The sequence below is a fragment of the Rhododendron vialii genome, chromosome 13a (genome assembly GCF_030253575.1).
Source record: "Rhododendron vialii isolate Sample 1 chromosome 13a, ASM3025357v1".
Lineage (NCBI taxonomy): Eukaryota > Viridiplantae > Streptophyta > Magnoliopsida > Ericales > Ericaceae > Rhododendron > Rhododendron vialii.
In genome coordinates, this window is record NC_080569.1 from 24226603 (window position 1) to 24298691 (window position 72089).

At 40.2% G+C, this 72089-nt stretch overlaps 4 protein-coding genes, 2 non-coding genes and 1 pseudogene across 7 annotated transcripts; 2 read left to right on the forward strand and 5 right to left on the reverse strand.

Moving 5' to 3' along the window:
• Positions 1-806: 806 nt before the first annotated feature.
• On the reverse strand, positions 807-14485 carry LOC131314028 (receptor-like serine/threonine-protein kinase SD1-6; annotated as a pseudogene).
• A 58-nt stretch (positions 14486-14543) lies between these two features.
• Positions 14544-16103, reverse strand: LOC131314029 (uncharacterized). Its single transcript, XM_058342525.1, has 2 exons — positions 15965-16103; positions 14544-15811 (listed from the first exon to the last, which is right to left on the reverse strand). Exons 1-2 carry the CDS (start codon positions 16101-16103, stop codon positions 14544-14546), a joined length of 1407 nt encoding a protein of 468 aa, XP_058198508.1.
• LOC131315432 (small nucleolar RNA R71) lies at positions 15598-15704 on the forward strand. The gene has a single exon (XR_009196758.1). It is a non-coding gene; the product is annotated as a small nucleolar RNA R71 (small nucleolar RNA).
• Positions 16104-21243: 5140 nt separating the features above from the next.
• Positions 21244-21894, forward strand: LOC131314030 (secreted RxLR effector protein 161-like). Its single transcript, XM_058342526.1, has one exon. It carries the CDS (start codon positions 21244-21246, stop codon positions 21892-21894), a length of 651 nt encoding a protein of 216 aa, XP_058198509.1.
• Positions 21895-26792: 4898 nt separating this feature from the next.
• On the reverse strand, positions 26793-28437 carry LOC131314031 (uncharacterized). The gene is made up of 3 exons (XM_058342527.1): positions 27765-28437; positions 27394-27723; positions 26793-27310 (listed from the first exon to the last, which is right to left on the reverse strand). Exons 1-3 carry the CDS (start codon positions 28435-28437, stop codon positions 26793-26795), a joined length of 1521 nt encoding a protein of 506 aa, XP_058198510.1.
• Positions 28438-60581: 32144 nt separating this feature from the next.
• LOC131313102 (G-type lectin S-receptor-like serine/threonine-protein kinase RKS1) lies at positions 60582-68013 on the reverse strand. 2 transcript variants are annotated; one of them, XM_058341215.1, is made up of 7 exons: positions 66633-68013; positions 63427-63558; positions 62514-62713; positions 62029-62239; positions 61673-61910; positions 61433-61580; positions 60582-61157 (listed from the first exon to the last, which is right to left on the reverse strand). In XM_058341215.1, exons 1-7 carry the CDS (start codon positions 67921-67923, stop codon positions 60849-60851), a joined length of 2529 nt encoding a protein of 842 aa, XP_058197198.1. In that variant the 5' UTR covers positions 67924-68013; the 3' UTR covers positions 60582-60848. The 2 variants fall into 2 exon arrangements, with proteins under 2 accessions (XP_058197198.1, XP_058197199.1); XM_058341216.1 differs by lacking the exon at positions 63427-63558.
• On the reverse strand, positions 64392-64499 carry LOC131315402 (small nucleolar RNA snoR100). The gene has a single exon (XR_009196734.1). It is a non-coding gene; the product is annotated as a small nucleolar RNA snoR100 (small nucleolar RNA).
• Positions 68014-72089: the final 4076 nt, after the last annotated feature.

Here is a 72089-nt window from a genome sequence, read left to right on the forward strand (position 1 = left end):
TCACTCTCATTAATTCCATGTCATACCAGTCACACTTGATTTTCCACCCTTGATGGCATGTACCAGTAACTCTCATTCCAAGTTGGCTTCCAATTTATTATAAATACGATCGAGTCAAGGGGGATTGCTTACATTGTCACTTAAAATAAATATGAGCAATTTAGTGAATGGGTATTACTATATATATACCACCATTATATTGTACTGATGATAAGAACAAAATTTTGGTTGTGAGTAGTTATAAGTCACGTCCACATCTTTGTATATAGAAAGCCTTGCATTCTGCAGTAACACAAGGTAGTTAGGATTTGAACGTGGACTTGACACCTAAAAATAATTACTAGTACTAATATACTGGTTCTTCCATCTCAAAATGAACATCTAATTCGCCCAATTGAATTTGAAAAGACTATATTGTTTGAATAAATTGATTCTTTTAAAATTAAAAAGAACTCATCAAAATCTAGTATATTGCAAAAAAAATTTAAATTGCATTTTTTAAGTTCTCATTTTACAGACCGAACAATCTTTTTGGGACAGAATGAGTACATCTTTTAAAAATAATTAAACATAAATAATATCCCCAAAATCCTTGGGTAAGAGGCCAACTCGTTGAAATCCACAACCCCTACACCCGATTCTCGCTACATATCATTCGATACTTCCTATGCGGTTTGCTACCGTTATGGATACACGATCGATTTGCTACCGCCCAATTAAAACCTTGGGTAAGAGGTCAACTGTTGTATCGAAAACATAATGAAGCTAATAGCAAATTTTAGAGTTTCGTAGAGAAAAAGTAGAACTACTGAAAAACAATTTATGAAGAAGTTTCTTTACAAGGTTTTAGGACAAAAATCCCATCTATCTAGCATGAAGCACTGATATTGTTACTTCATTTGAAGTGAGAGGATATATACAAGTTGACGAAGAGTCCATCTCAGGAGAAAACCTTATTGTGTAAAACCCAGGTTGTTTAGGAGGTGGCAGAATTGCGTTTTCACTATCTAACATTAACAAAATAGTTGACATAGTCAGTCTATCTTCAGGACAGTCTTGAACACACAAGAGGGCCATTTGGATACATCTTACCCCTTCTGGTGTGGGAATTAAACCCTCCATCATAGCATCTGCTAGATTCTAGGGTTTTCCTTCATTCCATAGTGTCCATGCCTAAAGCAAATAACAATTCATGGAATTATTCTCAAACATAATAAAAATGTTTTTTTTTTTAAAATTGGAGAAAGAAGAATAGAACTCACATATCCCAAAAGGTTGTGGTCATGATCGGGATGGTAAAATCCTCTGTTCTTCTTGCCACTCACGATCTCCAAAACCAAAACATCGAAGCTAAAGACATCAGATTTTACGGAGAAGAGTCCATCTATTGCATACTCTGGAGATATATAGCCACTACATACAACACAATGAAATGGAAATGCATAAGATGAAAATGAACTATCGATAAGAATAATGAAGGGGAGAGATGAACATGATGTACTCACTAAGTTCCAAGAACCCTATTTGTATTTTCTTCAGATTGATCATCTCCAAACATTCTTGCCAACCCGAAGTCTGAAATTTTAGGATTCATGTCATTGTCTAGCAAAATGTTGCTAGCTTTCAGATCCCTATGAATTATTCTTAATCTTGAGTCTTGATGAAGATAGAGAAGTCCTCGAGCAATCCCCACTATAATGTCAAAGCGCTTTTGCCAATTCAGTGATGTACCTCTTGCTCATATCTAGAACCATGCCGTGATGTGCCTATCTAAAACCGTGTCATGTCGTGCCCATCTAAAACCGTGTCTTGCCGTGCTAGGCCCACTTCGTCTAAAACCGTTCCCGTGCTGTGCAACATTTAAAAGTGTTGTGTCCGTGCCAGGCCCACTTTGTCAAAAAGGGTAAAATGTTGTTGCTCCAACCCTTTCAGCAGATTGATATATCAAAGAAAGGGAGAACCAAATATATCATCAAATGAAGGGAGAATCAGCCAACATCAATTTCTTCACCAAATTTTCAACGTTAAGATTCCATAAAATCTAAATGCCGTTTGTTCAGAGACGGAACTAGGATGGGGCATATGGGGGCCACGGCCCCTGGGCAGTTTCGGGTTTTTTTTTTTTCGAATTTCAGTATTAATATGAGTTGTTGTTTGTTCATTAAAAGTAGGGGTGGCAAACGGGCGGGTTTGGGTCAAATTGGGTAAGTTGTTAGTGGGTTCACTACTACAATAATAGATATGCGTCACACTAAGAAGAATCACAAAGATCACGGTTTTCAGTGAAAGCGTGATAAAAAGTAGTGTTTAAATTTTTTATCTCAGATTAAGTCCAAAACTGAGATAAAAAGTGAGTTTTAGCGCGAAATAAAAGATCTCGCTCTTGTGGCGAGATAAAAAAAATACAACCTCACCCTTGAGGCGTGATAAAAGATTTTAGGGCAAAAAAAAATGAGATAAAAGATCTCGCTCTTGTGGCGAGATAAAAGAGAAAAGATCTCACTCTTGTGGCGTGATAAAAAAGAGAAAAGACCTCACCCATGTAGCGTGATAAAAGATTTTAGGGCGGAAAAGAATGAGATAAATGATCACACTCTTGCGGCGAGATAAAAGGGAAATGACCTCACCCTTGTAGCGTGATAAAAAAATTTTAGCTCGGAAAAAGGTGAGATAAATGATCACACTCTTACGGTGAGATAAAAAGCCTACCTATTTAGGCTCGCAATCTGAATTTTCACGTAGACGGGCTGATACGCATTTAGGTAGACTTTGAAAAGTTATGTGAGAAAAACGATGTCGTTTAAGAACTTTGAAAAGTTCGTTTTTTTTTTTTTTACAAAAGGTAAGAAGATAAGCCCTAATTGCACTCATCCCAAAAAATCTTTACGTTTCATCTTTATCTTCACGTCCAAAAAGATATAGAGAGAGAAGGCAAATTCAACAACTGGGTTCCACCAGTGCCCAGTTGTTTCTTCGATGACGGGCGAACTGTTCCACTAGTGGCCGATTTTTACGTGGGCGAGCCGTGATCTTTATGATTTATTGTAGTAGTGAAATTTAGTTATTTCGGATGTCTTCCAAGTATACGTTTGACACATTAGGTAAAAAAGCAATTATATTATTATGGCTTAGCCTTACTTGAAAAGGATTAAAATCCAATTGAGAAGCCACCATTGAAATTGAAATTCAATATAAATACAAAATCTATGTGAAATGGTTAGTTTATAATAAATAAAAAAATCTAAAGTTTGTCTATAATGTTACAATCTGCAGGTTGTGATAATTTTCATAAAAATACAAAGCTTATACTATAACAAAAAACAATATTGTCTACTAAATTTATTAGCTAAAACTAAAATTTTTGCCCCAAGAAAATCTTTTGGTGACCAATAACTAATTTTGATTAGCAAAAGATTTGTTGTCATATTTTTAAAAAAATTTAAATAATGTTTATATATGCATTTTTATATATTTTAATATCATGTTAATTGCATTTCAAAAAATTCAGCAAATTTTAAGGGGAAAAAAAAGTTTTCTCACTTTAGGAAGTAAGTATAAATATTTTTGTTTTCCTAATGCAACAGAAGTTCTTGGCTAGCTTAGTGGTAAGGGCTTAGGAAATCAACTAAGGGTGCGTGGGTTCGAAACTTGGCAATGACAAGAAAAGATGGTCTAGTAGATACAAAGAATAGATCACACGCAATGGTTTTCCATCTCAGTTCATTTTGAACTTTCAATCACGGTTATAGACCGTGATCTAAAGTGACATATAATCACACCCAGAAAGAGAAATGATCTCGCCTAAAAGAAACAATCACGGCTTATAACCGTGATAAAAGAGAAACGATCACGCCTTTTGGCCGTGATTGTTTCTCTCTTTCAATCACGGTTTATAACTGTGATAAAAGAGAGTGACTTACAATCACACCCAGATCCATCACGGTAGCAAGAGTGTGATAGAAAACTTACAATCACGGCCAATAACTGTGATCTTTATGGTTTATTGTAGTAGTGGTTGGGTCTTTAATGGGTCATTGACCCATTTAGACCCATTAACTATGAGTCTAATTACCCATACCCAACCCGACCCATTTATTTTAAAACAAACCTGACCCGCCCATTAACCCAATTAATTTTTTCAAAAAGACGAGAATAAGTAATTTTTTTTGTCTTATTGATTTTTTTTTTTGTCTTTATTCAAAAAATTATAAGTTTCTATCAAATTTTTTTACTTTTCCGATTCCTCTCATCAAAATAAATTAATAAGTCACAAAAATATGACACAAAACAAAAAAAATGCAAAAAAAATTTGAATAAGGACAAAAAAATAAGTCAATTTTTTAATCCAAACCCTTTGCGGGACTACCATGAGAGAAATTTATTCACGGCGGAGCACAATTTCACGGGTCCATTCACGCAATTAATGGATGAGATGTGTTTTCAATTTTGACTGGTCAAAATAATTGTTACCGGTCACAATTGATTTTTAATTCGGAGCATTCAAAATATTTTTGGACGCGTGTGATTTAGCACAAAACAATTGAATACCCGATCCATAAGGAAAAATTAGCAAATACCCGATCCATAATGGGTTAGCGGGGAGAGAGTGAGAGAGTGAGGGGGCGGGAAGAGAGCGAGAGGGGGGGAGAGAGAGAGAGAGAGAGAGAGAGAGAGAGAGAGAGAGAGAGAGAGAGAGAGAGAGAGAGAGAGAGAGGGGGGCGTACTCCTCCACTTCCCAATTGCAAAAAAGACCAATTAAGAGATGAAATTTGGTGGGTTACTTTCATTGCCCATTGGGTCATTTAAGTTGACCCAATTGATGCCCAATTATGACCCAACTAATAATGGGTTAGCTGGGTTTGAACCCATTCTTACCCAACTAATAAATGGGTTGGGTTGGGTCTATTTTCTACTTGATGGGTCTGGGTTTGTTAATGGGTCTGGGTTCAATTTGCCACCCAAAGTATCTAAATATTTTGTTTTGTATTGGGTGTTATTTAAATCTAAATGCCTTTTGTTCCTCATTTACTTAAATTCGGTGATAATATTTTAAATGCTTTACCGTATAATCCCTTTCCTAGGGAGACGTCCAGGATAAGAGTGGAAATTTTAGAAATGATTTGATGAAAATTTTGATGATAGTCATTAGAGTCGTCAATATCAAATTTGTTGCAAAAGTGACACGTTATTGGCTGACCACACAAAGGTGGTTGTAATAATAGTCTTCTGGTTGGGAAAATCATCAATGTGGTTTAATGAGAAGGAGAATATTAGTAACAGAAGAAAGAGAAGAGACACTGAAAGAAGTTAATGAGAATATGATTGGTCATGAAGACCGATCTTAATAGTTCTTGAGGAACTAATTTAAACTTTAATTTGGCCAATCTTATTACTCAAATCTGATGAATAAAAGGGTGAAGAAGGGTTGGAGATGGCCAAGCAAACATATGTGCTGATTAAATCCCAACCTGGGTGAGTTTGTCTAACCCATGTCCCTGCCAATTTTCATAGGTCAAAGAAGCTTCCTACTAACGTACAGCAATATTAATTAGACATTTTCAACCAACAAATGGTCCCAAAAACAAAATGATCAGTTTTGAAAATTGAATTCAAAGCATTGTTAACATCTAAGATCCAACGAATCGAGAATTGGAGATACCGTAAATAAATAATTTACCGGTTTTGACATTTTGATATTGTCTTCAAGCGGAGGCCAAAGGTCTTCCACCACCTGTTAGGGTGCTATTTTGCTGCAGTCAATAGTATAAGCTACGGTCATGTACCGCTACGTACCCTTTTACATATTTCCACATGCCCTTCTAATTAGGGCAAGAATTGACAGTGAATGTTGATGTGGATGTTAGGAAACAATTTTTCTTGTTGAATAGTAGTAACTAGGAACAAGTGCCCGCTCCAAAGTCTTCAATCTTTTGCATTTTTGTTTTTCAAGAAACATATCCTTATTAATGTACACTTCGTAACAAGGATACGTTGAGAAAAAATGCTAAACCAAAACGTATCCTTGTTAGGTTGCACACATTAATCCGAAGCAACATTCGTAAAGAAAAACTACTAAACCAAAACAGGGGTATGACCTGTGTTTCTTGTGCCAAACATGAGTCCTCTCGTCTTGAATTTGAATAAATTTTGATTTTGCTTTCTTGTTTGGTGTTGCTCATTTTTCGCTTAAAGAAGGGCACCAGCCACTACTTTGTGCAACTGTTAACAGATATTCTGCTTGACGATTTTCTAGTCCTAAATTAATAGGTTGCCCCAAGCGTAGGGCGGAGACCGACGTAGCACAATATCCGGTAAGTCCGGAGTCGAATCCACAGAGATGGTGACGTGTGTTGACTAAAAACACGGATTGTTACTGATTAAAATGGCTCTTAGGTAGCCACCCCTTGTCGGTTGTTTGAGATTAACTAAAACCTAGAAATTGATTGGTATTTTTCAAATAATTAAAAGAAAGGTACGATCGTAGGGTTCATAACACTCGCAACTGGTCCGGACTCATCTGCTCCAATCGGTGTTCTTTAAAACGTTTGATTTTAGACTGAAAAAGATACCCCGCAAGATGCGAACCCTTATGGTCGTCGTTTACCCATGCGCAGCGAAGAATGAGTTTTGGACCCCCATCCCCCCATTCACATGGGCTCCGACAATGCTCAGGTTCGTCTACGAGAAGTATTTTACCAATCTAAAATTATTTTTTAAACATTCTTTATTTCGAAATAGGAGCAGAACGCATCCAATCCGGCCACGGTGTTTTAATCACCCCGCGACCCTACCCGACGACTACTCACTCAACATTAAGCAATAAACAAAAGAATCCCTAGATTGAAACATGCTTCTATAATGCGAGATGAAAAATAAATAAAAGATCTAAGTTAAACAAGAACCAACGAATAACGTTTATAAAGAACAGAAATTAAAATGAGTTATTGACGCAGCGGAGATTGAGTTTTGGAACCCCATTCTCCCATTCACATGGGCTCCGACAATGCCCGGGTTCGTCTAACGAATGTTTTTTAATAACTTAAAATTGTTTTTTCATTATTATTCCAAAACAGGAGCAGAACATGTCCGACCTGATCACGGTGTGTTAATCACCCGCGACCCTACCTTTACGTCTACTCACTCAACATTAAGCAATAAACAAAAGAAATCCTAGATTGAAATATGCTTCTATAACGCGAGATGAAAAATAAATAAAAGATTTAAGTTAAATAAGAACCAACGAATAACGTTTATAAAGAACAGAAATTAAAATGAGTTATCGAAATGCGAGTAATTAAACAAGACTTTAAATAACTTGGTGAAAAGAAAAATTTAGAAGAAACTAAACAATAATCAAACCCAAAAAACGGCAGCCGTGTCCGTCATATGTTAGTACCGAACCAATTTCTGGATCGCCTCCTCAATTCTTTTCCACGGCAGCAACGGCCTTTTTTAAAAGTGAGTACTTCCCCGAACTTATATAGGAGTAGGGTTTTAATCCCCTAATAACACAAAAGACCCTTGGACTTCACATTATAAGACATTAGTCATTTAACTTCAAAGGACTTTGCATTTTGATCCAGAACTTCTATAAATTCTTCTTTTTACCCAAAGTCTCGGACAGCGGACTCGAGCAACCTATAAACATAAAAACACATAATAAAAATTAGTTAACAAAAATAAAGGACTAATAAATATAGATTGGAGGGCCAAAATATGTATATTTTGGCACTTATCATATTCAAATCAAAATTTCTTATGTGATGCTTCCTCGGTTCCTGATTTGACACGAAATGGGACTATTCGCGGGTCTATTTGATAATATGAACAGTTCATTTTGTGAGTTTTGGTGCATTTGAGATCGATGTGAAAAAGTAATTTTATTGGACTCTGTATCCGTTGAACGAATCATATTTGTCACAAAGAGAAATATGACCCAGATTCTTCTGCGTTTATCTCTTTTCAGTCAAATATGATGTGACCGAGCTTTTACCAAACTTTGGTGAACTTGATTTTTTACATAGATATTAAACACATCAAAACCTACAAGATGAAGGATTCAAATCGTGAAATAAGACCGTGATGAATCCCGTTTCGTGTCATATGTACGAGGAATTACCACATGAGGCGAAGTCATAGTACTACCATATTAAGGCTGTTAGATTTCTTGGAGGGTTCAAACCCCCCCCCCCGGCATCCGGATGCACGTGGAGGTGACAGACCAGGAGCTGAGCGATTAACTCGGACAAGAGAGATGACAGAGACTTTCCCACGAGAGATGAAGCCACCCAAGACCTAGCTCTCATACCATATTAGATTTCTTGAAGGGTTCCAACCTAAAACCAATTGGCAATAGGTGGAGTAGCCTCGATAATATATTAACGAAGTTTGGATGGCTTGAATGAGCGACGTGGGACAAGTCTAACAAAGGCATAGGAGGTAGCTCGTACGACTCTATTCAATGCAAGAGTTTAAAAAAAAAAAAAACCAACTTTGCCTCTTATTTTGTCTATATTCAAATATCCTATTCATTTGATAGTTTTGCATCAAATTTGTATAGATTATTAGTTCTTCTCAACAAGAGAAATCAAAAAAATTTAAAAAATTATAACTTTAACCTAAATTTTTGGGCAAATATCCAAGAAAAGCCCCAAAATTCCAGCTAGTTGGGCACTTTCTTGGATTTTTACAAAAAAAATAGGGTTAAAATTCAAAACCTTTATTTTTGTGATTCTATATTTCTTTTATATTTGTTTTAAGTTTCTAACAAAATCAAACTTTTGGCCAACTTTTTTACTCAAATCTGATGAATAAAAAGGTGAAGGGTTGGAGATGGCCAAGCTGATTAGATCCCAATCTGGGTGAGTTTGTCTAAAGTTTAGACTCTGAAAGACTAAAACCATATCCCTACCAGTTTTCATAGGTCAAAGAAGCTTCCTACTAACATACAGCGAGCATTAGACATTTTCAACCAACAAAAGCTCCCAAAAATTAAATTATCGGTTTTGAAAATTGAATTCAAAGCATTGTTAACATCAAAAGATCCAACGAATCGACAATTAATTGGAGATAATGTAAATAAAAAATTTACAGGTTTCGACATTTTGATACTCCTTCCGTCCCGTTTTAAGTGTCCTGCTTCGTAACTCTAACTTATTAAAAAGATATTATTATTATACCTTTCACATCAATTTTTTCCTCCATTTTCCCTACTTACCCATCATCATTATACTTTTACTCACTAATTTTTCAAAATGAAATATTCTTTTAGGGACAAAATAAATAATGCACCAACTTTTACCCCCCTAACTTTACAAAATGAACACTTATTAAAGGACAGCCCAAAATAAAATACTGAACTCTAAATAAGGGACGGAGGGAGTATTGTCTTCAAGCAGAGGCCAAAGGTCTTTCGACGCCTGTTAGGGTGTGCTATTTCACTGCAGTCAATAGTATGTATAAGCTGCGGTCATGTACCGCTACGTACCCTTTTACATTTCCACATGCCCTTTTGCCTTTCTAGTTAGGGCAAGAATTGATAGTGAATGTTGACGTGGATGTTAGGAAACAATTTTTTTGTTGAATAGGAACTAGGAACAAGTGCTCGTGCCAGAGTCTTCAATCTTTTACATTTTTTCGTTTTCGAGAAACATGTCCTTATTAAGGTACACTCCTTAACAAGGATACGTTAAGAAAAAATGCTAAACCGAAACGTATCTTTTTAGGTTGCACCCATTCATCTGAAGCAGCATTTGTAAAGAAAAAATGTAAAACCAAATTTTAAGTCCTCATCTTGAATTTGAATAAATTTTGATTTGCTTTCTTGTTTGGTGTTGTCCGATTTTGGTGCTATTCATTTTTCGCTTAAAGAAGGGCACCAGCCACTACTTTGTGCACTACTTTGTGCAACTGTTATAACGGATATTCAAATTAAGATTTCTTATGTGATGCTTCCTCGGTTCCTCATTTGACACAAAATGGGAGTACTAATTGCAAGTCTATTTGACGATCCGAACAATTTATTTTGTAAGTATCGGTGCATTTAAGGTCGATGCGAAAAACTGATTTCATTGGGCTTTGTTATCCGTTGAACGAATCATATTTGTCACAAAGAGAAATAGGACTGATCAGATTCTTTAGCATTTAATAATAGAGCATCTCTATAAAAAAATCAACTCGATCATACGTCAATAACTCAGTGATCCAATTCTTGTTAAGATGAATGATAAATTTAAATTTGAAAATTTCCTTCATAATAAATTCGATTCGATCATGTGGTTTTCACTTTCAATCAACTTGAATTTGGTATGGATGTAGTACTTGTCAAACTGAACAATATCAATGGTTCAGATCCAATTTTTAGTACATGGGATAGATTGGTTAGATTCAAGGAAGAAGATGAATCAAGGGAGAAGCTGAGAGCATATCAGGATTCTGATGCGTGCCCGTCAAACTTGACGTTATTATGGACTAAATTGGGTCTTGTGCACACACTTCACAAACCACTGGGGTGTTATTGCACACTTGTGAACCATAGAGGGTGTATCCTCACATGACCTAAACCACAATGGGTCAAAGTGGACTTCGCCCCCTTTTTTTTTTTTCCCCTACCATTGTTAACATTCAAGTAATGCAGAGACTGTAAATAAGTTACTAGTTTCAAACTTCTGATGTGCTGAGGTAATGTAACATAACATCCACTATGTTTGGGTTTGGTACTTGGATATGCCAACATGGGAGTCCAGTGGCATAACATGTCAAACTTTTTTTCCGAGAAATAGGCACATCAGATTATTCAGTCGAATTGTTGACGGAGGTTGATGAAGTGCTCTAATTCAATCTTTTTTTACAACTCCAAAGTGTTTAATTGGAATTTTGCTGAGTTTATGTGCTTACGAGACATTTGAATGCGAGTGCCTAGTCTTCAACAGCCTGGTAGCATGATTTGGCCGCAGTCAGTAGTCTCAGTTGCGGTCATGTACCGCTACATAGCTGTTACATTTACTACTCCACATGCCCGTTTGGCCCTCTAATTAGGGTAAGAACTGACAGTGAATGTGGATGTCTGAATACAATTTTCTTTTTGAATGGAAACTTAGAATAAGTGGCCATGGCAGAGTCTTGTATCTTTAACTTCTTAAACTTAGTTAGGTGCACTCCTTAAGTTAGGTTGCTGACCGCGTCGTTCCGTGTCAAAAATATATTTATAAAACCTTGGAATTAACTACTACTCCGTAGAATAATGGTCAAGACCGAGTATCGTTCCGACGGAGACAGTATGGCTGAGTTACGACAAATTCAATTAACTTCTAGATTAATTTGGGCAAGGAAGTTTGGTTGTTTGAATTTAGAGAATTTATTAAACTAAGAGAAATAATTAAATGGAAAGTTTGAACGATTGGAGAGAAAATCTAGGGTTCGAATCCACCTCGACCGCGTAACTCAAACATGCATAGGTAAGATTAATTATTCGAATCAGAAGGCATTATTGTGAGGGCTTGCAAACCCTAGCAATAATCGTCAAGAAAATTATTGAGTTGTTAAAAGGCATAAATTATCCCATAGCACGGACCGTCTCAGAAGTACGGTCTAGCCGCCTAACGGCACAGCCCGTCTTACGAGTATAATCTATCTCAGAATTCCAACTACAATCGATGAAAATCATTGTAGAACTCGTATTTGAAAGCATGCATACAAATACTCAATAGATTAAAACCATCAAAATCATTCCATTCAATTGAAACGGAAAGGGTTCTTAGTTATACAATCGATCCGAATAATAAACCTAAAACCCATACATAAAATAAAGTTACTTGGTGCGAAGTTTCATCTTCCCCCTAGAAAAGGGGTTTAGCCGGCCATCGAAGCTGAAGAATCGAATGATATTGGATTGATCTCTGCCGCTGCCACAAAGCCCACGGCCAATCTTTAATTCCCCGGTCAAGTTTTTCAACAAAAAAGCTGCTGGGAATAATAATAACCTCCCCCAAATAATAAACTAAGTTCCCTTTTTTATGCTGCTGCCGAAACTCTCTTTTCCATAAAGGAAAAGACTTCTTTTCCTATTGCAACTCTTTCCTTGTGTGTGCACCAAATAATTGCACCAGGAAAGAACTTTCCTCCAGCCAAATCTTGGTCAAAGTTCCTTATACAATATTGCTTGGGCCCACGTGGATAAAAGGAGCACAAATCATAAATCCAATTCCATTGGAACCTTTCAATTTATATGTTTTCGCACCATCGGTCTCCAAGGCCTACAAACACCACAAAACGCTAAAATATATCACGTAACAATGTAAACGGACCGACAAATCGTAAATTAGGTGGATTAAATGGGTGCTTTTCAGCACCTATCACACCCCTCAACTTACACTTTGCTAGTCCCAAGCAAAGAAAAGAACTAAAACAAGTAATGAAAGCAATGAAAGATAGGACATTTGAACCCCCAGGTGCTCCGGTAGGACGAGTTTAGTCTCGTAAAAGTGTGAGGGTTATCAGCAGTGAACACCCACAAACATAAGGAACCTTTCAACACAAAAATCGCAACCTGTCATGCAACTCATCGACATATCAAGCAGAGGACACAAAGCTACCACAAAGATATAGCAAGGCAAACGTAGTTCCGAGCGCTAATAATTCAAGAAATAAACTGTGGCACTTAAGCTTAGCGTGTGTGAATACGGGCCTCAATCACATATGAACAATAACCAACTGCTCTCTCCGGACCGAGCCTCGACTTCAATTCTCACCGTGTCATGCACTCACAAATGAAATCACTCGAAACAAGGTGCATTATGAACTCTCGAGTGTGCGGTTTGGAAGTTACGTAAAAGGAAAGCAAAGTACTCCGCACACTATGACACAAAAAGAAAGCTTTATATAGATAGTGGACACACAATCTCATGAACGAAATGCCAAACATTGGAACTCTCCACCAATCAAACCTCAACCCAACACCCTTAAGATCAAATAGGACTTTATTCAAGGTTATAGCATTAGGGATGAGATAATGTATCAAGGTTAGGATAAAAATTGATTCAAGTGCGAGAGAATATGCGAGTATTTCAACTAAACGGGGCAAATATGCAATGTGTACCCCGCTAACATTAATTCAACTCCACCTTATCTCTCATTCCAACCTTTCAACTTTTTTTTCAATTACAAAGCAACCATTCCTCTTTTTTTCAACTTATCGGTGCCCCTTTTTCTTTTTTTTTTCTTTTGTATTTTGTTGTGTATTTTTTTAAGGGACACCACCAATATTTCACAAAATTCAACAATCTATCCAAAAATTAACCTTTACATTCTCACATTTCTCCAAACACAATATGGAAGGTGGAGCTAACCAAGAAAAGGCTAAATCTGTAAGGCTCAATGTAGCTCGCAAGGGATAAATGTGAGCACAAAGGAACGAACTGGCCCAAATATCACGAAAGTGCCTATAATCCTCTCCCAGGGGTGTAACATCCATGTGACAAACCAAAACCAAAGGATATTGTTATGCATTCAAGTTCCAACACTCGGCGGCCAAAGATGATGAGATTGACAACAAATGTGTTTCTTTCCATGACAAACAAAGAGTTTAATTGACACCACTCCAACAAAAAGCTTAAGGCACGAAAGCTCACTCGGGCATAAGTCTCCACTAATCATAGCCTTTAAGAACAGTCAAATCACAGCTCACAAGCAATCAAGGCCCAACGTGCAATGTGCAAAAATGCTAAAACAAAAGTGCCAGCAGTCTAGCAAATTGAAACTACTCTGCCAAAGAGATATCGAAATGGTAGCAACATGCTTATACTCAAGTAATCAACAAGTGAGCACAACACACAACAATCTCATGCAAAAAGGCTCCCAATTTTTTAATTTTCAGTTTTCTCAATTTTTTTAGAAGACTCTAAACAAACTACTAAAGAAAGCACTCAAAGTATGCTCCACTCCCCACATGAATATTAGCATTCGCGGTCGCCAAGAAAGGACGACCAAGAATAATCGGAGTCTGCTTTTTGAGGGTTTGCACCGGTTCTGTGTCAAGGACTATAAAATCAGCCGGAAAATAAAAATCATTAACCTTGACAAGAACGTCCTCAACTACTCCACGTGGCACCTTAATGGATCTATCAGCTAATTGCAAAGTAACCGACGTGGGCTTCAACTCCCCAAGCCCCAATTGTTCGTACACCGAGTACGGAATCAAGTTGACACTAGCCCCTAAGTCTAAAAGTGCTCGCTCTATGGCATATTTTCCAATGACTATATCAATAGTCGGGGTACCAGGATCTTGCATCTTAAGGGGAGCGTCCGACTGAAAAACAGAGCTCACTTGCTCGGTGAGAAGGACTTTTTTGGACACATTGGTTCGGTTTTTCCTCTTTTGAGTGCAGAGGTCCTTTAGAAATTTGGCATAAGTTGGGACTTGTTTGATGGCATCTAGGAGTGGGATGTTAACTTTCACTTGCTTGAATACCTCAAGGGTATCCTCCATAGATGCTCCCCTCTTAGGAAAAGGAGATGGTGCATTCAAACACGATGGGAACGAGGCTTTAGGCATAGGGTGGTACCTTAGAGCCTGCTGACACAGAAGTGGGTGATGTAGGTGTGACTGGAGGGGTTCCCTCCTTACTCTGTGAACTCTCCTCCCCAAAGTCATCGGGGTCGGAGGGAGCCAAATGCTCCTTCGATTTCGCTTTCTCTGGTCGGGTTTCGACCTCTCTCTTATTGCGCAAAGTCATGATTACCTTAGCATCAGCAAGAGGCTGGTCATGAACTACAAACTGTCCTCCAGGGGGTTGGACAGGCTGACTGGGCAACCTACCTTCTTCCCTACGATTAAGTGCATTGGCTATTTGACCCACTTGGGTCTCGAGCCGCGAGATGGACTGGGTATTAGAACGCACTTGTTGTTGGGTATCAGTTAAACGGTCAAGCGCTTGTAGCACCTTATCCTCGAAGGATGGATCCCGCGTGGATTGGGTGGGTGCTTGGTGATTTTGTGAGCGATAGGCAGCTGGATTAAATGGAGTATTAAAAAGCCTAGGCTGCTGGGCAGAAGAACTACCCTGCTCTTGCGATCTCCACGAGAAATTAGGATGTTTGGCCCAACCCGCGTTGTAAGTACTAGAATACGGATCATTACCCGGTTGAGAGAAACCTCGTGCATTAGCATACCCTTGTGCAGCATTAACCTGCTCCTCCACAAAAATAGGGAATTGTGGGGCTGCAGGACAGTCAGTGATGAAATGGGCCGGACTAGCACATAAAGAACATGCCTCCTGAGAAAGTGGAGGCTGTGAGGTGGCCGGTCCCATACAAAGAAGTTTTTCAACCTTTTCAGTCAGTAGATCGACTTTGGAATTGAGGTCATGAGATGGTTTGATCTCATACATACCTCGTGGCTTATCAGAGCCAGTAGTGACTGACTTACCTCTCCTCTCAAAAGAAACATTTTGCAAGGACCCTTCGCTCATAGTTTCAAACAACTGCCAGGCATCCTCTTCATTCTTAACCATCACAGAGCCTCCACATGAGGCATCAACCATCACACGATGCTGCGGATGCAGCCCGGAATAAAAACTCTGTACTAATTGCCACTTAGGTATGTCATGGTGCGGGCACTTACGAATGAGATCCCCATATCTCTCCCAAGCCTCATAGAACTGTTCATTCTCAACTTGTTGGAAAGTGGTAATCTCCTGCCGAAGTCTGAGTGTTTTTCCTATGGGGAAGAATTTCTTAAGGAATGCCGCACTCATTTGCGCCCAAGATGTTATAGAATTAGTTGGCAAAGTACTAAGCCAATGTTTGGCATTCCCTATCAAAGTGAATTGAAACAAAATTAATCTCAATGCATCCATCGGAAAATTATGAATTAAAAGCGTGGAACTGAGGGCTTCAAATTCAGTGATGTGTTGATATGGATCCTCTTGAGATTGCCCTTGAAACTTAGGGAGCATTTGGAGTGTACCGGGCTTAATCTCATACTGATTAGCCGTGATGGCGGGTAATCGTACACATGATGGTGTAGTGTAAGCCGTAGGGGCGAAGTGTGAGTTGAGAGGGAGGGGGTTAGGTACCACAAGTGCTCCATCAGCATCATCTGCCATTGTGACTAAGTTGGTCTTTTTGTTAACCCTACGTCTCCTATCTAAATCCAAATTAAGAGGTACGAGTTCGGATTCCAAAGACCGACGACCAAGCATGCAAGTTCAATACCCCTCAGGTGTAAAAAAGGGGTACTCCAGATACAGACACTAATTTGCCAAAAAGAAGAACAAACTCACAGTGGGTCAACGAAATCGCTTTTATATCACGGCACCGCTTCTCCTCAGTGATCTTTGCTCGTTTTGCCACCTCGTAACCTGTAGCTAAAAGTACCAAAACTAACAAACAAAATAAAAATAAATAACAATGAACTAAACTAAAAACTAATTAAATTAACGCAACCGTGCAAACTGTCCCCGGCAACGGCGCCAAAATTTGACCGTGTCGTTCCGTGTCAAAAATATATTTATAAAACCTTGGAATTAACTACTACTCCGTAGAATAATGGTCAAGACCGAGTATCGTTCCGACGGAGACAGTATGGCTGAGTTACGACAAATTCAATTAACTTCTAGATTAATTTGGGCAAGGAAGTTTGGTTGTTTGAATTTAGAGAATTTATTAAACTAAGAGAAATAATTAAATGGAAAGTTTGAACGATTGGAGAGAAAATCTAGGGTTCGAATCCACCTCGACCGCGTAACTCAAACATGCATAGGTAAGATTAATTATTCGAATCAGAAGGCATTATTGTGAGGGCTTGCAAACCCTAGCAATAATCGTCAAGAAAATTATTGAGTTGTTAAAAGGCATAAATTATCCCATAGCACGGACCGTCTCAGAAGTACGGTCTAGCCGCCTAACGGCACAGCCCGTCTTACGAGTATAATCTATCTCAGAATTCCAACTACAATCGATGAAAATCATTGTAGAACTCGTATTTGAAAGCATGCATACAAATACTCAATAGATTAAAACCATCAAAATCATTCCATTCAATTGAAACGGAAAGGGTTCTTAGTTATACAATCGATCCGAATAATAAACCTAAAACCCATACATAAAATAAAGTTACTTGGTGCGAAGTTTCATCTTCCCCCTAGAAAAGGGGTTTAGCCGGCCATCGAAGCTGAAGAATCGAATGATATTGGATTGATCTCTGCCGCTGCCACAAAGCCCACGGCCAATCTTTAATTCCCCGGTCAAGTTTTTCAACAAAAAAGCTGCTGGGAATAATAATAACCTCCCCCAAATAATAAACTAAGTTCCCTTTTTTATGCTGCTGCCGAAACTCTCTTTTCCATAAAGGAAAAGACTTCTTTTCCTATTGCAACTCTTTCCTTGTGTGTGCACCAAATAATTGCACCAGGAAAGAACTTTCCTCCAGCCAAATCTTGGTCAAAGTTCCTTATACAATATTGCTTCGGCCCACGTGGATAAAAGGAGCACAAATCATAAATCCAATTCCATTGGTATTTTATTTGCTCCACCGAATAAATGTTAGCCCATTGTAAAACCTTTCAATTTATATGTTTTCGCACCATCGGTCTCCAAGGCCTACAAACACCACAAAACGCTAAAATATATCACGTAACAATGTAAACGGACCGACAAATCGTAAATTAGGTGGATTAAATGGGTGCTTTTCAGCACCTATCAGTTGCACACATTAATGTGAAGCAGCATTTGTTAAAGAAATAATGCTAAACCAAAACATGAATGTTATGACTTTTAATTGTTTCTTTTGCCCGACATGAGTCTTCAATTTAGATACACTTTGATTTTGCCTTCTTGTTTGGTGTTGTCTGATCTTGGTGCAGTTCATTTTTCGATTTAAAGAAGAGCACCAGCCACTGCTTTATGCAAAATGAGACCGATCACGTGATGCTTCCTCGTCTGACACAAAATAAGATCGATCACAGGTTCATTTGATGATCCGAACCGTTTATTTTGTAAGTTCCGGTGTGGTTGCTCAATTCAAGAGTAGTAATTGATCCAGAGAGTACAATGAAAGATAATTCGCATAAGATCGGGATAAAGTGTCATTCAGATTTAGTTACCCTAGAACACTTATTCGCAACCAAGGCATGGTGATTTTGCTCCGTAATAAGTTAGTGTTCATTGATTTAGCCTGTTGAGTGCAAGCTACTGACATTGAGCCAAACCGGAATGTAAGACATAGATATCAGCCTCTATGTAGCGGTTCTTTAGCCCTTTGATGCCGTTATTGCCTGATATACAAGTGCTAGCAAAGTTCACACCTGTATTGGTCAATTTCCGATACTATGGCTTTGTATCCGGTTTTTTGCCTGGGTCATAGCCGCTATGGCCGGTACTAGACCGCTATGATGCATCAAGTGCTCTGGCACCAAAAATATTTCCAAAAAATCCACAGCCGCTACACTTGATTCTCGTTACGTATCATTCAATACATTCTGCGCGGTTTGTTACTGTTATGGATACGCGATTTACTACTGCCATTTAAAACCATGGGTTAGAGGCCAACTGTTGTATCAAAAACATAAAGAAACTAACAACAAATTTTGGGAGTTTCGTAGAGAAAAACTACAAGTACTGAAAGTAATCTATCACTTTGTGTATTGGCACCATTCATGCACAGATTTTTAATGGCTTCCAAGTTCAAAACTCTTGTCCTACGTGTAGACACCCCAATCTGGACTGTCCAGATTAGTTTACTTACGGTTTTTGATTCCCCGATGATAAAACGGATCAAGAATACCACGGGAATGTCGAGTGGTTGAGCTTTGAGTGTTTGACACCCTTTTGAATCTAGCCTAGCCTAAGCCACGTCAAAAGCCAGAAAACCCACTTGCACGCATTGGTCTGGAACCAGCACACATGGGTCAAATTGCCAGGTGTTGGTCAACAGTCAAAGTTTGACCATTGACCCACGCATGGATTGGTTTGGCTCGCGCGCGCGCCGGTCTAAGCCTGTCCCCGTTACCTTTATTTCACCTTTTCCCCCTCATCCAACGAGAGTGAAACCTTCGGAGGGAAGCAAGGCCAGCCCCTTTGACTGGCTGAACTTCTCTCTCTCACTGCATCTTTTCCTATAAATACACCCCATTGTTTCTCTTTCAAAGGGTTACAAAAATTCACACTCCTAGGGTACGAAGTTTGAAAGCTCTAAGCACAAAGCTCTACCCCTAGCCTCTTATTCATCTCTCCCTTACCAAAGAAAGATATCAACAAGCTATACACCTGGTTTTCTACACAACATCCAAACCTCAACTCATAGCTCAAACACCTTTCAAACCCTAAAACCAAAGGTATAACACCTTTGTACTGCTTTCTGTTCTGATTCTTGATGGCGGTTAGCAGAGTCAAGGCAGGTAATTAATACCAAGCCCTAGCCCTAAAGCTGGCGAGGTTTCGAAAATCGTAGTGGCGAAGACCAGCGCGCATCAGTCATCAGTACGCATGCGCCACTCTCTGGCTGCACACGCAGATTCTGTGTGTGGCATGTGGTCTTGTTGTTTTATATTCTCCTTTAAATATAGACCACTACAAGCATGCTAAAAATTAGTCTACTGCTTTCATTAGTTAAAACTGTTAGCTTTTAGTTCAATATTTATACCTACTGCTGTGGAGTACCTCTGGGGTATTTCCGGACATGTCCCAAAACCCAGAAACATGTAGAACCAAACATTGGTTTGCAAGCTCAAACCTACGCACGATTGTGAACTACCCGCGCTCACAAGTTCTCCTCTAATCAGTGAGTGGCCTTTGCATGGGTAACTTGGCCTAGGCCACTATTTTGTCTCCATTGTTTATAGGGTATTTTGTTAATTTGTAGGGCTTTTCTGCCTTTAGACTGTATATTATAACTGCTTCTGAATTGCGTGGTTTGTTCTGGGTGTGCACTGGTTCGTTCCAGAGCCCAAATGGTTGAAATAATAGCTGTGCGTTTGAACCCACTGACGCACACAAGTTTTGGTGTGGCGCGCGCATGTCTGGTCGGCATGCAGCGACTTGATCAGTGCATGCTGATTTTTTTTCTGCGTACGCCACTCCAAAACAGCGGCTTTTCAGTCTGTCTAACACTCCCATAGGAGTCTGTTTTCATCCTATACTAACTCTTTCAATAAGCGAGCATGCCAACTATCACATCCTGCAAACATGTTATAGCTTTAATCCCCATTAAACTGTTTTTCGCCCCTAATTGGCTAAAGAATTGATTAATCAAATAGAATCGCAAACATTTTCGCAAATGCCTAAGTAAAGACTGATCTCCGAATTGGGTGAAAGGGGTGCTTTAAAACCCTTCCCTTCTCGTAACCTGACTCTTGAACCCAGATAAGATTATGAAGGACTGGTACTTTCACATCTTCAATTAAAATAGCATAAAAAGCATTTCAAGTTCGGTTCCTTTGGTGTCGAACCTTCAAACCCAAGTGGCGACTCTGAATTGAGTGCTCGTCTACTTTAGCGCTCCTCAATCCACCTTACATATTTCGGGCATGTTGCCCACACTATGAAAAGAAGAAATTAGATTTTTAATGTTAAGCACTCATACTACACGTTTGAGCCAAGAAAAGGAAGAGAAATAGATTCCAATAAGGAGGGATTAAGGTGTTTGGTTGGGGCAACCACTGAAACAAATTCTCTCTCTCTCTCTCTCTCTAAACCCTTCTCTCTATATGTTGGAGAATGTATTTTTTACAAACCAAATTAATCAATCAAGTCAGTAAAGAAAGCATGTCGCCAATCACTCTAGGTGGGTATTGTTGGTATGCGGTTTTCAAAAAATGTTGCACAGGCACAACAATAGCACGGAAAAAGCACGGGTACGAAAAAAACACGGACAAAGGACGACATGAGTAAATATAATGGGACAAGTAGTAGTAAAGAACAATTTATGTAAAAGTTTCTTTACTAGGTTTAAGGACAACAATCTCATCTATCTAGCATGAAACACTGATGAAATTATGCGGAAGCGTTCAAACTACTCCGGGGGGGGGGGGGGGGGGGGTGAATAGGAGTTGTGATAAAAAAAATCACCAATTTTTTGATTTAAAAATTACTATAGATGAACGGGTTGATTATCTCGATTAATCCAAATCAAAAATCAAGTAGTGAAGTAGAATAAAAATTGAGATAGGGTATGCACGATTTACGTGGAAAAACTTAGGGTCCTAAATAACCCTAAGCTAAAACCACGACTCCACGCTTTATCGTAGTATGATAGGAAGCTTATTATATCTTACTGCTAGTCATCCAGATATTTTGTTTAATGTTGGAGTGTGTGCCCGCTATCAATCTGACTCTAAAGAGTCTCACTTGATCGCTGTCAAGCGAATTATTCGTTATGTTACGGGCACTTCCACGCTTGGTCTTTGGTATCCTAAGGGTACTAATGTGGACTTAGCCGCATTTTTCGATGTCGATTGGGCTGGAAGCGCGGATGATAGGAAGAGAACCTCCAGTGGTTGTTTCAATTTGGGAAACTGCTTGGTTGCTTGGCATAGCAAGAAGCAGAATTGTGTCTCGTTGTCCACCGCAGAGGAAGAATATATTGCCGCTCGTAGTTGTTGCACCCAACTTTTATGGATGAAGCAAATGCTTCAAGACTACGGTCTATCTCAAGGTGTAATGACTGTTTTTTGCGATAAAACAAGTGCCATTAATATTTCTAAAAATCTAGTCCAACATTCTAGGACTAAACATATCGACATCCGTCATCATTTTATTCGTGATTTGGTTGAAGATGGTGTCGTGGCACTTGAGTTTATACCTACACAAGGTCAAAAGGCGGATATTTTCACTAAGCCTTTAGATTCTCTTAGGTTTGTGTACCTTAGGAAATCTCTTGGTTTGATTTCTCTAGATTAAGATGTGAGTGGGGTCACACGTCATCTCATATGCTTGCTTTGAATGTTTTTAATTTTGAGTCGTTATGTGTTGTTATGTTCTTAATAGTATTTTTGTTGTTGTTTTGAGTCAAAGATTTTTTTTCTCATCGTGTGCGTGCTTGCAATGTTTTTGCGTGCTTGGGAATCATGTGCTGTATTGATATCAGTTTTACGTATGCTTATGCCTTTGAGAGTAATGTATCAAATCAAATTTTTTCGACATATAAATCTGCTACTTAGTGATGTTCTCTATTTTGGTATTAGAATCCCATGCTCACGTTTCTATGCACACAATCTCACTTGGAGCTAGTAACCTTACATTGTTTAAGTGGTCTCTATTGAGTCTCAGTTGGGGTTATCTTAACTAATCACTTTGATTGACCACATGTTCGTTGTTTACCAAGGGATGCTTTCCCTCATTTGACTCCTTATGAGATGGGCTGCCTATGGATTGGTGTGTAACACACGTCTACAGTTTGAAAAAATCAAATTGAGACTTTCTTTTATTTCTTGTCTCTTGTTAAAAAGAAAAAAGAAAAAAGAAAAAGCAGAAAAAAAAGGGAGTTTATTTATATTTGTCTCTTCACCTTAGAGGTGATAGCTGTCTGGTCCTTTGCCCCACAAGGCTAGGTGTAAGTCACTAATCTCGAGTCTAAAACAACCGATGAGGTTTGAGCTTAAGTTCCTAGCTCCGAGCGTTTCTGGTTTGACTTCCTCGTGATAGTCTTGTTTAAACCTTTCTTGAGATAAGATTATAGCGCCCACTTAGTCCTTGATAAGTTGTCTTGCTCCTCATGCATGGTGTTTACGCTTCACATTCATAGGCTTGAGCATGGCATTTTGTCCATTCTTTGATCTGCATCATTCTGCTTCCATGAGTTGATATGGTTTAAATTTTTTTATTCGACGCATTTCTCTTATAGCCATCTTGCCTATGTGATTCTTGTTATTACATATCGTATGATTCTCTCGTATGCTTTCAGGTTGCATGTATCTCACTCGGCTACAATCATTTCCTTTGTTTTTCGTGACAAAAAAGGGGGAGAATTTTGATGGTTCTGATATGGTCATGCGTTGTAGAGTGATATGTGTCGTTGAGTCATGCATAAAGATGGAGAATTTTTTTTAGTGCCTTTGTTCATTTGGGGACATAAGGAGAGATTATTTTATTGATGAATCGCTGGTTGAGTTTTCTTGCTTTTAAATTATGCTGACCCATTCTACTTTTCGAAACAAATATTTTGTCGTATAGTTTTTGTTGAGCTATCTTTGCAGGCATTGGAAGTGCAACTCAAGCGTCATTGGATAGACCTAGTTTAGGCTAGTGTTGATCTCTTTAAGTTGCATTTTTTCCGTTATGGTTTAGTGCAATTGGTTTTGTCCCAGAAATGCCAAAGGGGGAGATTGTTAGATATTTTGGCACTTTCCGGGGTTGTTCAAAACCTCCATTAGTGTCTTTGTTATTTCGACTCCTTTTGATTTTAATGGGTAGGATAATTAGGGGTAGTGTCTCGCTCGATGCTCCTCCCCTTATCTGCGCCAAGTTGACCGCTACGGAATCGAGCCAATTGCGTGAAAGGTAAAAGCATTACACAAGACATCATGCATATTATTTCCAAGATTAGAAATTTTATTAATGCACATTTTTCTTTCCCACAAAACTCTCCGAAAATCTGCTTACCATATTTATATATATAACTATCCTTACGAGATTTTTCTTTGGAGTATAAAAAAATAAAGATTGCACGTTTGCCTCTCTGGAAATTCCGAGAGATTTTGGTTTCCATATTTGCATCATTAAAAGTTTGTTTTTATAGTGGTGTGGACAACACCTTTTAAGCTTAACAAGAGATTTTGATTACACGTGAAGGAGAGAAATGAGTGCACCACTGTTTTTTTGTTTTCTCTCGGCAGCGGCGAGAGTTTTTGGTTACAAAAAGAAAAAGAAGGGTTGCACGGTTTTTGTTTTTGTTAAAGGCGAGTTGATAGTTTTTTTCTGGCTGGCCACGTTCTTTTTCTTCGTTCTTCTTCTTTGAATGTTTGGTTTGATTTTAGGGACGCGTTCACATTATATCATTCATCCATTTACTGTTCGTGGGTCTTTGTGTCGTTTGTTGCTATGGCCGAATCTTTTGGAGATTGATTCGGAGCCGATTGAATCCGGAGATTGGGCGTGAAGTCTTTAGCAATTTTAACGGTAGAACCCATGGGAGTACGAATACTCTTGGAATCTTCCAAACCAAATTTTTTGACCAATTCTTTCGAATATGTGGATTGGGACAAAAATCTCCCATCATTCAACTGACAAATTTGAAAGCCTAGAAAGTAAGTCAATTCTCCCATTAGGCTCATTTGAAACTCGTGGGACATCTGTGCCCCAAATTGTTTCTCATGCCGCTCATTTGTGGAACCGAACTCAATATCCACATATATTTGAGCAATTAAAAGGTCGCTCTCAATTTTCTTCAGAAATAAAGTTCGGTCTACTCCCCCTTTCACAAAGCCAGTATTTAAAAGATGATCGGTTAAACGTTCATACCAAGCTCGAGGGGCTTGTTTAAGGCCATAAAGGGCCTTACGAAGGCGGTACACATGATCAAGGAATGAGGGATCAGTAAACCCTTTGGGTTGTTCGACATAAACCTTCTCCTTAAGGTCACCATTCAAAAAAGCACTTTTAACATCCATTTGAAATAATTTAAAATTAAAATGAGATGCAATGCCAAAAAGTAACCTTATTGACTCCATTCTTGCTACGGGGGCAAAGGTATCATCAAAATCAATTCCCTCAATTTGGGTGTACCCTTGGGCAACTTACCTAGCCTTATTATGCACGACTATGTCATCTACATCCTTTTTATTTTTAAATATCCATTTAGTGCCTATGACATTAGTGTGAGAGGGTCTTAGTACTAAGTACCAGACGTCATTCCTAACAAATTGATGTAGTTCTTCTTGCATGGCTCTTATCCAATGGTTATCTCTTACGGCCTCTTCTACATTTTTTGGCTCTAATGTGGACGTGAAACACACATAATTGATCTTATTCCTAATTTGCCTTCTAGTTTTCATCTCATTATTAGGATCTCCTATGACTTGGCTAATGGGATGGTTAAGCTTTACTCTAGCTGAGGGTTCTTTGGCGGACAGAGGAACTAAGTTATGTTGACCTAACTCCTCGTCTTCTAAAGGCTCATCTACCTCAACCTCACTATCAGTTTCAACTTTCTCATCCACACTCATAGGAACGTCAACAAACTCTTCAGATGAAACTCCCTCATCTAAACCATTGGATTGAAACTCCCCCTCAAAAATTTCCCAACTCCCCTCATCATCATCATTAACCTGAGGGACTGACTCATCAAGCGTGGTATCGTCAACAACTACATTGGCTGACTCAACTAGGGTAGAGGTGCGTAGATTATATACTCTAAATGCTCTACTCGTGTTAGAATAGCCTAAAAAGATACCATCGTCACTCTTTGAGTCAAATTTGCCTAAGGACTCACTATCTCTCAAAATATGACATTTACTACCAAACACCCTAAAATACTTCATTGAAGGCCTCTTACCATTCAAAATTTCATAGGGTGTGAGGGTAGTCCTTGGTCTAACATACACTCTATTTATAGTATAACACACAGTATTAATAGCTTCAGCCCAAAGGTTTCTAAGGATGCGCTTGGCATGAAGCATAACTCTCGCCATCTCTTGAAGGGTTCTATTCTTTCTTTCAACAATCCCATTTTGTTGGGGTGTGCGAGGTGCTAAGAACTCGTGTTTAATGCCTTTCTTGTCACAATATCTTTTAATGTCGGAGTTCTCAAACTCACGACCATGGTCACTGCAGACTCGTGTGATAGGGTAACCTCTCTCATTTTGAATACGTTGACAAATTGTTTTGAAACAAGCATAAGCATCAGATTTTTCTCTAAGAAAACCAATCCATGAGAAGCGAGAAAAATCGTCAACTATAAGCAGAATATATCGCTTGCCCCCTAAACTTTCAGTACGTGAGGGTCCCATCAAGTCCATGTGAAGTAACTCTAAACATTTTGTGGTTGCAACTAAATTTGTCTTTTTATGAGGGCATTTTATTTGTTTTCCCTTCATGCAACCACCACACACAAGCCCTTGCCCATTGGCAAGTTTGGGCACTCCCCTCACAATCTCGTTCTTCGTTATTCGATGCAATTCCGAAAAACTTACGTGTCCTAAACGTTGGTGCCAAATTTCCACATCATCAAGCAAGACTCGATGACACACATTAGAACTGGCGATTTCAACACAATAGCAATTATTTGAGGAACGAACACCTTTAACCACACACAAACCCGAAACATCAACAATAGAGCAATTATTTTTAGAGAAATTGACTTCATGCATATTATCACAAAATTGCCCTATGCTTAACAGGTTAGCTTTCAAACCCTCAACATATAATACGTTATCTAACGGAGGGATTCCGGATGCATTTATGGTGCCTTGTCCTACGATTTTACCTGTATTACCATTGCCAAATGTGACAAAACCACCATTATACTTGTCTAGCTTAACAAAGAAAGACTTATTTCCGGTCATGTGTCTAGAACATCCACTGTCTAAGTACCAGGTGCAGGCATCATGTGCCCGAAAAGCAGTGTGTGCTACATGACAAACGACTCTCTTCCATGTTTGCTTCGGTTTGGTGTTCACATGCGAGGTGTGACCGTGTGTAGTATGTCTTTCAACAATCCTATCAGTCTTTCCACTATTATTAGCCAAAATTGACAACTTTTTGATTTCCTTGACGAGGTGAGAAGTTTGATTTGCCAACTAACTCAAAGTCTTTTGAAAATTCTCATTCTTAATATTGTTGGTGGGAGACTGACACACAACTTAAGGTCTTCCCACATTGAGTTGACCATTTCGAACACTTTTATTAACTGGGGCTACAAACAGTTTCCCCTTTGTTCTCTGATTGTCCCTTCTAAGTGTATAACAAAAAGGTCGAATGTGACCTTGACCACCACAGTAGTGACAAATAAAAGGATTTTTCTTTTCAGGAGCATGAGTACTGTTATAAGCATTCTTAATGATAGTGGGAGATATAATAGAAGATTCGGGTTTATCGCTCACTACCTCATTCTTTGCAATTTCAGATTTTACAAACTTGATTTCCTTTTTTGTGAACTCGCTGGCTTTATGTATCAGTGAAGGTGGATCAACAAACCCTAAGCCGCTTCTATTTCTAAACGTATGTGTCATCTCAGCAATACGAGTTGCGCCACACTCAATACGCTTTATGGCCTCAGTGGCCTTCCTAATGTCATGCTCCAATTCAAAAACCCTATCCTTTGAGCCTTCAAGAGCCTTCAAGGCATCCACATGCTCTCTCTCAATTTTTGCGAACTTGTCTTTCAAATTAGCATTATAGGTTTTTAATTCTTTAAACTCAATGTTCTTATTTTAATGTCTTCACTAAGTTTGTTCCTCTCACCACTAATTTTCTTGATGACACTCATGAGTTCCTTCTTTTTCTTTTTCAATTTGACACCCTCTTTAAACAATTGATTATAGGCCTCATGAATAGAATCTATATCATCATTACTATTCTCACAGTCTTCGTCAGTCGAGACATACTTACTATTGTTGCTAAGAGTTGTAGAAAGTTCAACCGATTTGGGGGATGCGGGGGACTTAATGTTGGCAACAAGCACAGAATATCTAGGAGCTTCAGAACCCCCATCACTACTGTCATCACTATCATCATCCCACGTAACCTTATAACCCTTGGCCACATTCTTTTTAAGAGTGTTTGCACACTCCGCTTGAACATGCCTGAACCATGACACTCGTGACATTGTATACCTTGGGGTTTCTTGGGTTTATCAATAGTAGATTTCTTTTCATTATCCCCAGAATTAAAATTCTTGCCCCCATTAGTCGAAGAAGAAAAATTTCCAGAATTATTATTTTTACGAAATTTAACAAATTTTCTGAATTTTTTAGCAAAGAAAGCAAGTTCTTCTTCGTCAAGGTCATCATCACTCTCTTGTGTCACAAAGGATTCTTCTTTAGAAGATTTAAAAGCAATGCTTTTATTAGTCTTTAATGTAGGTTTCTTTGAGAGATCATTCAATTCAAACGTTTGAAGTTTACCTACAAGTTCCTCAAAAAGAATGTCATCAACTTTATCACTTTCTTCGATCGCAACTACCTTAGCCCTAAACCTCTCAGGAAGAGACCTAAGCACTTTTCGACAAACATTAAGATTAGGGATTGGTTCTCCTAGTGCGTGGAAGGAATTAACGATGTCACCCAACTTAGTGATAAAACTATCAAATGCCTCATCTTCCTGCATTCTCAAATCTTTGAAACGTGTTGTAAGCATTTGGAGTTTTGAAGTTTTAACAGTCTTAGTACCCTCGTGGGTGACTCGGAGAATATCCCAAGCCTCTTTTGCAGTAGTGCACGCGGAAATACGACTAAATTCAGTTTTACTCAATGCTCCATAGATGGCTCCTAAAGCTTTGGAGTTCATTGTCAACAGAATTCCACTCAGTGTCCTCCGTAGCCCTCATTTGTTTAGTCGTAGTGTCTTCTATGGTAGGGGCCTCATAGCCGTACCTAATAGATCTCTAAACCCTAACACCTAGGGAACTCAAATGTGTGGTCATACGAGCTTTCCAGTACGGATAATCATTACTGTCAAAAAAAGGTGGCCTCGAGTTTGAGGCTCCCTCTCGTGGTGCGTTCATGTCCATTATAATATAACCAAAATTAAACTTAGGTGGTTAAACCTAAACAGAGCAACTCGCTCTGATACCAATTGAAATTATGTGCAAGCATTCAAACTACTCCTTGGGGGGGAGAATAGGAGTTGTGATAAAAAAAAATCACCAATTTTCTGATTTAAAAATTAATATAGATGAACGGGTTGATTATCTCGATTAATCCAAATCAAAAATCAAGTAGTGCAATAGAATAAAAATTGAGATAGGGTACGCACGATTTGCGTGGAAAAACTTAGGGTCCTAAATAACCCTAAGCCAAAACCACGGCCTAACACTACTGATTTATTCTCTTAATCAAAAAGAAGTACAGATTGGGAAATCGTAAAAACCTTACCCAAGCCTTTACCTATTCTCGCCAATCTCCGATGCTCCCCGAGCTTCTTCAAGATCCAATAGATGCACCATGGACTTCACGCCCGATCTCCGGATTCAACCGGCTCCGAATCAATCTCCAAAAGATTCGGCCACAGCAGCAAACGGCACAAAGACCCACGAACAGTAAATGGATGCATGATATGATGTGAACGTGTCCCTAAAATCAAACCAAATGTTCGAAGAAGAAGAACGAAGAAAAAGAACGTGGGCTGCCAGAAAAAACTATCAACTCGCCTTTAACAAAAACAAAAACCGTGCAACCCTTATTTTTCTTTTTGTAACCAAAAACTCTCGCCTCTGCCGAGAGAAAACAAAAAAACAATGGTGCACTCCTTTCTCTCCTTCACGTGTAATTAAAATCTCTTGTTAAGCTTAAAGGTGTCGTCCACCACTATAAAACAAACTTTTAATGATGCAAATATGGAAACCAAAATCTCTCCTAATTTTCAGAGAGGCAAACGTGCGATCTTTATTTTTTTATACTCCAAAGAAAAATCTCGTAACGATAATTATATATACAAATATGGTAAGCAGATTTTTGTAGAGTTTTATGGGAAAGAAAAACGTGCATTAATAAAATTTCTAATCTTGAAAATAATATGCATGATGTGTTGTGTAATGCTTTTACCTTTCACGCATTTGGCTCGATTCTGTAGCGGTCAACTTGGCGCAGATAAGGGGAGGAGCATCGAGCGAGACACTACCCCTAATTATCCTACCCATTACAATCAAATGGAGTCGAAATAACAAAGACACTAATGGAGGTTTTGAACAACCCCGGAAAGTGCCAAAATATCTAACAATCTCCCCCTTTGGCATTTCCGGGACAAAACCTATTGCACTAAACCATAACGGAAAAAATGCAATTTAAAGAGATCAACACTAGCCTAAACTAGGTCTATCCAATGACGCTTGAGTTGCACTTCCAATGCCTGCAAAGATAGCTCAACAAAAACTATGCGACAAAATATTTGTTTCGAAAAGTATAATGGGTCTGCATAATTTAAAAGCATAAAAACTCAACCAGCGATTCATCAATAAAATAAATCTCTCCTTATCTCCCTAAATGAACAAATGCACTAAAAAAAATTCTCCATCTTTATGCATGACTCAATGACACATATCACTCTACAACCCATGACCATATCAGAACCATAAAAATTCTCCCCCTTTTTGTCACGGAAAAACAAAGGAAATGACTGTAGCCGAGTGAGATACATGCAACCTGAAAGCATACGAGAGAATCATACGATATGTAATACCAAGAATCACATAGGCAAGATGGCTATAAGAGAAATGCATCGAATAAAAAAATTTAAACCATATCAACTCATTGAAGCAGAATGATGCAGATCAAAGAATGGACAGAATGCCATGCTCAAGCCTATGAATGTGAAGCGTAAACACCGTGCATGAGGAGCAAGAAAACTTATCAAGGACTAAGTGGGCGCTATAATCTTATCTCAAGAAAGGTTTAAACAAGACTATCACGAGGAAGTCAAACTAGAAACGCTCGGACCTAGGAACTTAAGCACAAACCTCATTGGTTGTTTTAGACTCGAGATTAGCGACTTACACGTAGCCTTGTGGGGCAAAGGACCAGGCATCTATAACCTCTAAGGCGAAGAGACAAATATAAATAAACTCCCTTTTCTTTTTTTTTTTGATTTTTTGCTTGTTTTTTCTTTCTTTTTTTTAACAAGAGACAAGAAATAAAAGAAAGTCTCAATTTGATTTTTCCAAACCTTAGAGGTGCATTACACACCCAAATAATATGGCGAAAATTAAAAATAATTTTTGTTTAAATTTCGTACAACACATTGTGCTAAGGTAACGACTATGTATGGTATTGTATTGAATTTGTGGTTTTTTAGACATGTATTTTGCTTGGGTATAATTATTATTGATTATGGTATGACATATTTTGGTCTTATTATCGACTATTTTAATGGATTTCCTTTGGTACGACACGTTGTGGTAAGAAAACGTCAATTTATGGTATTGGCATAACAATTGTGGTTTGTTATATAATTTGTGGTATTTACATATTTTTTCTTTTGATACGACACGTTGTTGTAAGAAAATGACAATTTTATGTATTGTCATAACAATTGTGGTTATTTTATAAAATTTGTGGTATTTTACAAATATTTTTGGCTTGGGTATAACAATTGTTGATTCTGGTACGACATATTTTGATTTTGTTACGAAATATCATACGAGTCAAAGAATTTTTTGTATGACTCATTGAAATAAGATAATGTCAATTTATGATATTGTTATAACATTTGTAAACAGCATTATTTAATCTTTGATATTGTTCGCATATATTTGGTTGGGGTCCAAGTATTATGGATTCTGGTATGAATAATTATGGTTACATAATAACAACATTTTTTAATTATGGATAACCTGCTAATAACCTATTCAAAATGTAAATTTTAAAATACACGTCGTAACTAGCATCAAAAATATGCATTAGAAAATAAAAAATCGGCATAATAAAAATCACAAATTGTCATAATTTACATATATGGTGTACCATGTGTACCATAGCTTTCTCCTTGTTTTTATCACATAAACTGAGAAAAGCAGAAAATGGATTTTTCCTTTTGAGAGATTGGAGTTTGGAAAGAAAGAGGAAGCTTCAAAACAGAGGAAAAGAGAAAGAGAGAAGAAAGACACAAGAGAGATGGAAAAAGGAAGAAATTCTACCTCAATCTTCACCGGTGGGTACTTTGATTTTTCCTGCTCAAGATTTTCCCTAATTTCTCTTAGGATTTCTCTCACACTTTCTCTTTGTGTACTGATTTTTCCTGTAGAATGCGAATAGGCGTTCCAAAATCTGAAGAAGTACTTGGCAGCGGCCCCGCTCTTGTCTACTCCTGAACTAGGTGAGTCCTTAATTTTGAACCTAGCAGTCTCTGAACATGCTGTTAGTGCAGTATTACTGAGGGACAAGGGATCCGAGCAAATTTCTATATACTACGTGAGCAAGACGTTGTTGGATGCCGAAACGAGATATCTGCCTTTAGAAAAATTGGTCTTGGTATTGAGGACAACAGCAAGGAAGTTGCTCCATTATTTCTAGAGTCACAGAATTGTGGTTTACACTGAGTTTCCGTTGAAATCTTTGCTACGAAAGGCAGATTTCTCGGGACATATATCAACCTGGTCGGTAAAGTTGAGTCAGTACGATATTGACTACCAGCCACGCACTGCAATAAAGGGACAAGTATTGGCAGACTTTTTAGCAGAGTTTTCTCCTGCAGTGGCTCCACAGCCTCCTACCAGAAAGGAGCAGCCAGTTGAGCCATCAACCAGGAAGGGTAAGGCACTTGCCGAACAGGATCCCTTAGAATGGAAACTATTCGTTGATAGTTCCGCATGCAATATCAAATCAAGGATTGGGATTGTGCTTTTCCCCCCCGAAGGAGTAATGATGGAATTGTCCATTTGACTGGGCTTCAGTGCTTCAAACAATGTGGCGGAGTACGAGGTGCTCTTGGCAAGGCTGTGAAGTGCGAAAACCCTGAAGGTAAAAAGAATACAAGTGTACTGTGATTCACAACTCATGGTGAACCAATTGTCCGGTGAATACGAAACCCGGAATGAAAAGATGGCAGCTTACGTGGAGGCCGCTAAGTATCTACTCGACACTTTTGAGAAGGTGAACACTGAGCAAATAAGTTCTGGGCAGAATGCCCATGCAGATTCACTTGCTTGGTTGGCCGCAATTGTGCCAACTGAATTCAAGAGAAGGGTGACAGTAGATTATCTTGCTGAGCCGAGCATTGGAAGGAGCATGGAATTGGTCTTGGACGTGAACCAACGACCAAGTTGGATGGATCCAATAGTGGAGTTCTTACGAGATGAGACACTCCCCATGGATAAAAAAGAGGTTCACAAGATAAAGACAAAATCTGCACAATTTTGGCTGTCACCCGAAGGAAAGCTGTACAGAAAGTCCTTTACTGGACCGTACTTACTCTGTGTGCACCCCGAGATGGTGCAGAAGTTCCTCCACGAGATTCATGAGGGAACACGTGGAAGCCATGCTGGGGGCAGGTCCATTGCCCACCGAGCAATAACCCAGGGTTACTGGTGGCCGCACATGCAGGAGGATGCAAAGGTGTATGTGAAGATTTGTGAAAGGTGCTAGAAATTCTCACCAATGATCCGAACACCAACTGAGGATCTGGTGCTGTTAACAAGTCCTTGGCCGTTCGCACAATGAGGAATGAACATCGTGGGTTCACTCCACAAGGCAACTGAGAATAGGAAATTTCTATTCGTAGCAACAGATTATTTCACTAAGTGGATTGAAGCAGAACCATTGGCTAAGATCACTGAACCTATGATAGAAAAGTTTGTGTAGAAAAGCATCATTACTCGATTTGAGGTCCCTTATTCATTGATTACGGATAATAGGTTCCAATTTTAGAAGAAGTTCAAAGCATTTTGTACCTAGTACGGAATAAGGAACTACTACTCAAATAGTGGTTAGACCAAATTGAGTTGCTTTTACAGCTTTGACTCTTACTTAAATATGTCTCGCGATCCGTTTAAGCTCAGTCAAAGAGGGCATCTGTAGACACCCCAATTTGGCCTAACGATTATTTCAAGTCCCACCTTGGGGACCATCCCGATGATGATATGGATATAGTGATTGCTGATTGACTTCTTGTGAACCTTAGGATTTATGGTGAGAACTTCTAGCCACTTAGAGGACCCAATCTAGAGCCAAACAACCTTTCAGACAGAAATACAAAATTCTAGGAGGATTTTTCTATCGGCCGTAACATTGATCTCACGGCCTTAGTATCATTTCTTCACCCGTGAAGCCTATTGCTTGAAAATCTCCCTAAGAGATCGATCACTCAGCTGCCAGGTCTATCCCTCGGTCACAACATCAATTCCTCAGCCGCTAGATCCTTTTATCGGCTGCCAGATCCTTTATTTTCCAGATTCTGGAACGTTCTGTCAATCGTTTGATCCGTTCACAAAACCCTAGCAGCCAAATCCCGATGCGTTCGGGCTACGCAAGGAGTTACCATGAGGAGTTCGTGTTGCCTTATAACTCCAATTCAATCGATCCATTTGATTGGTTGAGGTGTGTCATCCCTATGCGTATATAAAGGAGCCTTTGGGTTCCGAAATGATACATTCAATCACCCTCAAAAGTCACGAAACTCTGCAAATATACTCTGTCAACTCCCCACTACAAAAGCCCTTCCCTTCTAAAGACAGCCATTAATCCGACAATCAAACCCCGAAGTTCAAACCCTAAACCTAGGGTTTCTAAAAAGCAAATCAGTCAATCACACTCAATTCGAAGTAATCAAGCAACTGAGGGATCAAGGTGGTAAGCCCTAGGGGTCTATGGTTTGATCTCTTTTACGTTTTTGTACTATAATCATAGCGTTTTGATCTTCTGTTAATCGTAAAGTCTGGTGTGAGGAAGAACATCGGCTGGATCTTCGATCCATCGGCCGGTATATCAAATCAGGAGGATCTCTCGGCCGTGACATCTATTCACCGGCCGTGAGATCCATTTCCCTGGGACAGCTTGTTTTATTTTGCTTATTCTGATGCATGTTTCATTACTTATTTTCTTGGCTCACCATTAATTGTTTAAAGGCTAATAAACAAGATATGTGTTAGAATTAAACAAAGCATGAATTAATCATATGTCGAACAACTATGGGCCAGTCTCACGACTGGGCAGAGAGGTGTGCCTAACACCTTTCCCTTACTGTACTTTGGCTCCTGTACCCGGAATCTCTATTTGTTTTTCCTAGTTTTTATAAATAAGGTGGCGACTCTGTTTTGATGATGACCGCTATCGTGTGGCGATGTTCCTAGTCATGGGAATATCCACGATCTTGGTTTATGAAACAAACAACCAAACAAACAGCGTGATCAATCTGTATGGCGATGCCCTGCTTTTGGGAGGTGTCTACAACAATAAATTTGAAACCCAAAATGGATATCCTCGGATGAAGAACCAGATTGTTACGATATATCACACGAGAATAGGTAAAGCTCCATCAGTCAGTTAGGTTCCGTTAATTTCATCATACTTTCAAGAAAGTAAAATTTTTACTTGTGAAATGAATTTTATTTTCCCCCTGTTTGGCTGCACACCATATAGTTAAGTCCTGACAGATGATGGGAAAATTCATGGTGCAAGATTGGTGTTATCACTGCGGTAGGCCAAAGAAGACATCAATGACATACAGCTGACAAGGGTCTGACTTCTGAGGAAGGTTTTGAGATGGGATAGATAATTAAGCTAGTTCATCGTTGAGATCAGACGGAAGTTAACTTAACTTATGGGGGTTTGTTCTGTAAGCCATTTTCCTTCGATGGATGCAAATCATTTTACCTCAAAATATTTTACTCTAGATCCATTTTAGTGCAACCCAACGCCGAAAATTGATAAAATATTTTTCAAGAAACCAGTTTACATTCAAACAAACAAATGAAGTCTTGTATTTCCAGTGCAAGTTATACCAAATAAGCCATGCTTGTCAAGTAGCCTAGGAAGACTCCTGGGGGCGGACAGAGGTATTGAGGTAGGGGTCTCAGGGCACTCTCAGTCTTGCTATGAACACTGGTACCCCCTCTTTAAGACTGAAAATTAACTTAATATAAATGAATAAATCGTTGCGATTGGTGACTCCGTATCAATCTTATTTGGTCAACCAAACGAACTCCATTAATTTTCTATACTCAAAAGAAAAATTGCTTGAAAGAACACCGAATTTTAGTTATACAAATTATTGAGCTACATGTACTAAACACATTTAGTTTCTCATTTATGTATATGCACGAATTTACATTGCATAGTTTGAAGAGAGATTCTTTATACTTCCCTGTGAAACTTTAGTTTTCTACTCCCTCATGCTTAGCTTCAAAGATTTGGCACCGGCCAGACAAAATCCTAGTTCTGCCACTGAATTTAGACCCTTTTGAGATTTCTGGTTCATGGTGTAAATCTGACTGTTCCAGTCACAGTCTAGAACGCATAGAAAACTTGTTTTCGAGTAGAAATTACAGCTGAAGTCTGGACAGTGATAACTGAGTTTGGTTTTAGCCAACTCTACCTCTTTCAAATTCTTTCCATTGCTCTGCGTCTGGAAAAGAAACCAACCAATTAGAACAGTACTAGACTAGGTGTGTTCATAATTTATGCATCCCATTACTTCAATGACTAGCCAGGAGAACACTTTTGGGAAGGCTTATTTTTTAACACACATGGTGGCAGTTCAATGTTTTCAACGAGCAAGTCAAACGCGTGGATGGTACTAACTAGTAAAACAATTCTGGGAAAAAGAAAGTCTAGGATGTTATGGATACGGTATGCTACAGTTCCTTTGAGCAGTAATCCGTCTCCGCTTCCTAATAACACACCAGCTGATTAAACCCAATGCAAGAACCCCTGAAATGACTATTACTGATGCGATCAGTGCCTTTCGTTTGGTCTTATTGGAGCCTTTTAAGTAGCCACCACCACAAAATGAAAAGCAAACATCAATATTAGCATCTACGGAAGTAGAGAGGTTACGAAGTTAGTATTAACTAAGCCTGATCTAAATTCCAAGTGCATCGGCCGAATTCTTGAACAATTATCAGAAGATGTTCAAATACAAATCCAGACACATATGTGGGCCACAAAGTATGGATACCAATTGCATTGTGTGGAATCCACGTGCATCGAACAGATCTAGATGAATCTGTGTGTCGGAATTTGTGTTCAAACATCTCTGTCCACAACACTGCTCATTGTGAAGCGCTTACCAAGTTCAGAAGCAGCCACCCGAACGTACAAATCCTGTCAGCCTTCATTATACTCTCTCATATCGAGCAACTCCCCAGACCAAACCACACACCCACTAATATCAGTTTGAGCAATACCCATACAAGAACAATCCTTCAAACAAGCCTCTTCACAATCCACCCGACTTACCTCAGTCCTGTTCACCAAAAATCGGGACGTGTCTGGCAATTTCAGCCTGGAAAACCTCCTAAACCCGGCAGTCACCGTACAATTCAACTCTGTCTTTGCCACACACCCACCTGACCAATCCAACCTATTCCACTCCACTGGGAATTTGGGTACAAACCCATCCATGCAATGACAAGTTGGTGAATCGTTCGTGTTGCAAATCCCATAAGGCCCACAAAGATCATAGGTATCACATAATCCGCTCGCAGTGTGATTACAGGAACCCACTCGCCGCTCCCCAGGTTCCATGTGAGGTGCTCAAGTAATCCTGATTGGTTCACGACAAACCTGGAAATGATATTACCATCATTGTTGAGAAACGTGTAGTATACAGAAGTTGTGTTGTATACGAAAATAGGATTAATGACGGTGGTGTTCTGTTTCAGTGGAGGACCTCCACCGAAACAAACACTGTCACATGGTCCACTTCGGTAAGAGATCATTCATCCTCGCCGAAGTACTAATTGGGGGAGGCCCTGGGGTCCACCCTGTATGTATAATCGCCCGTGGATGGATCTTGTAAACTATTCCACGACGTTAAGTACCACTCTTGGTTTTTTGAAAGATCCCATCCCAGTTTCATTCCGGGTACTAAAATATCACACGGGTAGTCGAAGCTTTGCCATGAATAATTCCCTGTATTGCTATCGACCACAACAAGGTTGCCGGTGTCTAGGAGTTTCAAAACAGGACTGGCTGATAATATTGTCGTATTTGAGGACCAAATGGGATTTGTTTGGTCTGAAGTGATGATTACGTTGCCAGTGGGGGTGATTGTGAGGACACCAGATGAATCTGTTATTGGGTTGTCCTTGTTTGCCACCCAAATGGGGGTCTGTAGTGAGACTTGCTTGAACCATATTCCAACGTGACTCAGAATGACTTTTCCCATGCGAAAGAGGAAGATGAAAGCGAAATGTATTTGGTTTAATTATTTGAGGCAGAGGTTTAAACACTCGGTAGTATTTTGTGGGAAACTGGTGGTGGAGTTGATTTACCCAAAAAAAAAACTGGGGGTGGAGTTTTCAATTAGCGGAGGACTCACTTGGGGTCACCTGAGGGTCGCTAAGGATGGCAATTGGCCCCCGCCCCCAACTCGATCGGGGCGAGTTTTCGTAATTTTTTTGGGTACCGGAGTGAGTTTGGGGAATTTTTTTTAAAAGCCCAATCGGGGTTGGTCGGGGTTGGGATGATGTTATCCGGCCCCGTTACCTGCCCCAAAACATGTTATATTGTTATGCATAAAATTTTATTTTCTACCCTTATTATTTTACCATTATACTATCGAATAATATTTTTATCCTTATTTTTTTAGAATGACATTTTTGTGATCAAAGCATTCATTTGTTATTAACGGATGCACTAATTAATCAGACGGTCTAGAGAACAAGGGTTGGCATGATTCTTTAATGTGAGCTTCATTTTATACAGAGTGGGATTTATCTCGGTCCTACTTATCAATATGAGCCATTCATTTTGTATAGGCCGTGATGAAGCGGTTTTTGGTCACCTCCGGAAGAGGGGTACCTCAACCGTCCATCTAGTCCTTCAGCGTGATAAAACGGCTTCCTTCATTCTCGATTAACGACCTGCAATACAAAACAAAAAAGCTATGGGCACCGGCGTGGCTGTCGCCATCACCCCTCCGATGCCTAAGTTAGTCGATCTGCTTTAGAAGAGAATATGGACTGAGTATGAGTTCTGTAGTTTTTTGCATTGCGTACCTTTGTGAGGTGAAGATGTGATCTTTATATAGGCATTTCGGGAGGAATCCTTTGGGACCGGGACTCTTAAGTCTCATCCGCTCGTGGCAGGTATAGATAGGTGTTGGAGTGTCCTCCTTACCTTAGGAATCCCTTGATTCTTATCAAGTTTGAGGAGTCCCTTCACCTTTGGACTCTTGTACCTGCTTATCAGGTTAAGAGTCCTTACGGTGCTGGGACCTCTTGGGCTTATCCGCACATGACGGAAATAGGTTGGAGTATCCTCTGTACCTAGGACTTCGTAGGTCCTTATCAGGCTTGAAGAGTCTCTTCACCTTTGGACTCTTGTACTTGCTTATCAGGTTAAGAGTCCTTACGGTGCTGGGACCTCTTGGGCTTATCCGCACATGACGGAAATAGGTTGGAGTGTCCTCCTTACCTAGGACTTCGTAGGTCCTTATCAGGCTTGAAGAGTCCCTTCACCTTTGGACTCTTGTACTTGCTTATCAGGTTAAGAGTCCTTACGGTGCTGGGACCTCTTGGGCTTATCCGCACATGACGGAAATAGGTTGGAGTGTCCTCCTTACCTAGGACTTCGTAGGTCCTTATCATGTTTAGGAGTTCTCCTCTCCTTTGGATTCTGTGATTGTCATCAAGGTTAGGAGTCTTCATGGTGGATGAATCTTTGTGGTTATCCTCTAAGACTTGCGGCCTAATCTCTTCTGATGAGATAAGGTTCTGGTTGTTCTATGAGTCCCATAGACTGTATGAACTTCTGCTGTGGAGTGTTTTATGAGTCTCTGGCTGCAGGTTTGTCATATTTGACGAGCTCACCTGGTGAGCTGAGCTTGGTATCTTTCTATAAGCTGTGCTCGTGAGCTAGCCTCCATCCTTGGACTGGTTTAATAGAGGCTAGCTATTATAGGCTAGATTCCATGTTCTTGGGACTCTAGCTCGAGCCCTTTAGGCTGTGCTCGTGAGCTCTTTGGTTTGAGCTGACCTTGGGATGACCTTTGCCCTTAGGCTGGTCCACTGAGCTCAGTTCTTCAAGCTAAGCTCCATGTCACTAGGTCCCCTACATGGCCCTTCATGTTGTTCTAGGCTTCCTAGTCTGGGCTGACCTTGGGAGGTTATTTCCTACTTATCAGCTACTCCCCTGTTTCGGAGTAAGAACATAAGTGAAGATTTGGAAACACTATTTGATCTGGAATCGACGACCATGCCGGCCTATCCTATGTATCATGTGTGATTTTCATCAGGTTGCGATGTACATAGCCGTTGCGATGTACATAGCCGTTGCTTGTTTCAGGGGAATTTTGTGAACCCTTAGTCCTATGATCACGTTGTGGTGTTTGACCTCATTGAACAGCTTTGCCGGCCAGCCTTGCTGAATAACAAACCGATGAGAATGTTCAGGGGAATGAACAGAGCGCACCCTTTTACTTTGATCTACACCCATCTATAGTAGTGGTTTTAACCTTGGGGGTGTTTGCCTTTAGCATTGCTAAGCAGCAATGCTTGTGGCAGAGCAAAGAAAAATATATATTTTTGATGTTCGAGGGAGATAAGCTTTAGTAAAACCTGCTCTTGCTCTAGAGCTTTACATTAGCTCTGTCCTTTGCTAGTTCCCTTAGGAATACCTTGGAATAGCTCAGATGGGAGGGTACTAATTTATTTCAGGCACTCCCCAATCCTTTGAGTGTGGAGTTGTTGAAAAACAACTTGGTACTTGTGAGCTTGTGTTCTCTTAGTACTGATTTTGTGTTGACATTTCGCCTTAGATTTTGGTTCATCAATAGCTTTTCGGCCGAGTGGGCTTGAAGGCCACTTCCCTCAGACTTGCGTTTCAGAGTTCACGGAGCTCTGGCCGAGTGGGCTTATAAGCCACGTCCCTCTGACTTTTAGCCCCTTGGGACTCTTTAATGCTTATTTAATAAGCCATGGTGCGAGCGGCTCACGGGCCACTTTTTGTAAATTACAGTCTAGCGCTCTTTGAGCTCTGACTCTTCAAGGCTTATTTAATAAGCCCTGGGGCAAGCGGCTCATGGATTGTTGAGTGTCAATGCTTGTTTTTAGAATGGTTATTCTATGCTTTAGCATAAGGTTTGCTCATGCCTTAGCATGAAACTTGGAACAACATTTCATGCCTTTAGCATGAGATTTGCTCACGCCGTAGCATGAGACTTTAAACAACATCTCATGCCTTAGCATGAGACTTTAGAATAACATCGCATGCCTTAGCATGAGATTTGCTCAAGCCTTAGCATGAGGTTTGCTCAAGCCTTAGCATGAGACTTAGAATAATATCTCATGCCTTAGCATGAGACTTTAAACAACATCTTATGCCTTAGCATGAGGTTTCCTCATACCTTAGCATGAGACTTGAAACAACATCTCATGCCTTAGCATGTGACTTTAGAATAACATCGCATGCCTTAGCATGAGATTTGCTCATGCCTTAGCATGAGGTTTGCTCAAGCCTTAGCATGAGACTTAGAATAATATCTCATGCCTTAGCATGAGACTTTAAACAACATCTCATGCCTTAGCATGAGGTTTGCTCATACCTTAGCATGAGACTTAGAATAACATCTCATGCCTTAGCATGAGACTTTAAACAACATCTCATGCCTTAGCATGAGGTTTGCGTATACCTTAGCATGAGACTTAGAATCGCACCTCATGCCTTTAGCATGAGGGTTGCTCACTCTTTAACATGAGATTTGGAATAGCACCTGGTTTGCTCATGTCTTAACATGAGACTTGGAACAGCACCTCATGCCTTTAGCATGAGGTTTGCTCACGCCTTTAGCATGAGGTTTGCTCATGCCTTAGCATGAGACTTGAAATAGCATCTCATGCCTTTAGCATGAGGTTTGCTCACGCCTTAGCATGAGACTAGAAATAGCACCTCATGCCTTTAGCATAAGATTTGCTCATGCCTTAGCATGAGACTTGGAATAGTACCTCATGCCTTTAGCATGAGGTTTGCTCACGCCTTAGGATGAGACTTGAAATAGCACCTCATGCTTTTAGCATGAGGTTTGCTCACGCCTTAGCATGAGGTTTATTTCGAAGCTTATCTCATGCCTTTAGCTTGAGATCTGGAACAACATCTCATGCCTTTAGCATGAGGTTTCCCATAGTCTTCATTTTTCAAGGTGTCCTTAGCTGGCCTTAGAGGTATCGAGTTAGTAATTGAACTCTGGGTTATTATTCCAGAGCTCTTTTGGTCTAGGCTAAGGAGGCTTGTAGGCTACACTTTCATGTTTTTAGCCTGAGCTCCGTAAGCTCAGGCCCTTCAGTGCCTACGTTGGGGCTGGATCAAGCGGACGTGTCAACACTTTTGAAATTATATGCCGGTTTGAGCTCTGCGAGCTTTGACTCTTTGATAATCAATATGTTGCATAGCCTTAGCTACGTTCTTGAGCTTGGAAATATTTCTTGAGCTCCTTTTATTGCATAGTTGTGCTACGTCGTTTGAGCTTGGAAATTTTCCTAAGCTCTTTTTATTGCATAGCCTTAACTATGTCTTTTGAGCTTGGAAATTTTCCTAAGCTCTTTTATTGCATAGTTGTGCTACGTCGTTTGAGCTTGGAAATTTTCCTAAGCTCTTTTTATTGCATAGCCTTAGCTACGTCTTTTGAGCTTGGAAATTTTCCTAAGCTCTTTTATTGCATAGTTGTGCTACGTCGTTTGAGCTTGGAAATTTTCCTAAGCTCTTTTTATTGCATAGCCTTAGCTACGTCTTTTGAGCTTGGAAATTTTTTCTGTGCACCTTTTATTGCATAGTTGTGCTACGCAAAGCTGATATCAACCCTTGGGTTGAGCTTAGCTCTTGTCAGAGCTGTTAGGTTCAAGCTATGTGAGATTTTCTAAGTTGGCTGGCTTTTTAAGAGGTTAGGTTTTCCATATCTGTCCCCTCGTAGGGTCAACTTTTATGGGAAGGAGATCCTCTGCTCAGAGGTTTCTCAATCTGACCAAGGTACTATGATACTTGGCCATTATCATCCCCTCTTGCTTTAGGACTTTTAATTCTGTTAGAATTAGGTCCTTACTTAGCATCTGGGCTATCATGCTTATCCCATAGGACTCTTTAAGCATATCCTGTGGGATCTTTTCTTTGAATTGACTTGCTAAGTCCTTAGATATGTATATCGAGCTGGCTCTCTTGTGATCGAGCTGGTTTTAATGTGCTGAGCTGCACTGTGGTGCTTGCTATGCTTGTCCCTTGGGATGAGTTGGTCTGGTTTATACTCAGCTTCAGGTATTCTCCTATTTCTTTAGACTTGGTTAGGTCAGGAAAAGAGAAACACTTGAGACGGTGATTACTTTCCGTGCTTTTATCTGGCACATCGAATGCGAGCAACATGGGTCATTTTTTGGGCATGTAGCCTAATTGCAACTATTGGTTGTAACCTTGGGCAACCCTATCCCTTAGGATTGTCTTTACTTGAACTTTTTGTGTTGAGTTGAACATGATGATCTGCTTGGCCTAACTAAGCTGTGCTCAAGGAGACCATGTCCCTTAGGACTTTTAGTTGAGCTCTTCTGTCATGTGTTATTGTGTTGGCTGAGCTTATCTCTTAAGATCAGCTAGTCTTAAATCTTTATCCCTTGGGATTGTTGATGGGCTAGGTTCTGTTGTCCAATTGGGGTACTCGTATTGAGGTACTCTCCTGAGTTATCCCTTAGGATATTTTATATTTGTCACCTCCCGTAGGAGGTGTTTCAGCCACCTTAGACGATCAAGATCCTTTGTTGGAGTAACTTGGTGGTCCACATAGCTAGGCTGATGATGGCGCCATGTCAATCCTCGAAGATGATCAGATAACGTTGCCTTTCATGCTCAGCTCTCTGAACGAGCCTGAGCTCTTATCTGTGTATCTCCTTAGAAATTTTCTTGTTTCCGTAGAGGTGAGTTACTCATTCACTGCTATTGTCGTGACAATTTTGCACTTGCAATTGTTCTATGGAGAAAATCATGTGCTTTAGCAGTTATGTTCTTTTGAGCAAACCTTGGTTGCTCAATTTGACTTTTCGCATAGTCTAATTTTGGGGCCTTGAGCTGTGACCGAGCAAGTTTGCTGATCATGCTTAAGTTTTTAACACTTATGTAGCTTTTGACGTTTGGCTGAGGTGCGCGGGCTGTGCCCAATTTTTCAGTATTTAATTCCCTTAGGATTGGGCTTTACCCATTGGTTGTCCAAGCTCCGTAAGCTTTTTATGGCTGGGTAAGCTTTGTCAGTTGAGCTTAGGCTTGCTTCCAAAGCTCTTTAAGCTTTTGAGCTAGCCATACTTCCTACTCCCCCAAGTGTTAAGGTGTTGGAAAAATAGCTTAACACTTATAGATTGTTTAATTGTTTCATGTGGGCCATTGGCCCTATGACTAGTTGCCCCTTTTACCATCGCCTTTTAAGGACTGTCGTCGTTCAGTGCGCGTTTGGATTTGTTGTGGCGTTAGAGCGAGGAGCTGTCGAGAGCCGTTGCCCGTTTATGTTTTGTCGAGCATGGGGATTGCTATGTATTTGAGCTTTGAAGGCTATGGTATGTCTGTGAACTTGAAAATTTTCCTAATCTTATTTTATTGCATAGCCTTAGCTACGTCTTTTGAACTAGGAAATTTTCCTGAGCTCCTTTTATTACATAGCTGTGCTAGAGCTTGGAAATTTTCCTAAGCTTCTTTTATTGCATAGCTGTGCTACATCTATGAGCTTAGAATTTCGTGTGCGTGCTTCCCCTTTGTGTAATAAAGGAAGCTTAGCACACGATCTCATTTGGTATTGCCTGAAGAGGTATTAGAGATTTGTACATCTCTTAATGATCCACTGGGTTCGTGGAACCTTTGAACATCGCCATCTGTAGCATCTCGAACTCCTTTGGGAGCGGAGGCCTTATTATTTTGGCTGTGAAGGGAGAGTCAGTGACTCGAATTAACTTTTCCACGGTAGTGGTAGCTTTCCCTTTAACTTGTTTAATCAGCCCATCGATTTGGGTTTACCTCCATAGAAGGGCTTCTTGGGAGAGATTTTTGATCTCTCTCGATGCAACTCGATCGCCTGTTTTCGGGATCGGTATTACCGTTCCTTTTTTGTTCTTCAAGTGGACTGACGAATCAGCTTTTGTCTTCAGCTCCGACCTGATCCTCTTTGAGGCATATTAAGTCCTTGTAGGACTATATCTCGTAGATTGCGGATTACCTTTTTGTGGAATATTGAGTCATTGTAAAACTGTATCTCGTAGATTCCAGATTTCCTCTTTGTGGAATGAGGGGTCCTGCCTTAGCTAGGAATCTTTATGCGTCCCTGATTACGTATATCAGGGATGTTTCGTGCTTATCTTATTTGATGGCATCCTTTATCCCTTAGGATTTGGGTCTTTCCTTATCCCGTTGGGATATCTTTACTGGAATAAGTATATTCTTTGGATAATATTAAGAATATTATCCTTCCCTTTATAGCTATGGATCAGAGCTGGTTCTTGGACCTTATGACAGCTTCGTCTGATGAGCAAAGCTGGCATACTCTGACTTTTGCTTCAGATGAGATGACACAGAGAGGTCCAGGTAAGGTTGGTTTCTACTCCCCAAGTCTGTGATTCTTGTAGTGCTGACCTCCTTAGGTCTACCATACTTATCATGGACTTTCGTCCAAATTGGTGAGTTATTTGTTTAACTCCTCATTCATTCGTGTCGCATCCGTTCACCCTTGGGTTAAAACTTCCACTCGATCTTGCAAGGGTTCGATTACTCCTTGCATAATATCAGCTTATTTCAGGCGGCGAATGACGTTAGATCGACTCACCGTGGTGAGGTATCCTTCACCTGAACTTCTGAAGGAGATGGATTGCGACTCTTTAAAAGTGACTGAGTATCACTTTCTAAAGCCGTTAATTGAGTATCCAGTGTGGAAACCGTTCACCATGAAGGGTTGAGAATGATTTTCGTTTCCCACAGACGGCGCCAGCTGATGAGAATGATTTTCGTTTCCCACAGACGGCGCCAGCTGATGAAGCGGTTTTTGGTCACCTCCGGAAGAGGGGTACCTCAACCGTCCATCTAGTCCTTCAGCGGATAAAACGGCTTCCTTCATGCTTGATTAACGACCTGCAATACAAAACAGAAAAGCTATGGGCACCGGCGTGGCTGTCGCCATCACCCCTCCGATGCCTAAGTCAGTCGATCTACTTTAGAAGAGAATATAGACTGAGTATAAGTTCTGTAGTTTTTTGCATTGCGTACCTTTGTGAGGTGAAGATGTGATCTTTATATAGGCATTTTGGGAGGAAACCTTTGGGACCGGGACTCTTAAGTCTCATCTGCTCGTGGCAGGTATAGATAGGTGTTGGAGTGTCCTCCTTACCTTAGGAATCCCCTAATTCTTATCAGGTTTGAGGAGTCCCTTCACCTTTGGACTCTTGTACCTGCTTATCAGGTTAAGAGTCCTTACGGTGCTGGGACCTCTTGGGCTTATCCGCACATGACGGAAATAGGTTGGAGTGTCCTCCTTACCTAAGACTTCGTAGGTCCTTATCAGGCTTGAAGAGTCCCTTCACCTTTGGACTCTTGTACTTGCTTATCAGGTTAAGAGTCCTTACGATGCTGGGACCTTTTGGGCTTATCCGCACATGACGGAAATAGGTTGGAGTGTCCTCCTTACCTAGGACTTCGTAGGTCCTTATCATGTTTAGGAGTTTTCCTCTCCTTTGGATTCTGTGATTGTCATCAAGGTTAGGAGTCTTCATTGTAGGGAGGTATTCCCGAACAGGTGCAAAATGAACCCGAGCACGATCAAAAAAAGGGTCAACGCACTGTGGACCAGTGATATGAGAAGTCAATGGTCCAGAGAGGTTGTACGATTCTCGGTGCAATAACATGAGACGTTATTAGGACCAAATACAAGGAAAATGACATGAGATGCCACTGTTCATAGAAACTTGTTCGGCAAGATAGAGTCGAACAGGAGAAGAGCTCCTTACAAAGGATATGGTTCAAATTGTTTCCTTAGGACCAGTAACACGTGAGGTAATTGGTCCAGGCCATCTGTTCGGCCATGAGATGGCCGAACAGAGAGAGAAGTACTATTTGAGGGAACATTCTAGAAGGTTCCAGAGTAGTCATGTCCCATAAAGGGATAAAGATCCCAAGAATATAGGATCTGAGAAAGATACCCAACGAATATGGGATGTTCGGCTCTTAAAGGAAAAGAATCCTAAAAGGACTCTTTTCCTTTAAACTGATAAAGGAAACGAGACTCCTTGATATCCTGGGTTTCCTATACGAGTTAGGAATCCTATGGCAACATGGATGCTTGGACAGCAAGCATCCATAAATCTATAAATATGAGGTAAACCTAGAGGTGAAAGGTACGCAATACACTGCATTCTATTTGCTTTCCTATTGATAATTAGGGTTTGATTGCTAGTACGTGATACTAACAAAGGCATCGGAGGACCTTTGCCACGAGAGGCAAAGGTGCACTCACTCCTTGTCTGTTTTGCAGGATAGGGGTTTCATTGACAAATTAGGGTTACGTTCAAGAGGCACGTGAAGCCGTTGCATTCCAGTGCTATTTATAGCACTACTTGAATTTATCCACCTACAATTGGCGCCGTCTGTGGGAAACGAAAGAGTTCCCTTTGAAATACGACCATGGTGGAAGTAGAGCCAGTAACGCCACACGACCCGAAGGATGTGCTAATTGGAGGAGGGGATAAGTCTCCACCCGGGGCTCCGAGAAAGCCCGAAGGAGGACACAAAAGGACCACGAGTAAGGGCCACCCCCTTACTATCCACGGCAACTCCAGAAATAGAGATGGAGAGACGGCATCGAAGTCCACGAGAAGGACTAAATCCCATCGAGGGGATGAATCGATTGCACACTCCAAAAGTGTATACCGTAGCGAAGACGTTCTTGATAAGAAGAGACAAGAAATCGAGGAGTATGCTCGTTTGATCAAAAAATGAGAACATGAGATCAGAGAATTAGAGAAAATCAGAGAACATCCGGAGGACTCTGGACTATCTCGAAGAAATTCTAGAGGTAGTCAATACGCTCTGGTGCAGTATCAAAAGGCTCCTTCACGAGGAAGGAGGAGCAGAAGCAGAAGTCTGACCCCGAGGCGACATAAAACTTCTCCACGAAAAGGGAGGAACAGGATCCGAACACCCGAGCGAAGGAGGGTATCTCCAAGAAAGAGGAGAAGCAGAGGTCGGAGTTCTACCCCCGAAGAAGAAGGGAGTAGAAAACATCATAGGGACAGGTACGAGAGACCTGATTCCGATTGGGAACGAATTAGATCCAAGAAAGGACCGGAGGATGAAGCCATGACTGCACGGGAAGCAGCACGGAAAGCACTGCAGAATATAGCATCCTCCCCTTTTGCAAAAAAGTTACAGGAGGCTAGATTGCCGACCAGGGTAAAGCACGGGACATTCATCCTCTACGAGACAGATACTGATCCCGTGGCCCATATACAGCATTATCAGCAAGCAATGTTTATGCATGAAGGGGATGATGCAATTATGTGCAAGATGTTCCCGTCGAGTTTGGGGAAGGTTGCTCTGTCCTGGTTCCACAAATTGGGCTCACGCTCCATCCGAACATGGGTGCAATTGGCCGAGGAATTCACTGCACGGTTTTTGACGAGCAGGAAAGCTCCCAAAACCTTTGAGAGTCTTTCTTTTATGAAGCAAGGAGAGGACGAGCCGATCAGGGCTTATGCAAAGAAGTACTGGGAAACCTTCAACGAGATTGAAGGATGTAGTGAAGAATACGCAATAGCCACGTTCAAAACAGGCTTGCCTGTTCGGGGGGAACTGCGTAAATCTCTAAACATGAGTCCCGTGCAGACATTGGCAAAATTAATGGAGAGAATTGAGCAGCACGCCAGGAACGAGGACGACATCCTACGAGAGGATGGAAAGTTGGCCGCCGAGCAAGTAAAGGGGTCTATAAAGAAAGCTGACAAGCCAGAGCCCAAGACTTATCGTGAGAGGAAAGATTATGGGCAGGCGAAGAAAGAGCAGTACAAGGATAAACAAGCCCCGGATCCCAAGTCATTCGTTTCAATAAACACGGTTTGGAAAGAGCCCATTTACAGGATTCTTTATCGAATAAAGAATCAACCATATTTCAAATGGCCCCCAACTCTTGGTGGGAATAAAGATGCAAAACGAGCTACGAATCAGCACTACAGTTACCATAAGGACTGGGGTCACATGACTGAGGACTGTGAGATGTTTAAACGGCATCTTGATGATTTGGTCTCACGAGGTTACCTCAAAGAATTTGTCCAAAAGGATTCCAAGGATAAAGACAAGGCAATGGAATTGGATTACGAACAGAATCCAAAAGGGATAATCCATATGATACATGGATTGGCCGAACCCTATACGAGAAATGAGGTGAGATTGCTTCAGACATGAGTGAAACATGACCAGCATGTAATGCAGTTGGGGAAGAAAAGAGGTCGCAACGAAGGGGCAAGCAACGAGGGCATAGTTTTTACTGATGAAGATCTGGGAGGAGTCCAGGTACCTCACAATGATGCTTTGGTCATAACCCTACGAGTTGGGGAATATGATATGGAGAGAATCCTGGTGGATTCAGGGAGTTGCACCGAAGTGCTATACTATGATGCGTTCAAGAAACTGGGGCTCACACAAGAAGATTTGGTACAATCAGCAACTCCACTGGTCGGATTTGGAGCAGGAGCAGTTTGGCCGTTAGGCAAGGTAACTCTGCCTGTTCGGGCTGGGACAGTGGTGCTACGAACCGACTTCTTAGTGGTGGATGTACCGTCTTCCTATAACGTGATTATAGGAAGGACATGGTTGCACAAGATGAGGGCAGTCTCTTCAACTTTCCATCAGATGGTAAAGTTCCCAGGGTCTAATGGGATTGAGCACATCAAAGGTAACCAAAAAATAGCTCAACAATGTTTGGTATCCATCATAAAAAGAGTCCATAATGCCCACCATGTTAATACTGTGGAAATTCCGGATCTGCCGACCATTGAGGATATTGGAAAAGACCCAACCGAGAGGGTAGTTGAGGATTTGAAGAAAACACCGATCAACGAGACTGATCCAGATAAGTATTTTCTAATTGGGGAATCACTGCCAGAAGAGGAAGAGAATGAACTGATTAGTTTGTTGAAAACCTATGTCGATGTATTTGCTTGGACACCAGAGGAGATGCCTGGGGTGAATGCAGATGTTATCTGCCATCACTTGAATATAGATCCACAGCATAAACCGGTCATTCAAAAGAAACGAAGGGCAGCCGTACAGCACGTTGACGCTGTAATTGAAGAAGTAGATCACTTGTTGGAAGCCAAGGCAATAAGGGAAGTTTATTATCCAGAGTGGCTATCAAATACTGTTGTCGTCAAGAAAAAGAACGGAAAATGGCGTGTATGTGTTGACTTCACAGATTTAAACAAGGCGTGTCCTAAAGACAGTTTTCCTCTTCCAAGGATTGACCAGTTGGTGGATGCAACAGCAGGATATGGACGGATGAGTTTCCTCGATGCATATCGAGGATACCATCAAATTGCAATGTTTGGGCCAGATCAGGAGAAGACGTCTTTTATTACACCACGAGGGTTGTACTGTTATAATGTCATGCCTTTTGGATTGAAGAATGCAGGGGCAACGTATCAGAGACTGGCGACCATCATGTTTAGAAAATTGCTTGGCAAAACTATGGAGGTCTACATAGATGACATGGTGGTAAAGAGTAAATCTGGGCAAGGCCATATTGCAGATTTGAGAGAAGCTTTCGAGATTTTGAGAAAATACAAGTTGAAACTCAACGCCTCGAAGTGTGCGTTTGGAGTCGGCTCTGGAAAGTTTTTGGGCCATCTTGTAACTCTAAGGGGAATAGAGGCAAATCCCGACCAGATAAAGGCCTTACAAAATCTGGAAAGTCCTCGGACAACGAAAGAAGTCCAACGATTAACTGGGATGGCAGCAGCTCTTAATCGATTTATTAGCCGATCAAGTGACAAGTGCAGACCTTTCTTTCAGCTGTTAAAGAAAAGGGAAGGGTTCGAATGGGGAGCAGAATGTAAACAAGCCTTTCAGGATCTAAAGGGATATTTGGCCTCTCCTCCCCTTCTTTCGACTCCAGAAGCAGGTGAGTCTCTAATTTTATACTTAGCTGTTTCTGAGCATGCCGTAAGTGCAGTACTTTTAAGAGATAAGGGATCTGAGCAAATCCCAGTCTATTATGTGAGCAAAACTTTGTTAGATGCCGAAACAAGGTATTTGCCCCTCGAGAAATTGGTTCTAGCACTAAGGACAGCAACTAGAAAATTGCCACATTATTCCAGAGCCATAAAGTTGTGGTTTACACTGAGTTCCCATTAAAATCATTGCTCCGAAAGGCAGATTTCTCGGGAAGGATCTCAACTTGGTCCGTTGAGTTGAGCCAATATGACATCGACTATCAGCCGCGCACAGCAATCAAAGGCCAGGTGTTGGCAGATTTTGTGGCAGAATTCTCACCTGCGGTTGCACCTCTGCCTCCTACGAGAAAGGAGTGTGAAGCAAAGTCTCCTGTAACGAAAAAACAGGCATTAGCCGAACAAGATCCCCTGGAATGGAAGCTGTTCGTTGACGGGTCAGCTTGCAACACCGGTTCAGGAATAGGGGTAGTACTTTATCCCCCTGAAGGATCAATGTTGGAATTATCAGTTCGCCTTGGGTTCAATGCATCCAATAACGTGGCGGAGTACGAGGCAATTTTAGCTGGTTTGAGAAGTGCAAAAACCCTAAAAGCCGAACATGTTAGGGTATATTGTGATTCACAGCTTGTAGTCCATCAACTGTCCGGGCAATATGAAACCCGGAGCGAGAAGATGGCGGCATATGTACAGGTGACCAGAGATCTGCTCGATACCTTCGAAAGGGTGTATATTGAGCAGATAAGTTCTGGAAAGAATGCTCATGCAGATTCATTGGCATGGTTAGCCGCAGCTGTGCCATCTGAGTTTAAAAGAAAAATAGCCGTGGAGTATCTGACTGAGCCGAGCATTGGGAAAAGTGTGGAGATGGTCTTGGACGTGAACCAAGGACCAAGTTGGATGGACCCAATAGTGGAGTTTTTACGAGATGAAATACTCCCTTTGGACAAAAAGGAGGCACATAAAATCAGGACCAAATCTGCTCGGTTCTGGTTATCCCCAGAGGGAAAACTATATAGGAAATCTTTTACAGGACCCTACTTGCTTTGTGTGCATCCTGAGATGGTGCAAAAGTTCCTCCACGAAATTCACGAGGGGACTTGTGGAAGCCATGCTGGTGGTCGGTCCATAGCCCACCGAGCAATCACCCAAGGGTATTGGTGGCCGTACATGCAAGAAGATGCTAAGGTGTACGTAAAAATTTGTGAGAAGTGTCAGAAATTTTCACCAATGATTCGAACACCAGCCGAGGACCTGGTGCCGCTGACAAGTCCCTGGCCGTTTGCTCAGTGGGGAATGGACATAGTGGGTCCACTACACAAGGCAACTGGGAATCGAAAATTCCTACTAGTTGCAACAGATTACTTCACTAAGTGGATTGAGGCTGAGCCATTGGCCAAGATCACTGAACCTATGATAGAAAGGTTCGTGTGGAAAAGCATCATAACTCGTTTTGGGGTACCTTATTCGTTGATTACAGACAATGGGTCGCAATTTCAGAAGAAATTCAAAACTTTCTGTGCCCAGTATGGGATAAGAAATTATTATTCGACTCCAGCTTACCCTCAAAGCAACGGACAAGCAGAGACTTCAAACAAAACAATCCTTGATGGGATTAAGAAACGTTTGGATAAAGCAAAGGGAAAATGGCCCGATGAATTGCCATTGGTCCTATGGGCATACCGAACAACGCCTAGGAGGTCTACGGGCGAGACCCCCTATTCATTAGCATATGGAACAGAGGCTGTTATTCCATTAGAAATAGGTCTGCCGACCAACAGGACCACTTTGGTTGAAAGTGGAGGAAATGACAGAGCCTTGGAGATTGAGTTAGACTTTGCCGAGGAACGACGAGAACGGGCCTTGGTGCACTTGGCCTCATACCAAGAGCAGCTCATCAAAAGTTATAACAAGAATGTACACCCACGAGAGTTTGGTGTTGGAGACCTTTTGCTACGTAAAGTGCTCGGCAATACTAAAGTGGCTAATGAGGGAAAGCTAGGGGCAAATTGGGAAGGCCCATATCGAGTTACAGAAATCGCAGGCATTGGGGCTTATCGATTGGCAGACTTGGATGGGAACCCAGTGCCAAGACCTTGGAATGTCCATAATCTAAGAAAGTTTTTTATATAATTTTTCTTTATGCACATCGTGATTGTGTGGGAGTTACGAATAAAACTCTCTTGTGTTCTAGTTTTGTTATTTTTACAAGGGATACGAGTAACGCCCTCTTGGGTTTTACAGTTTATGAATGAAGTTACGTTTTTTGTCTAGACTGCTGTTTTCTTGGTATTTGTTTTAAATACGAATCATGACATTGGTTTCCCTCATTCGTATTGGGGAGCAGGGTATAGGATATCCATTTAAGTACGTGACATTTGAACACAAGTTCGAAACACTTGTGTGAACTTCAAACAAGTACGTGATACTTTAAAGTACGTGACACTTGTAAGAACGCAAGTACGAAATACTTGAGAATTGTTCTAAGCACGAGAAACAATTGTATGAAAGCATACGAGTATATGCACCAACAGTCCACAGCATACGAAAATATGCACAAACTTGAAAGCATACGAATATATGCATAAAAGTACGTGAAACTTTTATAAACTTGAAACGATTTAAGTACGAAATACTTAAACATCTTAAAACACCCATGACAGAAACATATGGAAAAGGTATCTTGACAGGAATCATTCAAAACAGATGTGAAGAACGACAGAGCTCATTCATCTTCTGTAAGATCTTGGACAGCTGCAGGAGTAATTATAGGAGCTACTGGAGCAGCCAGCTCTTCTGTGGGATTTTCGTCTCCAAGTTGACCATCACTGACTTCCTTTTGGCCAGGATTGGTCATATCAACTTGAGGCTCCACTTCAGAAACAGGTTGCTCAGCAGACACGTTCACCACCTGCTCATCAATCAACTCCTCTGCAATATCTTCCTCCTGACCAGCAGCACTGGGTAGTTCAATGTTGGTCCAGAGAGGAGATGATTCAGGAATCTCAGCTTTGGCAAGGCAAGCTGTCCAAGAGGCCACCCAGACTTGGTCTTGTATCCCAGGCATTTGGCTTGTGTAGCTTTCCGTGGCCACCTTGATTCCTTCATTATACCCCTTCTCGAGAGCAGCTTTGGCTTCCGTCTGGCTCGCTTCCAATTCTTTCAGAGTTTGATGTAAGCTATCCTCAGCTCTCTTCAGTTGTCCTTTGAGTCCATCAGCTTCTCCCAAAGCTTGGTTTCTTTCTCTCTCAAGCCTGATGATGGTGCGTTGAAGCTTGTTGTTCTCACCGACCAGTTTGGCACGTTGGGGCTCAGATTGGCTAAGTTTTTGAGCCATGGCCACCATTTTTTGCATCACCTGGAAACATTCAACACAATTAAGCAAACGAAATGGTATACTATGGTTTATAAAGCACAAATTTCACCTTGGCATTGTGAGACATGAATGAGCTCAGAAGGTTGTCAGGAGAGCTTGCCACCTCCTTCTGCATATCTCCTGGCAGTAGAAAGGCTTGAGACAGGGCAAGGGCAGTGCCTTCTGACTCAACACTGTCCCGAGCAGTGATAGCACGGCTCCCGTGCGAGAATGTAGGAGCCCAGACAGGAGCAGGAGATGAAGAGGATGTTGGAGGTCTTTCTTGGGTTTCCTCCACTCGTTCACGTTTTTCACGGTGAAGGGCTTCAATCTCTTCAAGAGAAAATCCTGGGGGAGCACTTGTTTGAGTTTGGGGACGACGACCACGACTTTGAACATTTTGTCCCCGACCACGACCTCGACCAGGAATGGTGAGGAGGCTGCCCAGGTCAATTGGCCGGTTCATCTCTGAAGTTGAGAGGGTATGATCACTGGAAGACGAATTGGATGAGGGACTAGAAGTTTCCTCAGCAAGAGGAATTGGTTCGTCAGGGATCGGAGGTGTCTGAGAACACCTTTCTTCTTGTTCGGGAACTGGTCTTGAAGGACCAGCTACTGCAGGGTTATCAGCTGCTCGGGTTCGCCGATCAATAAACCCACCGTATGAAGCTTTGTAGCTGAGAAGTACTTGAGCTGCTCTTGCTCGGCCTGCAAGGTATGTCCCTTCACCGTTGAATGCGAGTGCTCGTCTGATATCAGCTACGTGAACTTGTGGGGTTATAATGTTATAACCACGGTTAATATTTGATGCTGAAACAAAGCATAAGCAATTAGAAGCACGAAAAAACTTTTCCTATGAACTAGGACAAAACAAATGAAATTAAGGGAGAGCACTAACGTGGGCTCCCGAATATGTGAGGGGCATGAAACCCAATCACTTGGTCGTCCTCGTCTCTGGGTTCGAAGTTGCCCGTAACGATCAGAAAGTCGTCATCATCCCCTCGAGCAGAGTCAGGGAGTTCAAGAACGAGCTTCTTTCTAGAATCCCTACTCTTTAAATAATACGTAAGGGCGTCCCCAGTTCTGGAAATGCTATATAGATGATGGATATCATACAAGCCTAGAGAAGTCCCTAACATTTGGTTTAGGGTATTTATACCCATAACTACTCGGAAGAAATTAGCAGAAACCTGCATTTGGCGAGAGCCTGTAATACGCTAAAACTTGGCGGAGTAGAGGGGCTAAGGGGAATCTAACTCCGCCTTCGACGACGGCTACTACTGGAATGTGAAGTGTGTCGAAATCGAAGCTTTCGCGAATGGCATCCTCAGGAGCCAAAACAGTAGCTACGTTGTCAGGAATCCCATATCGAGATCTAAAACTTGCCATGGTTTGAGGAGTATTACAGTGTCTACGGAATCTCCCCATTACCAGAAAAACTTTTGGGGTTCTTTGAAGTATAAAGAAAGAGGACGATAAAACCCTAAAACGAGATTGTAAACAATCCACTAGAGAAAGGGAGTTGTAAGAAAAAGACGTGATGACTTACGAGAATAGACGATGGAATCCCTAGAGAGAAGAAGAGGCCTTGAGACGATGAACAGAGCTTCAATGGCGGGGAAGAGCTTGAACCGTTTGTTTCCTGTAGAAGGAGTCTAAGAGAGAGATTGGGGTTTTTTAAAAAATGGGACGAAAACCCAAAAATACCCTAAAAGTAGGTGGCGTATGTGAAACGTCATCCCAGACGCCGTTTTGAGCGTTCCGTTTTCCCATAAACACGTCTGTTCGTATTTAATGAAACGCAATACGATGGTCGACGCGTGTAAAGGTTAGGGCTAAAAGCCTGTGACGGCCACGAGAAAAGATGGTTTTTTCTTAGCAACGTGATGCAACATTGCACCAATATGTGAAATAGGGTGCAGAAACAAAGTGAATTTGTTCGGTAAAAAGCTTTACTCGTCATCTGAGTAAAATATAAACGAGCAAAGCTGGGGAGCAATTGTAGGGAGGTATTCCCGAACAGGTGCAAAATGAACCCGAGCACGATCAAAAAAAGGGTCAACGCACTGTGGACCAGTGATATGAGAAGTCAATGGTCCAGAGAGGTTGTACGATTCTCGGTGCAATAACATGAGACGTTATTAGGACCAAATACAAGGAAAATGACATGAGATGCCACTGTTCATAGAAACTTGTTCGGCAAGAGAGAGCCGAACAGGAGAAGAGCTCCTTACAAAGGATATGGTTCAAATTGTTTCCTTAGGACCAGTAACACGTGAGGTAATTGGTCCAGGCCATCTGTTCGGCCATGAGATGGCCGAACAGAGAGAGAAGTACTATTTGAGGGAACATTCTGGAAGGTTCCAGAGTAGTCATGTCCCATAAAGGGATAAAGATCCCAAGAATATAGGATCTGAGAAAGATACCCAACGAATATGGGATGTTCGGCTCTTAAAGGAAAAGAATCCTAAAAGGACTCTTTTCCTTTAAACTGATAAAGGAAACGAGACTCCTTGATATCCTGGGTTTCCTATACGAGTTAGGAATCCTATGGCAACATGGATGCTTGGACAGCAAGCATCCATAAATCTATAAATATGAGGTAAACCTAGAGGTGAAAGGTACGCAATACACTGCATTCTATTTGCTTTCCTATTGATAATTAGGGTTTGATTGCTAGTACGTGATACTAACAAAGGCATCGGAGGGCCTTTGCCACGAGAGGCAAAGGTGCACTCACTCCTTGTCTGTTTTGCAGGATAGGGGTTTCATTGACAAATTAGGGTTACGTTCAAGAGGCACGTGAAGCCGTTGCATTCCAGTGCTGTTTATAGCACTACTTGAATTTATCCACCTACATTCATGGTGGATGAATCTTTGTGGTTATCCTCTGATGAGATAAGGTTCTGGTTGTTCTATGAGTCCCATAGACTGTATGAACTTCTGCTGTGGAGTGTTTTATAAGTCTCTGGCTGCAGGTTTGTCATATTTGCCGAGCTCACCTGGTGAGCTGAGCTCGATATCTTTCTATAAGTTGTGCTCGTGAGCTAGCCTCCATCCTTGGACTGGTTTAATAGAGGCTAGCTATTATAGGCTAGATTCTATGTTCTTGGGACTCTAGCTCGAGCCCTTTGGGCTGTGCTCGTGAGCTCTTTGGTTTGAGCTGACCTTGGGATGACCTTTGCCCTTAGGCTGGTCCACTGAGCTCAGTTCTTCAAGCTAAGCTCCATGTCACTAGATCTCCTACATGGCCCTTCATGTTGTTCTAGGCTTCCTAGTCTGGGCTGACCTTGGGAGGTTATTTCCTACTTATCAACTGACGACTACTATAATTTTTGTTACAGTTCCCTATACCGTGTTTGTTGTATACCACTCGTATACAACGAATAACAAATTTCGTCTTGTTTCTATTGAAAAAATTTGTACATGAATTTTTGATCCTTGCTTGCATGTAACCATTCCATACTAATTTGTACGTTACTCTCTTAGACGGCAAACAATTCATACCAAAGATGGATATCATTTATGTAGGAAAATGACTTGTCCTCTCTAGAGTAATTTTTTTTTAGCTTTTCATCAAAATATTTGGAATCAATTATTTATGTTGACAAAGGGAGTTTAAAAAGTATATAAAAATATAAATTGAAGTTGAAACAAAATCAAACAGATAGAGAAAACTCTTTTCTTTGTCTTTAATGAATTTTGTCAAAAAAGTTTAGCATGCTTTTTTATACCAAGGGTGAGTCCATCCTATTGACTAAATGGACTAAACTGCATAAAGCCCATGTTTTCATGAATTTTTATTAATGTTATTCTACTCACATATATCAACTAAAATGGAGTACCATTTAATGAAAATCACTTGACTATTGTAATTAGTTTAAAGTCAAATAAAATTTAGCACAAGCTCACCCTGAATGTGCTATTGAACGATAGCGGGTACCTATTGCATCAGCTAGGAGCCTAGGAGTGACCAAGTTGAACCGTAGCTATCGAGACAGGTGATCTAAAATGTTGATCCATATACATATGGAAATTGACTTAATAAATACCAGAGCATATAGATTTTCGTTAATGTCCCTTTGGCTTCTAGAAGGGTTGCTATCAATACCAGAAGCTAAACTCAGCTGTTGAAAGCAGGCATGCACAATGAGGGAGAAATTTCCTGCCACCGGCCAGTGCCCTAAAAGCACAACTGCTGCTCTGCAAATGACAGACAGGCATACAATTACACCCTTTGGACGCAGTGCAAAAATTAATACTTTAGGGTTGATTTGAGTAATTACATTTACTTTTTGGTTTCAAGGACATGAATGTACAAGGTATCTCTAACCATAATTCACATGGTTTCACATCTGTCTTTTGGTCGAAGGTAAGGGTTGCGGGGGCCAGCTTACGTGCACCTTAACTAACCCTCTTCCAGGTCTAGTCAATTAGACATCTATACTGTGACTAAAAAATTCACAAGAGATCACTTTCTTGCGACATGACCCCAATAATCGGATCCTGCTTAATTGTATGGGGAGCAAACCCATTAACCAATTGAGCACCTCTTGTTGAGTCTTGTCACAGGTGCTATGCCTAAAAGCTTTTAGCTCCACTATGAAATGGTACAAATTAATTGCTGAGAAAGGTCAACCAATCCATGTTTTGTCTATAGTACTATAATGTTCACCCTACCATTCAAAAATAGGTGAAAGAATTGGAGACAAGGGATGAGTGAGGTTGAAATAGTAATTGACTTGATTTGCTAAGAGTAGTGATTAGAGACCAACCTAAAATCTCAACTTGGTTCTCCTTTGGCCAATAGGATAGCCACTTTCATATGTAAATATACCAAGTTTTTTTTAGTATTTCAAGCCAGCTTACGTGCACCTCAAATTAATCATATAGTCTTTCACACAGATTTTTCATATGTTTACGCTTGGGGTGAGGTGGTCGCATGAATTATTGACAAAGAGAATCGAACTATAGATCTTAGGAGGGAGCAAAATCCTTAGTTCCAAGCCAAGATAACCAATTAAGCCACCTAGTTGTAAATACAATTAGAAAGAGTGTAGATTAATCAAGTATGCATGTGTGGTTGTTCATTGGACATGAACCTGAAAATCTTGATAGACTTGAAAAGATACTATTGACGAAGATGAAAAAGGAAATGCATAAATAAAAATACCCTATAAAATTTTATTTCTGTGTGGACCAAACAATACACTTTTACTAAATACTTTCCAGTACACCAATAGAAAACTCAACACTTTAGCACCTTATGAACTCACTTGTCATACTCACACTTGTGCTCTCATCAGTCTTGCACTTGGTGCTTACCACTCACCTTACAAATGACCTCACCTACTCTATTTATAAGAACTACAAGAAGTTTTCGGAAAAACCCGAAAGACTATCATAATCCATAAGTTTTCGGAATATTCCGGAACTTTCTAGCATGACCCGGAACACTCCAGAGAAGTACAGATGGTTCTAGAAGAGTCTGGAATATTCTAGAAGATTCTAGAAAAATCCAGAACATTCTGAAAATACCCGAAGACTTCCATAGAGTCGGTGATGGGTCTCAACAATTTCCTTGTTGGTATTTTTGCTCGTTATGTTCAAATTAAGTTCAACATTTTTCCTGGGTCGTATTCATTTCGGGGCTAACCAGGTTTCCAATTGCTTACTTTTATAGTTCTGATGCAAAACACTGTTTCTTTTTTGGTTAGAAATCGTGGCATTGGAATTCCTTCAGTTAATTATTCACATCATTGTAATGCTAGCCTTCTCTTCAAAAATATGGAAACCTGACCCTTCCTGTTTACGTTTTCCATTTCTCCCAATGATAGAAAAATCAAACTGGATTCTCAACATTTAACTACATGTGGGATGCCGTTAGGCCATTCAACTATTAATTGTTCATCGACATTAATTGGCTCCTGAAAATCATCCCTTGACACAGCTTTTATCCCATGGATGGCGATTCAAAAGAACTTAGAGCTTTCATTACTCTTTGGATACTGACATCTCTTGACTCGTTGGAAAGTTCAATGGAAAGTCTTTTCGAAGGACGATTAGGAAGATTACACGAGCTGCATATTACGTTTGGCGAGAGAAAGGAGTCGCAACATTTTTAAGGGCATCCACAAGTCTCGCTCTACGGTCCTTGAGAAGATCAGTTTTCACACTCGCATTAAGGTCCCCCAAATTATCTACGTAAAGTAGTCCCCTCTTAGTACTATGATCCGTGATTCCTGAAAAACATCCCAAAAAGTTCTCTATATCTTATTCGATAGATTTTGAAGTAATTGGAAGTTTTGCCTTCCTTGACTCTATGTAAGTTTGTTGATTCAAAGGAATTCAAAAAAGAATGTAAAATTCTAATTTACAGCTATGTGAGGCTCCAAACACGTCCTTTGCATGTGAGACTGTGACTACTAACATATACAGTTACAGCCACTCCAGCAAACAAATGCTAAAGACATCTAATTTTGGTGAAAGAGCAAGCAAGAACACATCTATGCAATTTTTTAGCACCTATCTAGCTTGAATAGCCGAAAGGGTAACATCATTTATAGAAACTGCTCCAGCGCTTGCTGATGAGGACATGACCGGCCTGTTGCCAGCTCCTTTGAAGACGAAAGCAGGCTGCTTAGGGGGAGGCAGTGTAGTTTCGTTACACAACATGAAAGCAACATCCGACATATTTGGCCTATCGTTGGCTGATTCTTCCACGCACAACAGGGCGATGTGAATGCACCTCAAAACTTCTTTATCCGAATCTGATTCGGTCATCCATGAACCAACAATTTCCATAGCACGGCCTTTTTGCCACAAGCTCCAAACCTGAAACAAGCAGTGCATGAACAACAATGTCATCACTAAAGGAAAGCCCTCTGTTTTGAAATTTATCTTGTTCGTTTTCCATACCAAAATGATAGATTTCCAGTATAAAACAAAAGGAGTGCACCAAATAATAGGAAACCCTTCTGCTGTTGACATTAACCATCTAATTTTTGTACAATACCTGAGATTTTAACCTTGCGAGTTTTGTTAACCAAAGGGTTTTCCATGAATACCAAGTAATTAAATTAGACAAATGCACACATCCATTTACTTACATGCCCAATTAAATTCACAGCATTATCCAGAATATAGCTGATGTTCTTTCTGCAAGTAATGATCTCCAAGAGCAAAACCCCGAAGCTGAAAACATCAGATTTTACTGAAAATAGCCCTTCCATTGCGTACTCAGGTGACATATAGCCGCTGCAACCACAAATGTTAAACGAGCATTAGAGTTTAATGGCTTCCTTGCACCTTTCTCCATATCCCAACAGTAATACAGAATGGACACTTACTATGTTCCGACCACCCTGTTTGTATTAGCTTCAATCTGGTCCTTTCCGAAAATTTTTGCCATACCAAAATCCGATATTTTCGGATTCATTTCTGCATCTAGTAACACATTGCTAGCTTTTAGGTCCCTATGGATTATCCTTAGTCTAGAGTCTTGGTGAAGGTATAATAGCCCTCTAGCAATCCCCAAAACAATGTTGAAGCGCATTTTCCAATCTATAAACGAGCCTTTTGTCCGATCTGGACAAACATATATTGGAAGTTAATTATAATCAAAATCCTGAATCATTCACCATTGCAGAAACAATAACTGCGCAAGTAGCAAAAAAATGAACATAACTGCGAAAATATTGCATACCAAAGATGAAAGAGTCCAAGCCCTTGTTTGGCAAGTACTCATAGATCAACATTTTCTCATCTTTTTGAATGCAATATCCCAACAACCTCACTAGGTTCCTGTGCTGCAGTTTGGCAATCAATGTAACTTCAGTCTTGAATTCCTCCGCCCCTTGTCCTGAATTCTTTGCTAGCCTTTTGACTGCGATTTCTTGTCCATTATGTAGCCGACCCTGCATTTTAATCTTTACATTGTGAGCTTAGACGTTGTTCAAATCGACCTGGTATAGATTGCCCATTAGGAGTGTCAATACGGTAAACAAAATGCACGACCACTGGATTTCTGATGCACACTTCCTATATTCCAATGCATTACATATTTGAACACAAGTTTTGCAAATACTATATTGACAGCTTAATAGGTTATTTTATCATCTTCCATATTCAAATACCCATAATCGTAAGTGAGGTATGCGATTGCGTGATACTTTCCATCTTGGAGGTTACCTTATACACGGCGCCAAATCCACCTTCCCCAAGCTTGTTATCCAACGAAAAATTGCTTGTGGCTGAGACAATGATGCTTAGGTCAAAATATGGTAGTTCTGAATTCGTGCCACTTTCATCAAAGTGTTTTCCCATTGAGGAGGCTTCAAGGCATGTTGTACTGTCGGGACTAAATAATAAATTTTGTTGTTCTCTTATTCCTGCCATTGAGTAAAAAAGCAAAGTTAGGCAAAGAAAAATGCAATTAACTAAAAAGTCCTACTTCCTTAATTTGACTGTTTGAGAAAAGAGAGTAAAATGCAATGAAAAACTTAAACCAGTGAAGTTCATCGTTTTACTAAAATTATGAAATGGGGAAAAAAAATGAACAAGAAAGCCGGCTTGGTGACATGATTTGACTAGTTCACTTCTTATAGAAGGCGAATTTGTGTATTTATGTCGACGTTGATGTTTTGAATCTAACTGTTCCATGGAAATGACGTTGATCATATCCTGGAACGCATTAAGGCTAAACAACCGGTTATACCTTGATCTAAATTGTGCTTATAAAATAGGCAAAGGGAAACACAAATGAACAAGAAACTGTGCGACATAGTCTTGCAATAATCCAGATCTAGATGCATTGAAACAAAATTGCTACATGAAAACGCCGTTCTCTTTTTCCCCCCACGTAAAGGTCAATCACGTGTGAAATCATGCATCACTAGTTATACTCATTCATAGCATGGGTGAGAATTTGTTGCCTTACTTGACTATTAAACTACGAAAGTTTATTTTAAATTCGTGAAAGACGAAATGAGGAAAGAAGGATTTTGACTGGATTGATGTTACATTAGTTTTATTTATAAGATTGAAAACAGAATGTGACATCGACATAAATCATTTTTAGTCTCTAGTCAATTAATCATTTTACCTCTTCTTTTCTTCACCACCAACCAACAAATTAAGCAGAATGTGAGAAGCGAAACCACCGTAACAGAGGCCGCTATTGCTTCCACCATTCCCTTCTTCCCATGAGTGTGTCGTTGAGACTTCAAATATTGGGCTGAAATTAGGACAAAAAATTAAGTTGATTTCTTTCTTAATGATGACAGCATAATTGCTTTGTTCCTCTCTTCCACCACATATGAAATGAGAAAGACCCAGAACATGCTAAGTGCTAACCCCGAGGGGCTTGCCCTAATGGTCAAGACCTGAGATTTGGGGATTTGTTCTCTTCTAAGGGCTTCGATAATCGAAATCTCTCAGATGCTATCAACTTCTTTGGTGTCAATCCATACAGAGCTTCGCTCTTACTTTAAGCGGGACTTCAATAAATGGACGGTGAAATTGTTGCCCAAGGATTAATCGATGTGCACATAAGCTGACCCGAATACCTAAGTTATAACAAAAAAGAAAAAGACCCAGAACATGCTTTCAGAACTAAAAGGTAAAGTCCAGTGCTGTAATTCTTAGCACACAAAAATTTATTGAATGAGACATGTGTTGCAAGTTGCAACCACCTTTCTATCAATGTTTAATATTGTTTGACAAACAAGGATGGAACCAGGATTTTATTCTAGTAGTGGCGAAATGTATACTAAAAAATAAAAAAGATTCATTACAATATTAATAGTCATCGGCTCCAGAAAAAAATTAAAATAACATAACAAAGACTATAGTAAATGATGTTTTTCATTTGCACATGGAGTATGAAAAAAGACTAACTTAATTTTGGACATCGATAATGCCACTCAAACAATAACAACAACAGAACCCATGTAGCCCTCAATCATTAGGGGTATGGGCAGGGGAGGATTGAAGATAGACCTAACCTTTGGCAATATAAACAAAGTGACTGCTCTCAGAATACCACTTAAACAGTAGCCTCCCTATACCTGTTTTGCTGCGGAACCATGGCCCCAAATCAAAGCCAAATGGCATTAGAAAGGACAAGTCTAGAGACCCAATTCAATTTATGTGCACATTACTTTGCTTCCTTCATTGATAGTCTAGAGTATCTCAGTATGCATAAAGATAATGTCACTCTCCAAATTTATAATGTCACTCTTCAAATCCCTATATAGATTTTCCAAATTGATAACCGTACTCCCTTTTGAGAGTGACATTATAAATTTGGAGAGTGTCATTATAATTAAATTCACTTAATTTTTTAGGTTAAGTTATTTTAGGGTTAGAATGTGGAGTTTTTTTTTTTTTTTTAAATTATACATCATCTTTATATTATTTCACTTTGGCCCATTGAATTTAGATTTAGAATACTTTTTTGGGTCTCCTTTCTTAAAAAAAAATAATAGAAGATTTATGATTAGTGTATAATAAAAAATAAGGAAAAAAACCTAGCAGTAGTGAGAATATATAAGTTGGGGATAAAAAAAAAAATTTCACATTAATAATTGCATTTTCTAAAATTCTTGTTATGGCAACTGCCGCCTCTAGACCCACTCGTACCATCTTTGTTTACAAACATGAATGATAGTGCCATATGCAATTAAACAAACGTAGAAGTCACTCGGCACACAATTTCACAGGTTGATCACTCTAACCCGGCTTCTTAATTTTGATAAAATGTCTTGCTCAAGTCTTCATCAGTCATTAGTTCTAAGATATTTGCAAACTCAAAACAGGTTGAATCTCATTTAATTTTTGAAATGGTCAAATACCATATGTCAAAGCTATAAGACAATATTATAGAAATCGTCAAAAGATAAAAGAACTAATTAACCAAAACAACCAAAACCTAGACACAGACACCTACTGCAAGTGCAGGCCCAGCGAAACGTCGGTACTTAAAAATTAAAATGTTGGTACTTAAAAATTAGTCGCGGAAAAGGCAATAGAGGATCCTGCAAGGACACCCAGCTCAAACTCTAGAAAACACATAAGAAATCTGGAGCACGGATCTGCCATCCCAAGGAGCCACACCGGTGTGTTCAAGACCCGTCAACCTGAAACACAGGCTCGCAACCACAAAACACAAGACACTACTCCAAGGCAAACCCCCACTGACATGACGAGTTCTGACCACTAGAAGCAAAACACCGGTAAGCTACAGCCCCACTACCGAATCCTCGCAGCCATAGCGGGCAGGATATATAACAGTTCGAGAAGCACAAAAACCAACTAAACACGCTGCCATAACTACGAATCACCAACTAACACCTGCATTAGGTCTACTTCATTGCTATTGTTTTGATCATTTTCCTTCTTGTTTCCTCTTTTGGCAAAGCATATGAATCTTGTTTCACAAGCCGAAAAATATCCCACGTATCCATCTTTCTCTCATGTTTGGAGTAATTTTTCTATCCCGTATACACGGCATAATGCTGATGTGAATTCCGGCCACATTAACTTCATGAGGAATTTTCAAGTGAGGGATCCCTCATTTTGTTAAAATGAGGGACTTTCATTTCCCGATCAAATTTTGAAAATCCGAACCGTTCAATGTGTGCAGAACGTAATTTTAAGGGTCCTCGCGAGAAATCAGCAAAAAAAATGACTGGGAAGGGCGTCATCCGTGCAAATTTTTTTTGAACCGTTCAATGAAAACTGCTCGGATGAAGCCCTTCCCCGTCATTTTTTATGTTGATTTCACACAAGGACCCTTAAAATCACGTTCTGATCACTTTGAGCGGCTTGGATCATCGAAATTCAATTGGGAAGGAGAGTCCCGCATTTTAATAAAATGAGGGATCCCTCACCGGAACCTAACTCTTAACTTCATATAGTGAACATTTATAAGCCTATACCCGGCGAAACATGTTATAAGACTCTAAAAGTGGATAGAGTTTTCAACTTACTGAACTAAAATCCGTATTAAAAAAATTATGTGTTTCTTGGGAAATTTAGTCCTAATATACTTGTTATCTTTACCACCCCAAACGGATTCGATTAAGGTGGCCATTTCTATTTTATCCCAACATGAGAATGGATAGGAAATCTTTCCATACTATCTTATCTTATAAGATGACGGGAACCGATTGAAATCTTGAATTACATAGTAATATCTTATCCATTAAAAACGACCTATTATATTATTGAAAATCTATCAAAATAAAACAATATATATCCTGCAAATCTGACACAAAAAAAATACAATAGCAGAAATTGATTGCATACCTAATTCAACCGCATCAACCCGAATGTATAAGTCCTGTCCCGCACTTGAAAACACTCTGGTGTCCATTAAATCCCCATGCCACGTCACACATCCACTGTCCCCGCGAGAAACATCCGCACTCGCATACGCATTGCACGAGCAGTTCCTCAAGCACTCCGACTCACACTCTTTTAGCCCCGGCACACCCCTATCCACATGTGCCGTCCACGTGTTCGGCACCTTTGCAAGTGGCACCTTCTCGAAGCCCTCACCGCTCCCGCACACGTGCCCGCCCCGCTTCCTCACGCACCCGCCCGACCCGTCCCTCAGGTACCAGTCGCGTGCCGACTTGGGCTCGAACCCGGGCAGGCACATGCATTCGAACTGGCCCATGCCTAGGTTGGACGGGTCGCAGTTACCGTTTGGGCCGCAGAAGTTGTAGGAGTCGCAGGGTTTTTTCGGACCTGCGTATATCTCAAACCATCTATGCTCGTTATCTTTCCACGTCAACCACTGGAGTGTCCCGGATTCGTTGAGCACCAATCTCGAGGTAATTGAGGGGTCACGAAAAGAGTAACTCAAAGTTACCTCGTCCTGATTTTCGACGTAGTTGTCCTTGATGTACTTAAATGTCATCTCAGGTATACCGCTCCACCTGTGCCCTATCCACGAACCCGCCCGCCAATCCAGCTCCGAACCCTTGTACAGAATGAATTGAGGAGACCCGTTAAGGACCATTTTCAAGGAGTACTCCCCGGGTCCCGGGTCATTGCCCGATTTCCAAGACGTCAGGAACCGGTTCAGACCGGTTTTCCGGTTCACACCTAATCTCAAGTTGGGAAGCACAGTATCCGTAGGATAATCAAAGCTCTGCCACACAACTACCCCATTGCTATCAAGCACCACCAAATTTCCTGAATCCAGTAGCTGAACCGAGGAGTTTTTTGCCACCGTCAGATCGGAAACATTTGTGGACCAGACCGGATTGCTCCGGTCTGGACCGGTTACAACCAGATTTCCCGTGACGTCAAATGAGAGGGAACCGGATGTGTTGTTGATTGGGTCGCCCCTGTTGGCGACCCAGACAACGGTCTGCTCGGAAACCTTGTTGTACCATATTCCGAGGTACCGGTTTGTCGATTTTCCGGGGGTAAAGAACCCCAGGGCAAAGGTTTGATTGCTGGAGATGAGCAAGTCACCATCTTTCAGGGACTGGGTGGTGTTTATGGTGTCTGTGGGGCTGCAAAATTGGAATTGGTATTGAAGGAGGAGTAGGAAAATGGAACAGAGGATCTTAGTATCATGAGACATGGGTCTGGTTTAGGTGATTTGTTTTTCTCTTCTGTTGTTCTTTTTGAGGAAGAAGGGAGACACTCGTGAGCTCCTTCCTCTGCTTTTGTTTTGGGTGGTGTTTTGGATTACTGTTTTGAGATTGCTTTATCTTACAAGACAGATTATTTTTTCATAATACATCATCTTTGAGTCAAAAAATAAGTATTCAAATAAACACTTATTTCCCTTAGCCGAGCGGGGCTTAGATGGTGATTTCCAAAAAGGAAGAAATTTCAGGTGGTACATGAGTATGCTGCGTATAAGATTGACATAATAGACTGGTTTGGTTTGAATTTTGAGTAATGAGCGGAGATTGATAAATTAAGAAATGAGAGTAACAAATTAACTACAAAATAAAGAAAACTTTTTTGAATGCAATATTCCTACAACCTCACTAGGTTCCTATATATGCTGCAGTTTGGCAATCAATGAGCTTATAAAAATAAATTTTCAATTTTTTTTTGCAGAGTTTCATTGATCTCATCGAAATCTATCAATCAAGATCTATATTGCATATTTTTTTATTTCAGTATGCCTATTATTTTTAAATTTTAAAATTACAACTAAGTACTTATTTTTTAAGGAGCAAAACCGGAATGCCACCTAATGCTACTCAAATTGTTTTGCTTTAAGGCTACTACTGGGCCCCTTTTGGTTAACTACAAGAATACCATTCATGTAATTAGTAAACTCAAAATCCATCCCAACTATTTCATCAATGAATATTGTGAAAAATGGATTGCGGAACCGAATAACTGGTTGAACAATGGCTTGGTAGTATACATAGGGTGAGATGTTTTTTATGGGATTAGTAACAGAGCAATCATGTAGAACTTTCAAAAGATGAAAACTCGTCGGAGTCAATTGTAAAACATTTTAGCGACGAATATTTAGACTTTTGCACTAATGTTTAGAAACTTTTGGAATATTATGCTACAGCTTTTATGCCTCATGGAGGAGAATGTTTGAATTTTTGTGGTAAGTATTTTTTTAATTATACTTTATGGTGAAGTTTTTTTTTTAGTTTGTGATAAAAAGGTGCCCTATCTGTTTTAAATTTGGGGAGCAACGACGGTCAAGAATACTTATTTTTCAATTTCGACGGTCAAGAATTAAAAACGGTCAAGAATTGATAGAGTTATCGCCATTCAAAGTTAGGTAAAATTCTCGGATTTTGATTTCCAGACAGATTTAGCGATCCTTCTAAACTTCCATTTTTCTACTACTTAGAGTGGTTTTCGGGCTTAGACTTCTTCATGAAAGTCGTAGAGCATTTCAAGATCTTCGCGAGAGACACAAGAATCATCCAAAACGGCACCAAACGAAAAAATGGCAATCTTTCGCCACCAAACGAAAACCCACCGGACTCTACCGAATCTCCTTGTCCGGATTAAAGGTATTATAATCCCTCCCCTGCCTTCCCTGAGTATATTAAGGTACTATGATGTTAGTTTTTATGATTAGAATCGAAAAGAATCGAAATTGGAATCGAACGAATAAAATCCAGTTTTTCCGAGAATGCACTGTTCACTGTTCACGGTGTGAACACTGTTCACGTTTTTTTGGGGTTACTGTTCATACCCGCTGGAAGTAAAAAAATGGCAAAACAATCACAATTATCCCTCTGGACTTCTTGAATTTATAATTTTGGCCACAAGAGATGTGTTTGGGTGGTTTTAACTTACGTGTTATATATGAACGATAATGAAAATAAATGAGTTGCCTTGGTTTAGTGTTAATTGAATATGATTCTTATAATAAATAAATAGAATGATGAAGGATTACTAGTTAAATTATTTGTTTGATAAAATTTCTCATTTATTTAATAAATTAAGGGCATTGGCCCAATCATAAAACTCTACGTGCTTTACTTACTCGCACAGTACCAATTGCTATGTTTGCTTTCCCATTAAAATATATCATGTTTACTGATTATGTTATTATGGATTCATGATTGTTGTATTGTTGAGTCGGACTTAGATTCGTTTGGTGATTTCAATGAGAAATTATGTAGACGTTGTTATGGTTAATGAAAAAGGAAAAATAGATGAAAGTTGTTGGCTTAGCAGGACCTCTGGGGTAGCCTAGCAGGACCTCAGGTGTTGAGGGTAGCCTGGCAGGACCTTGAGGGTAGCCTGAAAGACTCGGTGTAGCTAGGGTGGCCAAGCAGGACCTTAGGGGTAACCTGACAGGACCTTAGGTATTGAGGGTAGCCTAGTAGGACCTTGAGGGCAGCCTGATGGACCTAGAATTGTGAGGGTGGCCAAGCAGGACCTTAGGGGTAGCCTGATAGGACCTCAGGTATTGAGGGTAGCCTAGCAGGACCTTGAGGGTAGCCTGATGGACCTAGAATTGTGAGGGTGGCCAAGCAGGACCTCAGGGGTAGCCTGACAGGACCTCAGGTATTGAGGGTAGCCTAGCAGGACCTTGAGGGCAGCCTGATGGACCAAGAATTGTGTGGATAGTCTACTAATACCCCGTGATATTGAAGGTAGCTGAACGTTTGAAATATGTTCAATGGAATTTTGAATTTGAAAAAGTGATGGATACTATGGTGCAGGTATGATTATGAAATGTGAGATTCAAAAGAAATTAAATTAAAGGTTTGCTAATGGATTTATTTATTTAATGCTTGTCATTCTATTATGAAATTTTCATATGAATTGTGATAAAGCTGCTTAGCTGTAAAGTAAGGGGTTGGTAAGGTTAGGCTTATTCTACTGAGTGAATTATCACTCACGGATACGTTTGTATCCTGGTAAATCGGATGCTTCGGCGATCAATTTGCCAGAGTGTGTAGGATTCAATGGTGGAGCAGTTTGACACAGGAAGAATACGAGGGGCGGAGACCGAGTATGCTTGGGATCTATATCAAGACTAGAGTCGCTCTGAAGTTATTTCAATAAATTGCTAGATTTTATTAAGGTTAGATAAATATTTTTTTTTGAGTCAGTATCTTCCATGAGAAGTCGGCTCAATGCTTGTCAGACCAATGTTTACCTTTGAATAAAAGTTTTGTATTTTCAATTTGAGTTGAAATAAAGAAATCCCTATGTTGATACTTTCGTGTTTATTTGGTTAACTAAAGAAATCTTTTTCGAAAAATAATAATTTATGCTGCCGATATTCGTTTAAAATATCGGGGCGTTACATATTTATACCCTTGCATATTTATTTGTGTCTGGAATTAATTCATAAATTCATCTTCTTGGCTAGCTAGGAATCCTACCTTTTTCTAGGATAATTTGATTCCAACCAATTTATTAGCCTAACCAATTGGATTCTAAGCCTAGTTAAACCTCCCTAACCATTTTTGAACCTTCCATTTTTTTTTTTGAACTCTAGTTTTTCCTAGAAAGTCTAACTTACTCATTAAAAGGCTATTTCACACATTTTGAAAATCTTTAATCATATTTTTCACTGAATGGTCTCTTCAATGTAAGCCAACATCACTTTCTTTCTCCTTTCTACAAGTAACCTTGGCATGCATGCATATATATATATATATATATATATATATATATATCACTCTATAATTTCCTAGAAAGGCTATTTTGAAGCCTTATTCATTCTTTTTGCATTGACAAGTCATTTTCAAAAGCGTAGAAGCCTTCCAACTTTTATCTTACTTGACTAACTAAGCTAACCTAAGCCTTCAAGCAACCTTAGCCATGATTTCCTAGCTTTCATGTTTAAAGTTAATAAGTAGCATAGCCATCATTTTTACTTTGTGTGCAAGACTAACCAATTAGTGTAATAAGAACCTAGAAAGTAACTTAAATGCTACCTTAGAATGCCATGATTCTTACGTTGTGTGCATGACTTAAACCTAATTACTCTTCAAAAATAACTTTCCTAGATTTTTGTAGGTGTTCATACATGCAAGCCTAGAAATAATAGACTTGAACCTAATTACTCTTCAAAATAACTTTCCTAGATTTTTGTAGGTGTTCATGCATGCAAACCTAGACTTAGACTAAAAGAAAAAAGAAAGAGAGAGAATTTTCGGCTGAGAGGGGGGGTGGAGGGTTGGTGTGATCATTGTCTTACACAAGTAAACCATTTTAGGCTACTTTAAACATAACCCTAACCATTTATTTTCTTCTTTCTTGCAAGCAAACCCTCCTAAACAAGACAAGACCAAA

Bases quoted from the DNA above. Each gene is read 5' to 3' on its own strand.
- LOC131314029 (XM_058342525.1), bottom strand. From the start codon at position 16,103: ATGGCAGATGATGCTGATGGAGCACTTGTGGTACCTAACCCCCTCCCT. The intron at 15,812-15,964 runs GTACACTCCAAA...TCACTTTGATAG, and splicing joins TCAGTATGAGATTAAGCCCG to GGAATGCCAAACATTGGCTT.
- LOC131314030 (XM_058342526.1), top strand. From the start codon at position 21,244: ATGATAGGAAGCTTATTATATCTTACTGCTAGTCATCCAGATATTTTG.
- LOC131314031 (XM_058342527.1), bottom strand. From the start codon at position 28,437: ATGAACTCCAAAGCTTTAGGAGCCATCTATGGAGCATTGAGTAAAACT. The intron at 27,724-27,764 runs GTATACAATGTC...GGCATGTTCAAG, and splicing joins TAAACCCAAGAAACCCCAAG to CGGAGTGTGCAAACACTCTT. The intron at 27,311-27,393 runs GTGAGAGGAACA...CTAATTTGAAAG, and splicing joins TGTCATCAAGAAAATTAGTG to ACAAGTTCGCAAAAATTGAG.
- LOC131313102 (XM_058341215.1), bottom strand. From the start codon at position 67,923: ATGTCTCATGATACTAAGATCCTCTGTTCCATTTTCCTACTCCTCCTT. The intron at 61,911-62,028 runs GTATGCAATATT...ATGTTTGTCCAG, and splicing joins CTTGGACTCTTTCATCTTTG to ATCGGACAAAAGGCTCGTTT. The intron at 61,581-61,672 runs GTAAGTGTCCAT...TTGTGGTTGCAG, and splicing joins AACAGGGTGGTCGGAACATA to CGGCTATATGTCACCTGAGT.